Source organism: Argiope bruennichi, chromosome 7, assembly GCF_947563725.1.
Source record: "Argiope bruennichi chromosome 7, qqArgBrue1.1, whole genome shotgun sequence".
NCBI lineage: Eukaryota > Metazoa > Arthropoda > Arachnida > Araneae > Araneidae > Argiope > Argiope bruennichi.
The window spans coordinates 94318918-94391006 of record NC_079157.1 but is presented as its reverse complement, the minus strand read 5'-3'; the positions used below and the strand labels follow the sequence as shown (position 1 = coordinate 94391006).

Below are 72089 nucleotides of genomic sequence, written 5' to 3'. Positions count from 1 at the left end.
AATGAAATCATTTCAAAAGATTAAAAATATTTATTTTCTGAAATAACTATTTCAGCGATTTCTTTAAACAGGTCGAATTTAAGAGGTGGTCATTCTTTAAGTGGATGTCATAATTTAAAAACTGCTTTAATTTTGTTAAAACTCTTGGTTTACCTTGTCCTCCATTTAGTTTATAAAGATGGAATTTTGTAATTGATTATTCATTCGCTTACAGGTGCGCTAGAAATTAAACTTTAAGTAGTTTTCTGTTAATATACTATCTAGGGATTATCAATTAAATAATGTAATGAAATTCCATATGTGTATGCCATCTGACGGTGAATTCGAAAAAAAAATTACTTTTAAATTTATAATTAATTATTATAACAAATGCTAAACTAAATGGAAAATAGCTGAAATAAAATCTCCTCGTATGAAAAAAAAACTGTCAATTTATTTTATTAAGTAATAAAAATGTGAATTGCATATGGGTTTATATATTTTAAATTGAGTATTTATTAAATGTTCACATATTTCAATTTCAATGCTATAATTTTCTTGCTATTAATATTTGCATTTGTCACAAATTTGTAAATAAAGATTTCTTTTTCTGTATTCTAGATGTAGTTCTTTTTCTAAATTGAAGCACTGTGATTTTAAACAAACGATTCAAATGGCCCAATTTAATTATATTAATTCTTGTTAAATCTAAATACTTATAATCATAGGCAAGATATATCATAACTCTTTTACGAAAAATGCAGAGCTCTTTCATACATTTTCTTTAAATATATTTAGTAATATTGTTAATAATTCTGTTAAATTCTGTTAATATATCATTGTGACATTTTCAGAACTTAATTATCAATTAATGTAATTAAATTTTGATTCCATATCAATTACGACATCTGAAGGTGAATTAGAGAAAAATATTTTAAATTACTTTAGCATTATTTACAATAATATAAATTTAAAACTAAAAGATAGAAAATAATTAAAATTTAAAAAAAATGCCTTTTCGTAAGAAAATAACTCTATTTATTTTAAGTAATTGAAATATGAATTGGAGATTTGGTTCATACTATATCAATTATATTGAGTCCACTTTTGAAATGTTCACATATTTCACTTTCAGTGCTGTAATTTTCATCCTATCAATGTTTGTATTTATCACAAATTTGTAATTTTTTTTTTTTTTTGTATTTGAGATGTATTTATTTTTTTAAATAGAATAACTGTGATTTAAACAAAAGTTTCAAATGACTCAATTTAATTATATTACTGCTTGACAAATTTAAATATTAATAATATATGCAAGATACGTTCATAAATCTTTTAAGAAAATGAATGGCTTGTTCATGCAATTTTTGTAATATATTTAGTAATTTTGTAAAATCAAATATCTTCAGTTTAAATCTGATATTTATATAAAACTCTTGCACTTCGCTTTGTTCTTAAGACTGTAAATCAGAATTTCTATAATACCACTTTTGTGAAGTTAATATAATTTTATTTTCCTTTTTCATATGACTCATATCCCTAAGTACTCATATAGCAATCAAATAGAGCTGTAAATTTACGGTTAAACAATTCGAATGCCTTAAAATTCTTAATCAGTGCCGACTTCAGGAGGTGCAGTGTGTCATTAGGTACAATTTTAGATAGACCCGTTCTCACGAAAATCTGAAAAATTGTAATATATAGAAAAAATATTTACTTTTATTAATGTCACACCTTTTTGCGCCTATTTTGATTACTTTTCGTTGATTTCAATGATTTTATAAATGCGAGATGAACTGTATTTTTTTAATAAAAATTATTTAAGAGAGGAAAATATAAATATCCAGATGTTAAGAAAAATTGCTTCAAACTTTAGTTTTCTAACACTGCAAAGTTGTATTTCCAATATAAACGCCTTATAAAACAGTGCAAAGCAAAGGAAGTTTGCTTTTTCAAAATTGAAAAAATAAGTTTTTTTTTTTTTTATCTTATAGTGTTTCTTAATTCAAATTTTATTTCTTTATGAAAATTTATGAAATAAATATAAGCAAAACCCTTTTCTTTGTATTTAAAACTTATGAAAAATGCATTACAATGTCATATTGTTTATTAAGAAATTAATCTTCATTAATATCAGTTTTAATTTTAAAAAAGCAGTTTAAATGTCAAACAGGCAAAACGAAATATATTAAATAAATATTATAAAAAAAAGAATATATATAAAACTATTATTCGGTAACGAGACTCGATCTGAAGAACCACAACCCATCCTTCATTCCACTAGGCCACACAGACTACAGTACCCGGAACAGTCTAAGATTCTTAACATATTTAACCATTTCTAGTTTGAAAAATAATCGGAATCAGGTCAAAAATCACAATGCTAAGAAAAGGCATGATTTCTGCGTATGTGCAAGATCTTGGAAATAAAAATTTCTTTTAAATTTATAGATTTTTAAATAAAATTTTATTTTTGATGTATAAGAATTAGAAAACTTCGCATTAAATGTTAAACAGGCATGGTCAAAAATATTAAAAATAAATATTATAAAAAAAGAAATATATATATAAAACTATTATTCGGTAACGAACCTCGATCTGAGGACATGGCAAAAGCATCGCCACTCCCCGTCGTTCATACCACCTGGTCACACAGACTACACTGCCCGCAACACTCTAAGATTCTTAACATATTTAACCATTTCTAGTTTCAAAAATAATGGAATCTGGTCTAAAAGCACAATGCTAAGAATAGGGATGATGTTTGCGTATGTGCAAGATCTTGAAACTAAAAATTTCTTTTAAATTTATAAATTTTTTAAGTCAGATTTTATTTTTGATGTATTAGAATTTGAAAACTTCACATTAACCCATTGACCGCTGGTGTTGCGTTGACGCAACTGTCAATATAAATAAATATAAAAAAATAATGATTAAACAAATTTTTGAATTAATTACAGTTTTAGGTCAAAGGATATCACTTCTAACAAATCAGTGAAAAAATTGACTTAAATAAATTATTTTGCACCTAATAATCGTTGTTTTACTTTAAGCATCTTTTTTTGTTGAAATTTCCAAACTCATTTTTTCTTAGAAAAAATAAAAATTAAAAACAAATTGGGGTTTGGCTGTGAAATACATTAGGCAAGATCACTCTTTGTCAGTACATTCCACAAAGCAGATGTTTCTGTGGGGTAGGAGGATAAATTAAAAACAGGTGTTCCGTTCGCACAACGTCAGCTGAAAGGGGGGTAGACTGTTATTCTTCTTGAAAAATTTCATTTCAGTACTGTGCGTCTTATTGAAAGCTACTTTTTTATCAGACGCTTTGGAAAAAAATTTCGAACAAAATTCCGATGACGAAGATGCAGATGAGACCGATATTATTGTCATACCTCCATAAACAGCAGATTCTAGTGATGAAGAAGTTAAAGAAAATATTTTAAATACCGATAATGAAGTTTTTTACCTAGAGATACTTCAGGGAAGTTGAAGTTCATGTAAAGAAGAAGTTAGATCCTCCCAAAAGTTCTGCTAAAAAAAAAGCGGAAAAAAGAAGAATTACGATGGACAAGAAAGGGACTCAACCAAAAAATGAAGAAAAAGCTTCAATTGATTGTATCAAACAAATCATAGAAGATAAAACTAGTGCATATATTTTCAATCTTTTTTTTTTTTTTTCAGTATGAAAAAAACAAAATGGTACTTGTTGTTCGGTAGAACGACAACTGTGTTGTGACAATAGGGTCAACGTTTGGAAAAATTGAATTACTAAAAAATGTTTCTTGATACTCTAAAAATCAGAAAAAGAAAATATTAGTAGCCCAACCTCACTGCATTGAGCAATATAATCAAAAAATATGTGGTGTAGATTTGTGTGACAATTTTGCTTCCAATTACAGAATTAGGGTCCGTGGCAAAAGATGGTGGTGGCCGTTATTTTCAAATTTCGTCGATGCTGCACTAACAAATGCTTGGAGAATATATCAAGATTTCCTGAAGAAGGAAGTAAAAAGTCACAGTTGGATTTTAGACGAGAGGTTGTGCTTCATCTGTTAGAGACGCCCTTGGATAGTGAGATAAATAAGAAAAGATCATCTGCAGGACGTCCGAGCAAATTCAGCCTTACAAAACCAATATCCGAAGGACATTTTATTGTTAAGTCTACCGACAGTAGAAGACTACGTTGCAAGTATTGCCACAGCCAAACTATTTATCGCTGCAATGTTTGTGAAGTTGCTTTACATTACAATAGTAGTGAAGCATATCATACTTGAAATTTATATCACCTTATTGTTACATAATAAGCTTGTCAACTACATTTTTTTGTTGGTTTTTTTATAAATTAAAATTTTCAAAGAAGTGTTTTGACTATTTTACACACTTTAATAAGCTCACAAAAATTTCTCGTTTTTAAAATGTGAAGTAAATGCGGCGTAGCACTCGGTGATAACGATCAATATTCGTGCTTCTTTTCCGCTGACGTTTCGCCAACGCAACACCCTGTATTTTTAAAGAGAAGTGCAATTTACTTATTTTTACATAAATTACTATTATAAGTGATCAAAATAATAACTTGTATTGTTTGCATCGAAAACAAATAATGATTCTCAGTTTTGGCGTTTAATGGGTTAAATGTAAAACAGGCAAGTCGAAATATATTAAATAAATATTATAAAAAAGAAATATATATAAAACTATTATACGGTAATGAGACTCAATCTGTGGACCTGCAAAAAGCGTCGCCATAACCCATCGCACATTCCACCATGCCACACAGACTACACTGTCCGGAACAGTCTAAGATTCTTAACATATTTAATCATTTCTAGTTTTAAAAATAATGGAAATCTGGTCTAATAGCACAATGCTAAGAATAGGAATGATTTTTGCGCATGTACGAAAACTTGATATTTAAATCTTCTATTTAATTTTTAGGTATTTTGATGTTACATTTTATTATTTTTTTTGTATAAGAATTGGAAAAACTCATTGTAAATGTTGAGCTAGGATGGGTAATAATATTCAAAATTAATAAAAAAAAGACGAAGTAGATAATTCTATATAACCATTATTCTCTAACTTAACATCTGCAAAAATCATGGAGACAATCTTACACTGTGTCCACCAGGAAAATATTTCTCTGCACCTAAAAGCTTTGCGTTATAACAATAAGAAATTCTGTTTCTGAGTAGGTCGTTAATAGAGCTTTCATTATGGCAGATTTCTGTACTTGTAAAAATTTAATGTATATAAACGAAATGTGAGAAATGGTTGGAACATATTTCTATGGATGAATAATGGAATTAAAAACCATTATGCTCATAGAGTTAGCAGTTATCTAATAAGCACACATTTCACATCATAACCGTTGTGTCAATAAGCATGATTTTCGAATTACTTGCATCTTTATAAATTTCTGAATGTAAAGATGGTAATAGTTACTTAAATTTGCCTAAATATTCGGCGATTACTTCAATAAGCTAAATATTTAAAGTATTTAAATATATTCTTTAATGCTTAACAGACTGTAGTTATGATTACTGTTTGAATCTTGTTAATAAATAGTACATCCGAATGAAAGAATCAATTAATATTTATTTTTATTTACTATATAAAGATAAAATTATATTCTGTGATTTGCATCTTTTATAACTTAATACCATAATACACTCTTCGGAATGAAATGAAATGTAACAAAAGAAAATAATATTTTTAATTATATAATTTCTATACTACTATTATAAATGTGAAAGTTTGGATGGATAGATGGATGGATGGATGTTTGTTAGTCAATCACCTCAGAACGGTTGAACGGAATTGGATGAAATTTAGCACAGAGATAGATTATAGTCTGGAATAGGACATAGGCTACTAACTATTCCGGTTAACTGAGTGTTTAATTTTTTATTAATTAAAAACTAACTTTCCAGCCAAATATCTGAGGCCAAATCCCGCCAAAAATGAGCAATTTTTTCAAAGGGTTCTGTTTATTTTCTTGGTGTTTGATGCATTTAAAATTAAACATTGTTAATTAATCGATCTTTCGGATTCATTCTGAAGTACTTTTAAATTAAAACAAAATAGATTAAATTAAAAAAAAAAAAATTCTAACCTGCATTGCGTTACCCCAACTGGCGTAGAAAATTCACGTTCAGAACATACTGTGAAAATTCAGTGTGTTCTGATTGTTGACAACTATGTTTTCATTTTAATTAAGAGTTAAAAAATTATGTGTATTATACTGTTGTAGCTATCTCAATCTCGATCGATAAATAAAATAGACTTGACTTGATTTTAAAGAAATACGGACTCGATGTTTTACTTTATTTCAGGTTACAATGTAAATCAATGGTTTTTAGGTTAATTCTGTGTTTGTAACTAAATTGGGTTTATGATAATTATACATTTTTCGCATACGCTTATAGTTTTAAGTGCATCGGTTTTTAGGTTAGTTTTTTTTTTTTTTTATTTGTTTGATAGTTTTTTGAAATGCCCAAAAAACGCAAATCTAATCTTTCCAAGAGGAGTAATAAAGCTCGGGCTATGAAAGTAGCTAGAAGACCTGTTTGCAATTTTAGTGAGCACTTGCGGAATCCAAAACCCCTCCAGCTGTGGGATAAATACAAGGATGCTTTATCAAAAGATATCGTGCATAGGCTGGATGGCACTCACAATAACCGAATCATTAACGAAGCTTTGGTATTGATTGAGGATAAAAGGATTTCAATATCTGGAAAATGTCTCACTGATTTCAGCCTACCCCCACCGCAGCAATGAGGGGAAGTATCAAGCGAAGTTGTGATGGAGCTAAACTACGACGCCGAGATATTAGAAGCGCAGGTCAATGAAATGACACCACGATTATTTTCCGAGCAGCATCAGATCTACGAAACGATTCTGAACCGAGTAAATACTGGAGAGGATGGATTATTCTTCCTTGACGCACCAGAGGGTACGGGTAAGACGTTTGTGCTGAATGTCCTGCTAGTCCAACTCCGCAAGGATCGCAATATAGCTCTGGCTGTATCTTCCTCAAGCATTGCTGCAACTTTGCTTAACAGTGGCCCTACTGAAGATTCCGTTTTCAAATTGTAGCTTAATCTTACAAGCGAACATATCCCAACATGCAACACCACCAAAAAGAACGACCAAAGACAGACACTGCCGAGTGTTGATCAGATCGACATTCCTCATACATACACATCAAAATTTCCACGCGAACGAAGTCGGGGGTAAAAGCTAGTGTAGATATATATATATATATATATATATATATATTATATATATATATATAACATACATCCAAAATTCAATTCGATTTTTGGAAGCTAGTAACCGAATGCTAGGGGTTTATAGCCAATTAACTTTTCAGGGATAACAAGATGAATTCAGTAAAAAAGGTTAAATTCACTCCAAAGTTTAATATTTCTTTACTATTATACGAGAGAAGAAGAGAATCCACGAGAAGGTTTCAGGGAGACTATTCTAGCTGGTTTTCAAAGCTTTTTTGAATGATTTGACTCTATTCAAACAGATAAAAAAAAGCATAAGTAACGATCTTCTCATTTGCAATATTTTTAATGCAACTACGAGTAACATGTTTCTTTTCTTAGATCAGAATTTCAATGGTTTGAACATGGTATTCCTATATATCTCAGGGTAGTTACTTTATGACCAAAAATATTGGCTAGATTCTAAATTCACTGGTTTTTTTTCTTCCTAGAAATGCCGGAGGTATTCACTCATACACAGAATATGCTTGATCATAATTTTTAGTTTAAATTCCGGTAACCACTGTATTTTAAAGATTAGAAAGTACTGAAAAATAATGATATTGTCAATAACAAAAAAAAACTAATAATGATTGAAATGATTTTTAAAAAAATCCATGTATTTTTCTTTTTATAACATGCAAAGTTTCACCAATTATACGAAATTTGCTAAATATGTGATAATATGCTAGCATAGCAACATTAAAATTTACTATACATTTTCTGAATATTCGAAGAAATATTAGTAGTGACAATGAATAATTTGTAAATGCACTTGTGCTCAACGTGGTATTTTTTCCCCATAATTTTCAAGATAAATACTGTGCTTATTTGAAAATTCAAGTTAATTACCATCATGCTTCATAACAGCATCGCCACCGAAATAAATTGATTACTTTTCAGGTGCTCTTTAACAGTCATAAAATATTGAAACTTCGAATGACACTGAATTATACTTAGCTCCGAAATATGCTAAACACCCTAACTGTGCTTATAACCATAAAAATAAATTCTATTAAAAATTTAATTACGATTTAAAACAATAGTAATTAAAGCTAGCAAACGAACAAGAATGATTCCATGGTGAGAAAAAAAGGGTAAAAATCGATTTATCAATATTTAAGAATTAATAAAAACTGAACAAATTAAAATTTTCTAGTAAGCAAAGTACATTACTGAAGAAAATATGAAGAAAGCTAACACATTTTTCGATCAAGGACTTTTAATATCACGAAAAATTATACTAGAGGGAGTAATAAAATATTTCAATTCATACAGCCATTTTAAATGCAGATTCTATAATGAAATAAAGTTTAGATCTTATTTATAATTAGCTGCATACTTTTTTACTTTTTCGTAGAGGAGCTATGGAAAAAAAATAGTGTAATATTGAAAAAAATTCAATCTCGAGATTTGAATCATCTCGTTCCACACCTCTGAATTCGAAAAACAATTTTGGAAAATGTTAGTCTGTGACAAAGATAGCTCAAAAGCGCTTTGAACTAAGATAAAATATAGCATATGATTTTTGAATCAAATGTTGAGTAAAATCTATTCAGAGGAAGTCTGCATTTTCTGGTTCTCGAATATAAGATATCATGTTAAATGCAAAGTCATGGAAGCCAAATGAATAAAATTCTGCCGACAGATTTAACATCTACAGTGCCGACATTTGTCAAACTTTGAGCCAATTAGGGGGTGAACATCTATACGTACCTTCAGATTTTAGATAACTCAAAAATGCAATAACTAAAAAATGTCAAATTAAACATGCGACTCCATAGCTATAGTTCTGTGGCAAATGTTTTCAGTCGGTTGAAAATAACGAGTCTAAAACACGAATTCAATTTTCAGATACTATCAACCTGCATGCTCGGGATTAATCAACAAAAATAGAAGAATAAGCCGATAGATTCAGTAAAAAGGCTTTTGATTAATATTTCGTTATTATTGTGCGTCAATGCCAAGCAAGGCGTTATCTGGAATATAATATCTATTAATATCTATTAGATAGTCTATGAATGAGTTGTCTCGATCAAAAGAAATAAAGCATATTTAAGACTCTTTACATATTCACAGCTGCATTAAAAATATTGCATAACATGCTTATTTTTTTATAATCTGTTGGGGGAAACGCGTCTAAAATCGCGACTCAACTTTATTAGAAAGTATGCAATAAAGATTGAGAGACCATTCCTGTTGGTTTTGATAGTTGCGTAAATGGTAAGGAAAAGCAGACTTTTTTTTAAATCGTAAAACAGACATTTATTCATTTAATTATCATTTTTAATTTAATGAAGGGAAACCGGTAGCATCTCTCGGAGACTTTTGGGATTTATAATGTTAGTGAAGTTTTAGAAATCAGTAAAAAATGTTGATGTTCACAAAACTATAAAGATTAAAATATAAAAACTGAATACTACAAAATTATCAAACGAGATTTTATTTACAAAATTAAGTAATGCAAAATACTGAAATAAGACAATATTTCAAATCGTTAAGTTAATATAACATTGAAAGCAAATACATATAGGAATATGAAAGTACTCTGATATTATATACAAAATAAGCATACAAATAGCATTTATTGCATTCGTATTAAATACATTCATTTGAAATAAAGATTATATATAAAGATAAAAATATTAACAGAAAATGCATACGAAATGCCAGGAGTTTGTTCAAGAGCAGAAAAAAAAAATTGAGGTGAAGTAACCTTAATGATATCGACAATGCAGTTTTTATGAATTATAACAATATTATGAATTTCAAAGAAAATATTCCAACGATATTTTTAGAAATTCAAAGAAAACTCTCTTGGATGTTTTGCAATTTATTTTGTGATTTTATAAGACTTTCTACAAATTTTAAATATTTCAAAATTATTAAGATTACATTCATGGTATGTTTCAGGTTTGTAACACTAAAATCTTTATTTCTTGACGCTCAGAGACATCTTGAAATTTCCCAGATTGATAAAAATCCACTGATCTTTAAAACGTAACTATCATTTGATTGATTCGTTTAGCTGACTTTCATTTTTTTTTACGAGGGGTGTAATCTAGCAGTGGGAGAAATCGACGTCAAGATCCATAATGATAAATGAATTAGACTAAAAATTTAAGTTAATCAAATACTAATTTAAGACATTAATAAAAACGTATGTCAAAATTATTAAATTTTATAGTATTATTAGACAAAAAAGTTCTATTAAAGAAAATTTAAGCTTTTGTCATTTATTGCATCCTTTCTAATCGGTCTAGCATATTATGACATGCTTCAATAACATGATTGAAAGTTAAGCAGTGGTATCTAGATTTCCGAAATATTTCATATACAAAAATGCTATCCATATGTAATTATATTCCCAACTGTAGTTTTTGGAAATTTTAAAGATTCTTTTAAAGCATATCCATCGCCATGTTGATCAGGCATGGCGATCAAATGCTTTTTCTTAATCTGATGGATTTCTGATTGACTTGCTAGCACAGCCATCAGTCATCCTTTGTTTGAAAACCACCGAAGAAGAGCTTTCAAATTCCTTACATATTTTTTAATTCATTTCTAAGTTATCAGAATTTTAAATTTTAAGGATAATTACAAAAAATTATGCTTAGATTTCGCTTCTAAAAACATTATGCTCATCTATTTTTTTATAGTAAACTATGCAATAAAGGATATTATAATAAAGAATTTGTAATGGATTCAACAAATGGATGTGTGATTTGACGATATATTTTGCTTAAATAATTATGAATAAGTATTTAAGAAATAGCTGAAATTTAAGTGTTAATGTAGAAATTTAAATTATATTGCAGGTTATTGTTTGATGGTTATAATTTAATATCTTAAATTATGTGATTTTAGATTTAAATGTTCCAGAACATCGAGGTAAGGAATAGCCATTTTATCGCAAAACTCAATCACATGTACAATACTAATCACATAATTAAAAATATTTCCTAATTCTAAAATATACAATTTAATTCAGACACAACATCAATGTAGTTTTTTTTTTTGTGAGATATTATAAAGCTTTCAGATGTCAATTATTTGTAACAAATATGACGCATCATAGAATTTACTGTTGGAAATAAACTTTCTATCTTATTCTTTCTTTAACAAACTTTATCCTCAGATTCCTTTTAACACTGATTTATTGAATGTTTTTTCAAAGCTATTATTAATATATCATAGCGCAATCTATATAATGACACAATGCAATAAAAAGTAATGATTCATTTTTGAGGTCGTTCCCCTTTTCAAACTCTTTCATTTCTGTATATCCAGCTCTTTTGAACAATTAAAATTAAAACATTTATTTATCCAATTCTCTCCATATCCATTTACAAAAGGTGCGCAGAAGTATCAATATTTTTCATCATCATTTCAGCAAAGACTATCAATTATCGTCAACACATTTTATTTTAGAGCATTAATCATTAAGAATTCAGACTTAATATTTGTGATATGAAAAAATTCATTATTAAAAGCAAATAAATGGCTTAAAATTTTAGTAACTTTGATTCTTAAAATATGGATGGCAAGTTCTTTGAACATAAATTCTGAACAGTAAATAAGATAAACACACAAGACTGAAATTACTTTTCCGACAAATATGCAAATATAAGGAATAATTTCTTACATAAATTACGCATTCTTTACAAAGCTATGCTATAGTATATGAGATTTTTACGATACTCTACTATTTCTAGTTTTACAAATCATTTAGTTGAAATTGAAAAAAAAAAGTTTTCCCCAATTCTATGAGAATTGAGTGAATTAGAGAATTTATAGAATATCAATATAACAGCAATAATACACATACATTCACAAAATTATCAAAATTCAAGACTATTGTTTTATCACAATTTTAAGTGATAGGAACATACTGGCAACCATATACGACAATGAATGAAGTAAATGTAAATATCAAAAGCTCCAATGAAAAGAATGACAGTCATTCTAACACTAGCTTTTTCAAGGGGATAAATCTGCATTTTAAAAATGCAAGCCCAAAACTTACTTAGAATACAATATATTTTTTAAAAATTAAAATAATCACAAGGAATAAAACTAGAAGTAATTCGAGTTCCTGTACGTTGGACATTTCAGTTAATTGTTAGCGCTCACATATAAACTGAAAATATTAGTATTGTATACAAAAGTAGATTAGCTGGATAATAATTTATTTTAATAATTTGGAAGCAACGACGAAGGAAATATTTAAATACTATTTATCATGACTTTTTATTTGAAGAATTTTAGCAATATCGATTCTTACCAATATGATCGTCCAATTTTTAACAACTCATTACGAATCTGATCAGCCAAACTCAGCCTCAGAGAGTGAGTCACGAGAAAGCTTGAAAATATGAGATTAAAGCTAAAAGCAGAATAAAATATGTCTTCTTAAAATGCTGAAAAACTGTATCGAAACAGACTTATTGAACTTGCTTATACAAAAGCCGTGAATTAGTCTCCAACATATTTCGTTTAGTTATTTAAGACAAAAGTTTTGATCAATAGAGTTTAAAAATAGATATTAATTTAAACGCTAAACATTCACTTTAAATTTCAGTTTAATAATTCGTAGCAATAGTTTGAAAATAAAATATTTTGTGAAGTGCCATTTCAGAGCATGAAAAAAAAAAGCATTCAATACCAGTCTTTGTAGGTAGTCATTATTTTAAAAGATAGTATGAAAGCCGGAGATGTGCTTCCATTTCGTGATAAACATCGGCAATGGTCACAGTTGCGTATTTAAACGAGATTTACCTTTTAAGTTTAGGAAATCGAATTTTCTCCTCACTTGCAACGTTTCGCATCAAAGCAATGTAAAATAAGATTTTTAAAAAAAAAAAAAAAAAAAAAACAGTGCACATAGTTTTAAATAAAGGTGAATTGCATTTCCCTCGGCTGCCAATTCGAGTTTATAATTAGTAGTAAAACATCTTAATAGATTTTGCAAGAGTTATAATTCCCAAGGTTCCCAAGCTGTCAGCAAAAAATACTGTTCGATGTTCCTCCATTGATATACATGTAAGAGCCATGAACTCCAAAGTCGATGTCGATATAAGATCATTTCTTAGCAATGTTGAGACAAATCCATCTTATTCTAAACTTCTTCCACCATTATTTGAAAAGAAAATGTTAATTAATGCAACTTAAAAATGAATGTATTCGTTTTAATGAACGAAATAACAATAGCAAGAGCAGTGATTTGCCGAAGTTAACTATACACAAATTTATCAAAAAACAAGGTTTCAGTATCAATACCAATGACTACATTAGATAATTTTTTTAAGAATCCGTTTCTGGTGTATCAAAATATGGAATTGAAACTCTTTTCTTAAATATTTTAAATTATAGTAAAATTTATTTAATCACTAAATATTTCTATTAAGATTAATCTATTTCCGTGGCCTCTGGATGTATCAGATCAAAGCAAAAGTAAAATGCAGTGCAAGCGATAAGTGCGTATGAATACACATTTTCTTTAAATGACAAATATTTTCATTTTCGGTTTAACATTTTTAATTTGTAACTAATGAATTTCAACTTACCAAGTCCTTGAACTTTAGAATCGTCTTTGTATTCCAGATTAAATATTTTCTGCACATCTTGGAAATCTGGCCTCGAACTAAGATTAGTCTAAAACTGAAAATAGTGTCTGAATTTAAGAAATCAGCAGCAACGTGTGAATCGTTTTTCTCTGCAGCATAATAATCAGCAAATGCTGATGAATCCATATAACTATGGGTTCATTGACGTTATATTTGACTTGACTATAAATGGAGAGACGTGCAGTCTAATTTTCTTTTCTTGCAACATTGAAAGGATTGTTCAGGCCAAAAAATTGAAACAAAGTACAGTACATGACATTTATTCCATAATTATGTAAATATACGAAATATTTATTAGCTTCAATCCCACATAATTGAAGCATGCTTATTTTTATATACCAGTAAAATTTATAGTACTGCATATTTCCAGGTGTGTTCTTTTGATCCCAGCGATTGAATAAAATGCATCTATAAGCAGGAATGTTAACCATTCAAATTTTGTAGAGCAAATCAATTTCAATTTTCATAATATGTCGTACGTTGCAAGTAGTTAAGAAGAAAGGTAATATCACACACTGAAAGTGATAATATAGTCGAAAATTAATACTGCTGCTTCTTCAAAAGTATAAGTTCATTTTGTCTTAGTCTTAAGGAAATATCTGAAGAAAAATTACTTCCAAAGTAAGTCTAAGATAGCGTGTTTTAAATTTTCGAACTGTATAGATTTCAATTCCTGTGATAGAAAGTTTGAGATCAAAGACTCAAGACTTTAATGCTTATTCTAACTCGGTTTGTTCCGTTTCCCTGAGTGTTACTCAGAAATTGAATATTCTTGATAGCTTATTTCCAAACAAGTTTTTTTTTACTCCTATTATTTCTCCCAAATTCTATGCGAATTTCATTAACAAAGCAGATCAATACATTTTTTTGAACATTTTAAAATGTAAAAACTATATAAATGAGTTGGAAATATGTAAGCTATTCAGAAGCTCAACATTGTGCATGCAATTCATTTTCAGGAAGATTTTCAGTTAAGTCAGCAATATTTTTTTTTATGGCTGACTTCATCAGCGAGCTTGTCTATGACAAGTGAACGAAATAACACATTTTTTTCTTTTACAGAGTTAGTTTAGATAGTTTAATAGATCAACTATCATCTGAATATCTAGAAATTTCACGATCAATTTTGAGGTCTTATAAATCAAAATAAGTGGTATTTTATGATGAAATCCATTCCTTTCTGAAGACTGCTTTAGAGTTTCATTTGCTTTGAAGTTTGTGAAGAATTCATGGCAAGTTGACCGTTTTATACTTATTTGTCCACAATCGACTGAGAATTTCACAGTTATAGAGGGTGCCGCAGTCATAGACAGCGCAAGTCAGAGCGATCAATTCTGGAATCCTTGAAAAAAACCAGCTGTGACATCAGGAAATAAATCTTAATTATTTGTTCAGGCAGTTTCAGGATATAATTCTAATTTATTTAAAAAAATTTCGATTTGATAAAATCAGAATAAAATGCAATTTTGAAAAACTAAAACAGAGAATAATGAACAATTTATCAAATAAAAGGATTTCGTTCTCGAAATATTTCCTTGCAGTTGAAAATTCAACATTTTATGTAGATTAGTAGCTAAATAAATTATCTAAAATGGATTTTATTTGATTTAAAAATTGAATTACTAGCAATCGTTTAATGTTTCATCTCGTTTTCGTTGCTGCTTTAGGGATTGATCATTTCCTTAAAGAAAATGAAATCATTTCATTCTAGTTAAAATCAAGATATTCGTTTTGCCGTCGAACACGATAAAAATTAACACGATTTTGTTTCGGAATTATTTTAAATAAACTCAGATGCTAAGTCCTAAGCATCTACATATAAGGGAAATTCATTCTGGTTTTACGTTTATCGAATTCCACAGCTCAGTTCATTAAAATTAATCAACATATACGAGTTCATTAAAACGAATAAAATATTTGATCATATACTTGAGACCTGACCCATTCCAATTTTGATGCACGATTTGGATACAACCAACAAATCCACCCTTATATAAAAGTAATTCCATCTTAATGTGCAGATTCGCTTTCGATACAATTACTGTTTTTTATTTATGATACGTTAATAAATACATGGTTCTTTTATGACATCGATGATCGAAATTGTGTCGAATTTCGAATTGGAATGTGGCATAATGTCTTCTATAGATGGATATTTATCAGAAATTAATTAGAAAGAATGAGATAAGCGCTTAATTTTGTATTTGAGTGATAATATTTCGAGACCAAAATGAGATCGGGTCAAAAATTTACGGTGCTTGAAATTTCAAGAAGAAATTTAATACAAATTTCATAAAAGAAATACTGGAATTTCTGATTCCAAATGAATTAACTCGAGATAGAAAACCGTTAATAGAAGAAATTGATAACCGTTAGGTTAGAATCGTTTCTGGAGTTAAAACAGTTGAAAAACAAAGGAAAGATAAGATTCGGGTTTTGAAAACTATCCCTCAATCTTAATTTCCGGTTACTGAAAATACATGGATATTTAAAAGAACAGAAAAAAGCATTCATCATTCAAAAATAACAGATCGCTGCTATTTGATATCCAATAATCATTAACCATTCCTCTCAATATTTTTTATTGATTTTTAGAACCCAAAATCATTAATTGTTCTCTGATAGCGAATCGAATATTCAACTACGGATCCCAATGTTCTAACATCACATGCATGATGAAATCAACTAGTATACACGCTTTCACTATCATAAGTATTACTAACTCCACCAAAACACCCACAAATCTACTACCATGAGCATTATCCATTCCACCACGACCCACACAATTCCAACACATTTCCTACATCACAGTGACCCACACAGTTAAAATAGCATACATTACTTACAATACAATGGATCATAATTTTAACAGCGAAGAAACCCATAGCCATTTCCTATCCAGTATTTTCCTTTCTTTACCTACTATAAATACCAGCGACATTCATTACAAAATCCCCTGCCACTATTCTAAGTCAATGGATTTTATAGTTTTTAATCCACGCATTGAAATCTAGGAAAGAAATTTCACATACCGCAGCAACAACGTCACTAAGTGCAACATACAATTCTAAAAATTTATTAGCATGATTTTAGGGTAGGGATAACCTACACCGATGCTTTGATGTCTCTAACGCAATAAAATTGTATTTATAGAAAAATAGAATTGGGAGAAAATTTGTGCCACTACCATCCCTTCTGTACTGATTTCTACGATACAATTATATTTGCATCTAATTTTTTTTTTCGTTTTGAGGACCGACAAAGATTAAATCAATTGTATGTGAAACAAATAAAGAGATTTTCTTATTATCTACACGTCCCAGAAAACCCAAAACATTCACTCCTAATGTAGTATAGCTATACATACTGAATTTTTCAGAATTGATAAATAACTCTTAACAATTTCAATCTCTTAAACGACAGACGACCAAATTACTTTTCACAAATTATGTTGCTTTTTATATAAAATAGCTCTCAAATATTCCTTTGCATGCCTTTCCAAAATCTCTCCCTTTGTCTTCCTGGCAATTGTTTAAAGACGTTTATTGCTTAGCGAAAAAAAAACCGCTGACAGTGAATTATTCTATCACTCTTAAATAACATACTTAATGATATGCATCTTGCCTTATTTAAAGATGCAAATGATCGTTACTGATTAGAATCTACACTTAGCTTCTTATAAAAGGACAAATATTAAGTTATTTGAAAGTTCTATCTGTTGCTATCTATTTCTATTTACTGTAAGATATTTTTAAAAGTTTTATACGGAAGTCAAAGCCAAATAATGGAGTAAAAAAAAAATGATTTTCCTATATGTAAATTTTTTCACTGATATGAGAAAATATTTTGATATTATAAAATCAAATAAATTCCAGTATCAACATTTGCGTTATAAAATACAAGGTACGCCAAAGATCAGGATTCGCACAATAAACAAATTTTTTACATGAAAAGGGATCCGATAGTAAAACTTATTTTCCTGTCCTGCTTTAAATCATAAAGGTAAGTTATGTTTATCATTTTTTTTGTCCATAGAGATGCTATCGAATCCAAGCAATTCAAACATTTTTTTCCAAAATTATTGAAGCATGTTATTTGCTGAAGAAATTGCTCTAGCTAATTTCTACCAATGAAACGTTTAACCACAACATATATGGAATTATGCATACGTGTATCTTAGTGGGAAACTGAATAAATCGACTAGGCTTTGACAAGTAGAATTTAAATCAGAAAATAAGACAGAGTGCCAAACGATGCGTTTCCTGAAGAATTACCTTGAGGTTGTAACGTCTGAGTACGAAATCCAAAAATCCGTAGTCATGACAGAAATTTATTTTCAAAATTCAAAATTTAGCTGAATAAAGTGATAGTTCACTGCACTAAATGAAATCTAAGAGAAGATTTATCAATAAGACGATTTAGTTATCAAGATACAGAATTTTAATTCTTAGGAATCAAATTCTAGGCTTACATCGGATGTCACAGATGCAAGATATGACATATGTGGATTTCCTTCAACTTTGGTAACAAACAATTGAAATTAAACTGTAATTTAACGTCCTATCGGATAAAGTAAAACTTTCATGTGAGATTTTCTAAAAAATTTCATGCGATTCGATACCAGATAACGCCTTGCTGATTTTGAGTTCTAAGATCAATAAAGTAATTTCAACAGAAACTGTTTAGTGATTATTGAATGTCGAATAGTAGTGATCTAAAACTCAAAGATATATTTTCCCGTGCTTAAAAATATTCAGTGATGCCGGAAGATGCGAAATTCAGATTGAGATATAACTTATAATACTTGACTCACTGAAATATCAGTTTCTCGTCACAGCTTCTAAGAAAGTTAATGTAATGTTGTCTACATAGAATTTAATGTTAAAGAAAATCGCTAATAAAACTAAATTTTCATAATCTTGCTTTATATTGTATTCACGAACCCCGGATTTTTCATACTGGAAAATTTAACCCAAAATTACACTGAGTTATTCGTTGATTTGTAGTTTCATTTCGATTATTCAAACATGTAATTTTAACTTTTTTCATACGACACAGTTTATGAAGAGCTTGATTTAAACCATCTCATATGTAGCCTATTCTCATAACATACTTATCTTTTCAATTTTATTTCTTTTTTAAAGGCCTCTTTCTCTAAAATTCACTAAATTCTATCAATCACGTTTTTATGAGAATGCAATATAATGCATCTCATAGAAAATTGCATTTAAATGATATTCATATATCTATGATAAAAATAGGAAAAATAATTTTGCTTGTTAATCAAAACTATAACTTTATTAACCTTTTTTCCTCTGAATTTATTTAGCATCCTAATTATATGACATCCTATTTGGTGACTTCTATAAGAACTGGAAATAAAGTTTAATAATTAATAACTTACGAATTTAAATTTATTTTGAAAAATCTGCCAAAGAGGTTCAGTTACTTATCGTTTATATAATATCTAATTTTCGATGGCAGAGGCACGGACGACATCTTTCTATCTTGCAAGTTCATTTTTTTGCCATTTTGAGGCTTTTCGAATGACTATTATTCAGATTTTAACTATTCGAAAAAATTTTTAAATGCATTAAAGTCATATCCCAAGGTAGTCTAAATGAACAGGAAAGATGTATCGCCTAAATGCCTTTCAGCCAGTTCAGATAAGCAAATATTCTAAAATCATCAGATCTTACTTTATACAGCTAAGTTCTAGTGGAAATGGCATGCTGATGTACGTCCTGTTCGCCATTTTCTTTTTCATAATCCATTTCTTGTCTTCATTATACAGATTGGCAGCTTGTTGCCATACGAGTCGGCAGCTTGGAAATTTACCATGATATTTGACGATTAAACGAGGCAACTTGAAATTACTTAAGGCTGAATATGAAGGAGGTGTTTTCATTGAGAATTCCATTTGAGAAGACAGAAGCTGTAATGAAAAGACTGCATTAATCGTTTGGAAGGTAATTATGGAAACTCATGTGTATTAAATTTACTAAAAATTTATATTCCATCACAACTTACAAATACAGTGATAAGTGCCGAATGTAGCTGTTGTGATTAATCAGTATCATTAAGATGTGATGTTTTCCAAAAACAAATATATCTCAGTTTTAAATCGGGAATTGAAATCCATCAGTACGTAAGATTGCATTAAGTTTTTAAATCCACTTTCAATTCTGCTTTCGGTTAACCCGAGGTTCAGTGTTTTCTAAGTAAAATGGTAGTATAGGCATCGTAACAAATTGCTGCAAATCAGCAACTTTAAAAACCTAAATTTAAATCTAATTTTGGAACAAGCTTTTATCAAATCATCCATTTTTTTCTTTAAATTTTATCATGGGAGTGAATTTCATGTACTGCAGTTCAATCATTTGTCAATTATTATCTTATAAATACATGCTTTGGATATTTTTGTAGTTATACTTCAGTTACAAGAAGCAATGCTTTCATTATGACAAAACGTGCTTGCCAGATGTGCAGAAAAACCAGGCCACAGCGGCCCCCTTTGAAGATGTGGGAACGAACAGACAAAGTTGGAATTAATATTTATTTTTCCTCGGGAGGGTATGGCTTGCACAGAGACAAAGGTGAAAAGTGTCGAATCAGATCACAACAGCAAGAGTTAAGAAGTGACTTGATCACAGAGATACAGCAAGAGTTAAGAAGTGACTTGAAACTTAATAAAATTTCTCCCTACAGTTTTCACCGAAAGATTAAGGATTTCTTTAACACGTGTCGATATAAGAAATAATTTTAGCTACCTTTGAAAGAATGCCTTAGGAGTTATAGATTCAGATTCCTCCGCTTAGAGGGTGAGAATTGAGATGGTCAAACTGTATTGAGGGTTGTTAGAAATAAAACTAGGAGTCGGATAAAAAAATAAGACAATTTTAGATTAAGGCAATATAAACTAATTTAAGATTTAAAAAAATGGTAAATTATGATATAAAAAGAGATCATTACATATTATATAAATTAAGCCATTAAATGGAAAAGAGTAAGGTTGAATATACGTAGAAGAATGTGCTTTAAGAATATGCAAGAAAAAACTTGCGATTTGGAGCCAAATATCTAAAAAAATTTCAAACCCTTTTTACAAGAATCCAAATATGTCTACTGTTGGCCAACGGATTGTAAAACCCTTCTCGCTTTTGCGCATGCGTTAGGATTTGTTTAATTCGTCAAAATAGGGGTGAAAGGAAAGATGAAAGGATGAGATGTTTACATTTAACAATGAAGATTCGCGGTTTTATGAGACGTAAACATTACAGATAATTAGTAATACGGAAGTAAAAAGGTACTAATGCACAGTAAAATATTTCAGAACAATTTTATTTATGTAAGAGGCATAAACATTAAATTATGAATAAATAAAAAAATTCTGTTCTTAAAATTTGATAATGACATTTTTACAAAATAATCTTTTTATATTAACATGCTTTTATGTATTATTGATTTTTTTTAACATTTTAAAACAACAATGGATAATCCAGATTTTGTTCTATTCAAAATATTTTATTTTCATTTTGGGAATTGCTGTAAATATGGAGCCTCTGAAAAATCTTTAAAATACATGCTATTTTATATATTTTGATATTAAAAGAGTTTTATTAATGATTTTTCTACTTAAGAATATTATTTTTAAATATTTAACATGAAATTATTACTAAACTTTTCTTTGTACCACTCCTTAAAACTTTTTTGCCATTTGAACTAGCCATATCAATACGAAAATTTGAGTTAAAATAAAATGCGGTCAGAAAGGACACAATATTCACACGTGAAAAAAAATTGAACAAAGTATATAATGGAGTAAATCCAAGGTCAAAGGTGAATACCGGAAATGTGCTCATCGTTCTGCTCCTCACCCCTTAATGAGATGGAATCGTCGAAATGTGATTGTTTCAGAATACGTTGACGAGCAGTAATCTCGAGTTTTTAATTAGTTTGCTTCCACTACTGAAACGTTTAATTTCTGATTTATGAATATTGTCTAAAGTATATCTTCTAAATTGATACCTAAAAATCCTTGCAATTTCATTTATGATGTTTTAAGAACTTACCCATTTTTTTTCCACATGCGATTTCCCAATACATTATTCAATTTTAATGTCTTCCAGCTTTTAAATGTAAAATCTTCATAATTAGATAAACGAATTCTTCATGGCCTGAAAAGATTTAAAATACCAAATTACTTTGAGTTCAGTTTTAGCATTAGTAAGATTCAGAAGAGAAAATTCTATGATACTAAAATGAAATGGATTCGTAACAAAGGAATTAGTTTAATCTAAAGAGACCAAATCAAAGATGCAAAAAATTAGGTCTTTGATTCGAGTATGAGCAATATTTGAAAGAAAATTGATGAAGACTTCACTGTTTACCTAGGAATTCAAGTTAGAAATGCTAACTAAACTGAATACAAATACTTTAAATTTATTAAAAGTCAATCCAATAATGTGGACCTTTGAAAATTCATTTAACTGAAACCTTTAACGTTAATGTATACTACAAAATTTTCAGTTATCCGAGTGAAATGATTCTTGGTTTAGAAGGAAAATTCGGAACACAATTGAAGAAGTAAAGCAAACAATATTATTAATGACTGAGAAAATAAGGAAAGGTTCATATTCACTATATATGATGAGAGATATTTCCTAAGGTGCGTCCTTCCTACAAGAGATGCTCTAAAATGTCTTTACGCTTTAAAAATGATGAAAAGCAATTTAGAATTTTATAATTCAATAAATAAAGAATGAAAGGTTGTTTTACTCATCATTTACTCTCATTTTCAATTTTAACACGTTAACTGACTTATCATTCATTATCGCGTCGTTCAGAAGATCTCATTTAGGGTAGAATTTGATGGGAGTAGAGAAAGCTTATGTTTAGATTATGGAATCTTCTTGTTTTAACACATAGATCACTGCGTGAATCGCCTATGATTCATAACAATTATTTAACTATATTATCTTTACTACAGTTAAGAGATATAAAGGACAAAGCGTCTTATTCGATAGTGATTGGGAAGACAGGCATGAATCATGGCAGTCAGAACGTTAAATGATCACAGTGTATCTCAGCTATAAAGTATCAAATTATATGTTCATAAGGTTTTGGTGATTTTTTTTATAAATACCATTCTGATATTAATGCAAATGACAGTTATAAAAATTCAACTGTAATGCGTTACATAATGCGATGAGATGCAAATTTCATACAAATAGGATGCGGTGGTTAATGTGGGTTAAATGAAGTGAACACAGAATAGTACTTGCTTGATGTAATACTCATTTCAATGATTTTTTGTTCGAAACTAAATTGTTCCGGCTTTATAGAATTGAAATCTAAAATTCGCATTATTTCAACTTAATATACGTAATTGAAATTATTTATCATCAAAGAGACAAGTAATTTAGGATAATGTGTCAGTTCTTCACATTACCCAATGAGAACCAGATAAAAATTCGATTTTTAAAATGTATTAGGAAAACTGCATAATATAAGCAAGATTTGATAATCAAGATAACCGATATTTTTTAAGCTAAAAGTAATAACATATTTAACAATCGAAACTTGAATGCACAGTGAAAAGAAAAAGTGAAAATGTTGTGGATTATAGTATTAAAAATATAGTTTAAATATGCAATTGTAAAAGATTGGATATAGCACTTTGAATGCAACAACTGTATAAAAAAATCTGCCAATTTATGTAACGAATTTTAGGCTTCTCAAAAGTTTGATTAAAAATATTTTTTAGTAAAATGCAATGCCAATGGTGAACATAAGAAGCCGAAAATTTAGCAAAAAAAATTTCAGAAATATTTTTTATCTATACTAAGTTGTAATTCGAATTAATCACAAAAAAATTTAAAGATTCGAATCTTCGGATAGGAAGCATCAAAGTAAATAATCAAGACTCGATTCACCTATTCTGATTGTTACTGTTTGCACCGGATTATATAGCAGTAATAATGCTCACAAAAGATAACTACCATCAAAGCGCGAGATGATGCATAACCAATAACTAAAATAATGAGGAGAATTATTGTAAAATGTATAATCAAAATTTAACAAATTCTTAGATATTATATAGAAAAATGATTAATTAACAAGCTTATTTTTAGAAAATGTTTTTTTTTATTTTGATTGAAATAAAAATTAAAGTGGGCTTAATAAGAAATATTCTGTCTAGTTGTTAGTTTATTCTACACCTAATAAACATAGCCGAATTCTACCAAATTTTACACATTTATAATTAAAGAGAAATAATATTACCAATATTTCCAAGTTTAATAACACATTACTAAACATACAATTAGAAATTAACCAACATTTCGTCATTTTTTCCACAATTTTATGGTAAATTATTCCAGAAGATAGTTTTAAACTGTATTAAAATGAAAAAATTCCCTTTTCAATGATATCAATTTCCTCTCTGCACAATATTTATTTCATCTGTTATTAATTTAGGAAAAAATTAAATACATTAAAACTAAAAAAAATCGCGAAATTAGATCAATGCTTAAAATTTGTTTTATTTTTACTTCAAGGTAACCCATTTGTAATAGCTTCACAGTGCCTAAAGTACCCATAATACAATCGCTTAAACGGAGGGAAGAAAAGTTCTTATGTGCAAATGAAACAAATGTTCGACGATAGCAGCAGCTTCAGGCAGCGAGATATTAACCAATATTTTCACTTTTTCTCTCGGAAAATTTGTAAAAATTATTCCGGTAACTTTGCACAGTCTTAAGATTAAAAATTTCACCTTTTCAATGATGTATATCCTTGAAAAAGGAAAAATTATCTTTTACTGGATAACGTGAACTACTCTACAACTATTATTTTGATTTTTTTTTCTTTTCTTTTTATGGAAATGCTTCGCATTTCACATAAGAGTTCCTGCATAAAATATTCATGAGAAGATTTTTTATTAAAATATTAATCCAATTGAAATTAAAATTTGAATTTTAATTTCAAGGGTGAATAAATTAATTTCAATAAAATTAAAACCTTTCAATAACAATGGAATCTATTACTCAAAAAAACGAATTCCCAATTTGAGAGCTGTAAGTAAAACGATTTGAAGTGCACATCATTTAATTCTAACAGTCGCTACGTAACAAGATAGAATTTAAATATAGTATGCCAGCTTATTAAAATAATGGGCGATATATAGGCAATTTAAAAGACTGGAGAAAGTTAATCATCTACAAATTATAATTGAAAATTTTTAATTGGCAATACCCACAGAATTTTAAAAATAACTATTTACCGATTTTTACTGATATCTTGCATTATATTACAATTAACTGAAAACCAAAAATTTTACACTTATTATTCCTTAAAAAATTAATTTTGACTTGTTTAGAATAATATTTATGTCAGAAATACACTTTTAGGGCAAAATTTTATTTGAAAATCGATTTCTTGACATTAAAATTTCTAAGAAAATATTAAAAATGGTTTGTAAATTTATTTCCTAAAGAGCACTTCCGACCATACATGCATATGAAATTTTCATATGCATCTACTGATGCGATTTTTATCTATTTTAAACTGAATGTGAAAAACTATACAATACGTTTTTTTAAAGATATTTCGAGTTTAAAATGCTGCAACACTGTAGCGATGAGAACATTAACAAGAATAACTGGACTACAAGACTATTTACAATTAAAATAGTATGGTCTTGCAACTTAAATTTTTTCAAATGATACATTACCAAATTTGGTACAGGATTAAACATTGCCAAAGTATAATGGCTGTTGACTCGTAGCGGACATTTTTGGAACTTGCTTCAGGTGTTTTTGAATCTAACAGAATTTTTTTTATGGCAGATTATTAACCATTTAACCTTCCGCCGGGTGAGCCGTTGTAAAAAGTACAGCAGTTGGTTTGTTTTTTCTTTAAAACATTATTCTGGCAATAGAGGGCGTTAATCACCATGCGTATTCGTTTATTGAATCTTCCTTCACATTTCCTGAAAGTTATTTGCATTTCTGATTGCGCAATCAGCTGCACCTGTCATTTTTAGCTGTAAACATCTGCGGTGTTATACTTTATGCAACGAGAAGCCTGCTTGTGAAATTCTTTTTCGACAGAATCTTTCTAAGTGAAATTGTTAGTATTTTGAATGGGATTTGAGGTAAAATAATGTCTAAACGAAAACAATATTTTAAAGATCACAAAGAAATGGTGGATTACCTAATGAACATTTTGAATGAAGATTCTGATAGTGAAGATATTGAAGATGTTATACAATTTCCTGAATATGACGCAGATTTGAGTGACGAAAATTTAGAACAGGAAAATCACAGCAGTGACTCTGAAATAACTGCATCAGATGACGAAATTACTGAAAATAATAGTGATGGAAATTGTTATACGGGAAAGGATAAAATCACAAAAGGGAAAAAAGAAATCGTAAAATCCTCCAAAACCAAGAACAAAAATATTATAAAGAAACTGCCAGAACCAACTGCATATGCAAAAAGAACTGCTTCCGAAATTGACGCTTTTCTGAAATTGATTGATCTGAGTATGATTGATGAAGTAATTTATTGCACAAATAAATATATACAAGGAGTAGAAGCTAAATATTATCAGAAAAAAATATAATTCCTCCTAAATATTCCTCCTCTACAATGAGGTGTAACAAATGAGTAAGGTTCATATGTAAACAGCATTCAAAAAAGCAAATCCTATGCCTGCCATGTGAAGCAAATAATGCAGGTGAAATTTCCCACTGATTCTGCAAGTCCAAAAGTACTTTATAATTCTTTATTCATTATTCATTAATACTTTTTTGTAATTGTAGCAGTATTTACTTTTTCATAATTTAAACTTCTGTTTTAATATACTATAACAAAATACATGTAAATGTATGGTATAATATTTTCTTAAATTGTTATCAGAGATAAATTATATGTTACTTGTTTGCAAAATTAAAATAAAGCAGCTAAAATTAAATGTTTTTCACCTGTTATACAATTTACAACGCGCGCCCGGTCGTGAAAGGAAAATTCACGCGCCAAGCGAAAAGTTAACTTTTATTTTCTTTACTATCTAATAAGATGACACCTTCTATTTTGGAAATATTTTCTTATTTTGATTCAAATGTAAATACATTGAATACTTGACTTCTCTATGTATTCGAAGTAATTATAATACTCAATTATAATCATTACGAATGTTTGTTTTTTATTGCTTACAACTATCAAAATTTGATAAATCTATGCAGGTATGGCACTCAGGCAAAGCAGTTAAGCGAATAATGTTTAATAACAGTAACACACAACACTAAGGAATACTCATATGAATTCAGTCATTAAGTTTATGTAAGTATGTTAAAGCAAAATTACTTACCCTTTTTATATCTTAAACATGGAATGGCACATTCACTACAGCATTCTTTGGATTAATACCGTTTCCGAAACAGCATCTGCAAGCACCTACATCGATGACATATATACCTTGATTATGATGGTTTTGCCATTTTCTAGATGTCCGAAGTGGACAAAAAAAGTCTTATTCCACCAAACACAGAGCAGTATCTTCCGTTAGCGAAGATTTCATTTCGTGGCAAATGCTTCCAAGACAAAAGATCAATAATGTTTAAGGACCATTTTTCGTTATGTCAAAATTTAGTCAAGTCTGATCCGGGTATTAAGAATTCTCGTGGCATGGTCAAAACTGAGCCGCTGCAGCATTTTTTTCCAGTTCAAAACGCGATGTTCTCAATTAGAGTTCATGTTTCTTCCCGAGTTTATACAGATGTAATTGAATGGTCTACCTATGCCATTTTAACTCTCATGCAAATATTATGAGTGATCTTTGAGCAGAGAGCGTCAATAATAATGGACAGTTTTCCAACCTTCAAGAATGCAATCTGAAGACATACATCATTTTAGTCAGTTTCGCACAGCCATTCACTCATGACTCTCCACACGGAAAGCATAATTTCCATGCAGCTACCAACGTATTATTATCCAACTCATAATTAAACTTCAAAGCTAAAACATTCAGTAATACTGAAATGTTCATTTCAGAATTGTACATACTACAGATCCTCTTTCAACATGTTTGACCAATCATACAGTTCTGCATTGACTGACGGTTCAAGGGAATGTCAAGCTCTGACGTCAACTCATCAATACTGATATCACCTATTTGAATTTTTTTCTCCCAATAGCGGCACGAACATTTTTTTTGAATGTCGGAAATATGATCTTTATAAAATAGTGGTCATATATGTATTAAAGGAAAGACAAAAACAATACATAAATAATTTAATAAATATAATTAAAATCCATGAAAAAAATTATATTAAATTTTTAAAACTATTAATGATTATCCAGATATTGTAAATTTTATAGCTTCGTTTATGTACAGTAGTAGTTTTGAAGTCACGGAGATTAAATCAGTAGGTGTTGTCCCTTTAATAATTTCTGTCATACTATCTAATAAAGGTGAATTTACATGTTTTTACCCAAGCGAATGAAACCAAAATTTGATGCAAAACTACACTTGAAGTCATAAAATCACACAATAATTTTATATATTTAACTCTTCGCATTTTTGAGTCATCACGATAAAATTTTTTCAATGTTGACTGAAAGAGAGTCAACCAATCATTGGATTTGGCTCGAAATTTGATAGGTGTCTACAAATTAGTACTACAGTACACATAATTAGTATCTGTACTGAAGTAGATAATAATTATGTGTACTGAATTTTATTCATCTAGCTCTCATCATTTTGCAGTTATCGTGTTTAGTAGTTATCGTATTTTTTTAGTAGTTGTATTCAAACAGCTGGACTGACAGGCTAGCTCCGAATAGAATTTGCTCTACATTTGATAGAAATCTACATATTTGGTGTAAAGCTTTATATCAAATGACATCCGTCTAGCTCAAAGCAGCAAAGAAGTTACTTTTATCATAGATGGACAGATAAACATTTTATAAAAATGTGCTTATGGAATTCAGGAAGGTTTGTCAAAATTTCGTATTCCAAGTTTTTGATGATTATAATATTTTTTTTTCCTATACTTCGCTACAAGAGAGTAAAAATGCAAGAAGATAATCGGATTCACCTTCTTACAACATTCAAGGTTAAGATAGAAACACATACCAATCAGATTTCGTATATTCGTGAGGAAGTAGAGGAAAAGAGAATTTATCATTCCTCCAATACGAGTTGAAGTAAATAAATAAATAAAATAAAATAAAAAATGTCAATCTTTATGTTTTAGTGATGATGTCTGGGTTTCGGGATAGGAACGTAGCATGCTGAAGACCGAATTTCACTTAAATGCGTTATGCATGTTGAACTGGTTCATATTAAATTTATTATTTAAGATTCACAGTCTGAAAATTGATGTGGTATGGAAATTTCAACTCTGGAATCTGCTGCTGGCGACATTATTTCATCACGTCTTAAAATAATGTTTATTTAGATCAGAAACAATATTTTAATTTGATTTAATTGAACAACAAACAAAATTAAACCAAACAATTGCCAGAAAATATCTTACACAAAGAATTCAATCTTTAGAGAAAACTAAAATTAAGATGAAAATTGTCAGTTGAAAAAGCGTGAACATGCTGAAACATGTTAACATGACTTAGTTGAATATTGCTAAAGTTACTAATAATATATCCCAATTTCAATTGATTTCAAATTGTCAAGGCCTTTAATTTAAATGTCGTATCCTTAATTATATTACTTATAATAAAGTTTGAGAAATGTGCATCAAATAACGATTTTTGATATTTTTCTAATCAAGGTGTTCATAGAACATCCCATAAATTTATTATCGGATCAAAAAGTCTTAAATAAATGATGATCTTTAAGAACTGAATAACAATAAGTGTCAAAAAAGATGTGGCATCTAATTAGGAGCGAGACATTATCCTTAATAAAAGGACTCGCAGCCAATGAGTATTGTTCCTGCTTTCAACTTTTCTCCTTAGGGGATTTGGTGAAGAATTTTTAGTCTACTTTACATGGATTTGGTAAATAATTGGGAGAAATATTTTTGTTAGTAATGAAGTATAAATAATGCATCAAATCTTTTGAACTTAAGAAATAATATTTCATTGAATCTGTTTTTTATTTTCAGATAGAAATTTATGCATTATGTAAGGAAAGGGATACAACTGCTCATCATACCTGGTAAGAAATTTTGTTAGAATTATCAATTAATTATGGATTAATCAAATTTCAAAGCGTTGTATCGTGCTATGAAATGGATGATATTACTAAATTCTCGACTTCAAAACTGGAGGGTTATGATTATGACGCATGTTAAATATATAGAAAGTCAAAACACATTTATATTAATGAAGTAGAAAAATTAAATAACTATAAAAATCTTAATATGGTTAAAAGTGAACTATCTTCAAAGCGCAAGAAAATTTTTTTGTTGTTTTGAAAAATTGGGAACTGCAGATATCATAAATCTCACGTTCATATTCTGTCACACTGATTAAGAGGACAAATAGGATACTAAATGGATTTTAATATTTTGAATCTATATTTTGAAGTTAAATCTAAAATAATAGCTGCTTCTTTCTGACCGAAATAAAAATGTAGAAAATTTAGATGCACGAATTCGAATTTTCAATGTATTCATTATATATAAAAATTTTCAGATTTTTTATTTTTTTTATTTTGTTATCCAAAAAAATTAAAAAAGTGCTGGGATGGATTTGTAAAATAACACCAATTTTATTTTCGAAAACATATATAGAAATTTAAAGAAATTTCATTTAAAAAAAGAAATTGAACAGAACGATATAAGGAAGTTGTAAAACATTCTGAATTTTATTGGTAACTTATTTAAGAATGAATAGATCCTATTTGTATACCATATGCTTGAAGGGGTTTGAGACATATAAATCATCAAATTTTGCAATTTCATTTAATTAAAAAAATATATGTTTCTTTCCGTTAAAATGACGTTTAAATCGTTCTTCCATCTCAATTATAACGAGAAATATAATTATTTTTATGGTGTGTTTTGAAAATCGAGCACTCAAGCAACTTTAGTCATGCTCTACGTACACAAATAAACGATGGAAAGGGACGTAAGGGCGTAAATTAAGTTATGTCATTTTAGGAATAAGTGTAAAATATTTTTAGTATAATAAAGTGATAGAACATAATTTTCCTTTGTTGTCTGTAGAATGTTATCGTTCCAAATTTAATTTAGTTTCATTTTTAGCAATGAATTTTATGTCATATGAACATGCCGATATCATATAACAATATATAACAGTTAGGTGTCTTTATTATTCTGAATTTCATTTTGTAACAATGTGACGTGACAATCTGACAAATAGCAACGTATGAATTTAAATATATATTAGAGAAGTCAGAAATAAAATCATGCACTGCCGTTGTATTTTCTCAAAATTTGGCGTTGTTCTTTTTTTGATGTCGTCTTTGTCATTTTCGAAAAGAAAGCAAAGAAGTAATCATCTTATTTGATAGTGCTTCGAGTCAGAGGCATGAATTATGACAGCGAACGTGTCAGAAGCCTCAATCACCTCCTAAATAATATAGTGTACAAGCGTGGACGCTGCATAGGCATGAGATATAATAAATAAACCAAATTAGAGAAACATTAAGGTTAAATGCAAAAAAGGAATTAAAAAGAAAGAAATGATTAATCCGAAAAGAAGAAATGATGAAAGAACGAAAAGAAATTATAGGGATTCAAACTAGGGATTTTTTTCTGTGAGGGGTCTAACTATCGTCCAAAATATTGAGCCTTCAGGACCCGAAAATCCAAACCCCAATTTTGTGGTACTTTCGGGTCTCGAGGGGTCAATATTTTGGACGATAGTTAGACTCCTCACAGAAAAAATCCCTGGTTGGAATCCCTGCCTGAGGGTGTCCCTCGAAAAAGTCTTTAGTATCCATCTTCATCATTCGTGTCTTCTTTGTATTCAACATTTCTTTCTTTTTGGTTCCTTTTTTGCATTTGAATTTAATATTTATTTATATTTTTGTTAAGTTCATTTATGTTTTAGTTGTAGCAGCGTTAGCGCTCTCTAAATGCAATGCATCTTTTATTAGTTTGGTTCAGAAAATATTTATTTTTAATTGAATTTCATAATGATTTGATTAATAGTTGCATAATAAACGGATAGATATGTATTTCATAAAGTTACTAAAATAAAAAATAACAATTTAAAATAAATCAATAATTTGTTCATTAAGCTAAGAATGTGAAGTCAAATATAGACGTTTATTAAACTAACAGTCTACAGTTTAGTCAAAAACATACAGTAACATGCCTACATCTGGTATTGAGTAAAAAAATGCCTAACCGGCATTGTCTAACCTAAGCTAGACAAACGATGCAAAGAAAAGTTTCAGACTTGTCAAAATATAATGAATCGGAAAGAATTATTATTTAGAGAATTGTTACTACTTTATGTACATGAAAAATTGAAAAGAATCTTTTAAAAATTAATAATTAAGTATATAAAATTCAATTTTTTAAATATTTTTAAAATGAAGGATTTAATGATAACAAGAAGAAAAAAGGGAGACGATTCGAATCATTTTATAATATTTATTTAGTGAAGTCATAAACAAATGCTGGAATTTTACAAATTTTATTCAAGTGGATTTGGTATGAAAAAAAATGTAGTAAAGGCAGTCTCCATGGGAAATCTAACTAACATTTTTCAATGCACCTGCGTAATTTTTCCTGAACCTTCTAGAAAGACGGGTTCAAATATTGCAATTCATTTGCGCGCGCAATCGCTCGTGCGGTTAGTTGAAACTCTGTTTTCCCTTTAGTTCGAAGTTTGATGTCAACGGTAAGAAAGACAATCTCGTAGCAGCATTGTGCTCAGCGATTTTGAATGCATCCATGATTTTCATCGAGAATTTATTTTAAACTGCGGCATTCCGGTAAGTTTATTTTGTTGCAATATTTTATTTTTAAATATGATTAACGTATTCCTCCTGACGGATGCCTTTATCTGATGACTATTTTCTGTATGCCGAATTTAGATTTTAGTCGTTAGAAGCTTACTAGCGACTTCAAGTAAACTTGATTTTGCTACATAGTAAATATTTGTAGGATCAGTCTACTTTTCTTTTTCTTGTATAAATTGTCTAGAGTGATTATATTTACTTTGTTCAATTTTTAAGGGTACAATGGACATTAAAACCAAAATTTCTCAATTTTTGAGATATTGTTTTGAAATTTATATGGTAATTGCATTATATCAATCTAATGCTGAAAAAAAAATTTCATCAAAATTCATTGATAACTTAAAAATTTTTTTTGGTAAAAAATGGAAAAAAAAAAATTAAATAGTCTAAAATTTCAAACTTTCCATGCGCATAAAAATATAACATAAATGAATTATTTCTATTTTTTTAGATACATTTTTTTAATTCTACAAAATATTTTGCATACTTAAATTTATTGAAAATATGATTTTCAATTCAAAACTTGAAATATTTGACATTTTTTGAAAAACTTAAAAAAATCAGTACAGTAATATTACTTGAGGCCTTCAATAAAAAATTTTAATACTCATAATTCATCTATAAATGCAAAATTATATTATTTTATGTTTATACAGCATAACAGAAAAGTTTCAGAGTTGTAACTAAAAATATGATGCGCATGGAGTATTTAAAAATTTGAAGAGCATCATAAAATTTCATTTTGAGAAAAAGCTAAAAATATATTTGAATGATCCCTACAGAACAGAAACAAAATTAAAACAACTCAAATTTATTAAATATACAAGTTTATTAAAAGAATTATTTATTTTATGAAATATATACAAATATTCATACATAATATTTATGTAAGAATGCACAAAGCATATACAGGAAATACTACTGGTGAAGCAGAACTAACTCCTTTTTTCATTTAAAAAATACAAACCTCAAATAAAAAGATTTTTTAATATCATTTCATGAACCATAAATATTAATTTTTATTTATCTAACATTTTTAAATTATATATGCATCCATAAACAAATTCAATACAAAATATGAAACAAATCAAAATGCACCTGCTGCATAAGTTACAGCCTCATGTTTTGCTTCTAACCTTACATTTGCTTGTTTTTTAATTTTTTTTTCATTTCTTTGTTTTTATATTATGTCTAGGGTTTTTTTGTGCTGCTCTTTTCAGGTTCTTTTTCTGACCTATGATAAAGCGTGAATTGTCTTTTGATATATTTTCTTCAATCAAGCACAGATTTTTTAAATATCCCAGATTATACTCTCTCGCAGCTTTACTTATACCCAACTCTAATCTTTTCTTTGAAACGAATGCTTCTTTTAGGCACGTTTATAATTTAATTTGTAATGTAATTTAAAATAGAGAAAATATCAATTTTAGCCCTGAAAAGAATTGTTTATGTATTCAATTTCAAAGAAAGAAACGAGTAATTTGAATATGAAATGTATGACGAACGAATCAAAAAACCAAAACAAACAACAAGAGAAAAGAAGAAGTTGAAGTTTTTAACATCGGTCATTGTAAAAACAAAACGATAAAATAAAAATTGCGAATAAGGCTCACTAGCAGCGGTTGGTGGAAAACGAAACTGTGTCATACTGCAGCTGTACAAATGTAAACAAGTGGGCGTGACATCCTAATATCAATAAAGAAATGCTAATATTGTGCGAACTAATTAAGATATCAAAATAATTCTTTTTGCAAACGATAGCTTACACTCTAAATATACATAAAAGGTCAAAATAAAAAAAAAATCTCAGATTTCATCGATTTTTCACATTTTTATCGTCCATTGTACCCTTAAAGTTTGCATATGATTCGTTTGTAGCAATGAATGTGTTAATAACATTTTGTCAGTTGTTCATTATGTTGTACCGTAAATTCTTATTGTTATTAGAAAATCTTCTATAAATACATTCATTCTCTCGATTCGCACTATATTCACAATCTCTAGATTTCTACATTATGTAAGAAAGCGAATTTGAATTTAGATGATGTTAATGAAACTTCTGTGTTGGATTTATTTTATTTGTTATTAATACATATTTAAATTGATTTGTTTTGTGTTTAAAGATGGCATTTTCATTATGAATTCTGACTTTAATTTTCTTGAATCACAATTTTCGAACCCACATCTACATATAATGAAAATTCTCAAAGCTTCAAATCAATATAATAAAGTACTTATTAATTAACGGTGAAGATTTGGTGATTCGTTACCGATAATTTTCTTTTTTTTAATTTTAACCAATAATTTAGACAATTTTAATATACACAGAGTAAACAGATGTGTTTTTTTCTTCTCGTAAGTTAGAAGCACATTATTTAAGCCTGCAGCCTGCTTATAGGGTTGTAATTTGCTAATTTGTTTTTGATGGTGCATTTGCTAGTTTTGTCTATTTCACAATTAATTAAGAGTACGTATAAAAAATTATGTGAATATTATCTGAATTTAATTCCACTTAATTAAAATTATCATCCGCTATAAATTAGTATCAAATCTTATCCGATTCTATTCTTGTTTCTATTTTGAATTTGATCTTCCTTGAGCAGCAGTTGGAAATTCATGCTGCGAAAACGGGTACAGTTTTTTTTTTTAATGCATAATTCAGCTTTACTGTTTTACTTTCTCGTAAACGAAGTAAGTATTGTAATCGTCAAATTCGATTTTTACCTGTCTCTACTTTTTAAGACCCGCCTGAGTTCGAAAAATATTTTTGGAAAATGTCCATTGTAGATTTCTATAAAATTTTGAGCAAACTTCGCTCACAGGAAAACCGTCTGTGAGGCTGTTTGAATATAGTACCATAACCGCAAACGAAGAGAGCTAAATAGATAAAATTTGATACATAGAATTAACATTTATAGTCTAGACACGTATCAAATTTTGAGTGAATACAACAAGGGAGTCAATTTTGAGTCAATTCACCGTCTGTTGGTCTGTCCTTTTAGAAACATGTAACCGCTGTTACGGATTGTACATAGATGGCGCTCCCGCCTGTTGTTTATTTCCTGTTTGTAAATATCCACCCCCGAGAACGGGGACTTGCGTGGCAGGCACGGACCCCAGCGGTAATGGAATTTACCCTGAGCTTTAAACTCTGTTGTTATTGTTAATAAAAAAATATCTAAAGGCACCGAGAGTTGGAATTTCTTCATTAAGCACCACCACTGACCACAGTTGCAACATGGTGCATCGGCCGGGAAATTAATCAAGATTGGATACGGGTAAGACCTTTGATATTTTATTTAAGCATGGATAAATTAACAAAGATAATAGAAAAGAGAAGCAGTGTTCGCAGCAGCGTCACTAAGCTACTAAAAAGAGCGCATGTAACTCTGGAGGAAGAAAAAGAAAAAAGCGACTTAAATACTTTGGAAGAAATCCTTGAACTTTTAGGAACTAAATAGGAAATTTTAAAACAATATAACCAAGAAGTAGAAGACCTTATTACCGATCCAGAAAAATTCAAATCGGAATTAAAAGGATCTGAAGAATATGAGGATAAAATATTAACAGTCAAAATTAAATTGAGGTGTCATCTAAAACAGGTCACCGTAAATACTTCTGCCCAGGAATCTAATTCGAGCCTAAACAAATCAATAAATGCAGTTTCGGCTCTTAAACTACCTAAATTAGAAATTCCACGTTTTTCTGGCGATACAAATTTCATGGAATTCCTTAATTGCTATAATAGTGCAATCGGATATAATGACTCCTTAACTAAAATAGAAAAATTTCAATACTTAAAATCGTTGCTTTCTCCCCCCGCGTACAACGTAGTTGCTGGATTTGAGTTAAATGAAAAGAATTATGATTCTTGTATTGAGCTTTTAAATCAACGCTATGGGCGGAAGGATTTCATCATAAATTCCTATATGTCTAGATTACTAAATTTAGAGCCCGTTAGAAATTCCTCCCATGTTAAAGGCTTGCGTAGATTGTATGACGACATTGAAATAAATATAAGAAATTTAAAATCTCTAGATGTTACGGAGGGATCTTATGGTCATTTGTTGAATCCTTTATTATTAAAATTATTGCCCCAAGATTTGGTTTTAGATTTTCATCGGAAGCGCAGTAAGGATAATAACTGTGAGGTTTCGGAAATTATGGATTTCTTAAGAAACGAAGTTGAATCGAGGGAAATTTGTGAGTCGATTATTAGTAACCCAAAAAGTTCTGAAACTCAACGCACCTTTTCTCCAAATTATAATAGGCATCAAAAAAATTATTTGAGGCCAAAAAATGTGCATACCCAGGTAAAAGATGTTTGTATATTTTGCGACTGCGTAAACGGTCATGATTCAATAAGTTGTAAACTTTTGAATATTGAAGAAAAAATAAATAAACTTAAGATTGAGGGTAGATGTTGGAATTGTTTTAAAAAAAATCATATTAGCAGATTCTGTAAATCAGGTATCGTGTGTAAAAAATGTTCTTCTAAATTTCACCATGAATCAGTATGTAGAAAAAATGATAACCCTCTTAGCAGTGTGAGAAACGTAGCTGGAAGGCAAACTGAAATCTCAAGTAATTCTCATAATTCGCCTTCGATGTCAAATAAAATTGCTGAAAATATTTCAGTGTCGCATAGTAATATTAATGCGAAAAATAAAGCCTTTTTACAAACTTGTTAAGTCTTTGCTAGTTCGGATAAAAGGTCGGTATTAACAAGTGCCATTTTGGATAGCGCTTCTCACAAGAGTTTTATCTCGGCTAAATTAGCTAAAGCGTTAAATCTCAAACCAATAAGATACGAAGAGCTCGCTATATATTCTTTTGGCCAAACTACGGCTCATAAAAAACGATATCCGGTCGTATGCTTGAAGCTTGAGAATAGGCATGATCGAACAAAATTTTATATTCTCGAAGCTCTTGTAATAGAAATAATTTCTAACTCGTCTTTAAACATTCCAGACGACTCTATTTTGAGCGAGTTGAAGACAAAAAACATACAACTTGCCGACTCATTTGACAAGGGGGTTCCGGTGGAAATTCTAGTGGGCAGTGACTCCTTTTGGGAAGTTGTTTATGACCAACGGGAAAGGGTCTGTCAGAACACCTGGGTCATAAATTCAGTCTTCGGGTGGCTAATAGGGGGTGTCGGTAAGAGGGACGATTCGACTGAAAGTTGCGAAAATGTTTGTTTGGTAATGGATTCTTCTTCTATTTTGTTTGAGCTGAATAAATTTTGGGAGATAGAGAAATTTCCTAACGAAATACGAGGCCTTTCTGTGAGGGATGATCCTTTGATTAAAACCTTCGAAAATAATTTGAAATTTAATGGAAAACGGTATGTTTGCAAATTAATGTGGAAAGATAATATGGGACCTCCAGTTGAATTGGATTCTAATTTTGAAGTTGCGGAAAGGCGTTTTAGTTCATTGGAAAGGAAATTAAATAAAAATCCCGAAATTGCGGACCAGTACAAAAAAATTGTTAAGGATCAATTAGAATGCGATATTGTCGGAAAATGTGTTTATAAAGACACTCGGACGGGATATTATATGCCTCACAGAGCGGTTATCCGTGACGATAAAGCTACGACTCAAGTAAGAATAGTCTATGATTGTAGTAGTAAGGGAGGGGAAAATAAAAAATCTTTGAATGATTCACTTGAGACAGGAGTTAATCTTAATGACAATTTATTGGATGTTACTCTTAAATTTCGGGAAAATCAAATTGCGTTTTGCGGAGATTTAGAAAAGGCATTTCTTATGATAGAGATTGCAGAGGAAGATAGAAAATATCTAAAATTTTTATGGTTTCCGGACGATACGGGCGGCTCAAAGCAAGTATTTAATTTTAATCGTCTTCCCTTTGGCTTAACTACATCTCCCTTTGCTTTGGCTTGCGTTTTAAAATTTCATATAAGGAAATTTAGAGATAAATATCCTAAATGTTGTGAAATGTTAAATTCTCTATATGTCGATGACTTATATTATGGAGCAGATACCGCGCAGGATGCTTATCAGTTAACTTCTTCTGCTATAGATATATTACGCTCCGCCGGGTTTAATTTAAGGAAATTAAGAACTAATTGTGTCGAGTTAAATAAACTTTGGTTTGAGAATGGGTATAAAGAAAATACTGATCATGGGCAAGGATCGGGTTTCTTAGGATTGAATTGGGATCCAATTGAGGACGAGATTAAGTTGAATTTAAAAGATGTTAGGAATCCCTTGGAATTTGGAATCACCAACGGAACTTCTAAAAGACATGTGCTGAGAGTAATCTCTCAAATTTTCGATCCTTGTGGACTAATCAGCCCTTTTGTAATCACAGTTAAAATTCTCATTCAAGAATTATGGAAAAGGAGCCTCGAATGGGATGAACAGCTACCACAGGATTTGGAAGAAAAATGGAACACTTGGTGCTCTGAACTCTCTGCTATAGATAACTTGCGGATTGAACGAAAACTGTTTACGAAATTAAGAACGAATGACATTTCACTCCACATCTTCTGTGACGCTAGTCCTAAAGCCTATGGGGCTGTGGCGTATTTCCGATACATCACCGAAGAAGGAAGTGCTAAGGTGAGCTTTATTATGTCTAAAAGTAAGGTTGCTCCTTTGAAAACCTTAACCCTTGCGAGATTGGAACTGATGGCAGCACTCATCGGTGCTCGCTTAGCGAAATACTTGCAGGACACCTTTCCATCTTTAATTAAAAGAGTTTATTTATGGAGTGACTCGAAAATTGTTATCCATTGGGTGAAGGGATCGGCAAAAATATGGAAACCCTTTGTGTGTAACAGAGTAACTCAGGTGCAGTTACTTACTTCTCCGCTCTGTTGGAACCATTGTAGTGGATCGGAAAACCCTGCTGATTTAACTACGAGAGGGGAATCGGCGAAAGCATTTCTCTCAAGTTCTCTTTGGTGGACGGGACCTGAGTGGCTGTCTCGGCCGGTACATTCGTGGCCTGTGCAGTGTTCGTCAATTCTCTCTGATTCCATTTGTGATAAAGAAATATTTTCCTCAGAGCGACGGAGAACTGAAACCGTCAACACAATGGTTGTTACTACCAATGTTGATGACTGTATTTCAAGCTGTATTAACATTGATAAATACAGCAATCTTCGAAAACTTTTGCGTGTTACAGCTTTTGTGAAAAGGTTTATGAACAATTCTAAACCTCGTTCTTTAAAATTTAGTGGACCTCTTAGTGCTTTCGAACTTCAGGAAGCCTTACATTCTTGGATCAAGGCTACTCAAATAAAATATTTCGGAGCTGAAATTCACCAGCTTCTTTCTAAGAGTGTCATCTCCAAGGACTCGTGCGTATATAATCTGAGTCCTGAACTCGATGAAAATAATCTGCTGCAATTGAAGGGTCGTCTGCAGTTTTTTAGCGGTGACATGAGGGCGAAGCATCCTTGGCTTCTCCCATGCAACGATAAATTTGTAAAATTACTGATATTGGATGCTCATTTCAAAATGGGCCATTTAGGTGTTGAAGGTACCTTAATTCACTTGCGCGAACAATTCTGGATCATCAAAGGTAGACAATTTGTAAAAAAGGTATTGAATGACTGTCTCATATGTAGACGTTTTAAGGTAAAGACTGGAGAACAGGTGGTAGCTCCACTACCTCTTGACAGAATTCTAGAACATTCACCATTTGATGTATCTGGCGTAGACTTTGCAGGACCTTTTTTTGTGAATGACTCTAATGATAAGTGTTATCTGATAATATTTACTTGTGCTGTAGTAAGAGCTGTTCATTTAGAATTAGTTAATAATATGAGTACTGATTCATTTTTATTAGCTTTTAGGAGATTTATTTCTCGTAGAGGTTTGTGTTCTGTAATTTACTCTGATAATGCTAAAACATTTAAAAGGGCAAATTCTGAATTAAGTAAATGGTGGAAATATATTAATAATCCTGAAGTTAAAAATGTATTTGCCTCCAAAGGTATTGTTTGGAAATTTATTGTTGAGAGGAGTCCATGGTGGGGAGGTTTTTGGGAAAGGCAGATACGTACAATTAAAACTTGTTTAAAGAAGATTATTGGCAAATCAAGTCTTTCTTTTAAGGAATTAGAAACCATTTTTTTAGAAATTGAAGCTATTGTTAATTCTAGGCCTATCACGTATCTGTACAATGAACCTTCCGAACCTTCACCACTCACTCCTTCTCATTTTCTAATTGGGAAAAGATTAGCATCTTTACCAGTAATACAATCTAAAATTGAGGAATTAAATGTAAATAGAGACTCTTTAACAAAAAGGATTAAATATCAACAAACAATTTTGAATCATTTCTGGAATAGGTGGAGAAAGGAATATTTGCTTAATTTGAGATCAGCTTATATTTCTCCACAGCCAGGTAAGATTTGTTCATTTAAGGTAAATGATGTCGTTTTAATTAATGATGAGCGTTATCTAAGGAATATGTGGATGATAGGAAGAATTTTGGAGTTGTGTCCAGGACGAGACGGACATGTTCGTTCTCTTCTCATCAAAACTCCCAAAGGAAGCATAAAACGCTCAGTTCAACTTGTTTGCAATTTAGAGATAAATCCTTAAATATATATGTTTAGTTAATAATTGTATTGTTTGTATATGGTATTGAAATTTAATTCATAAATTTTCATTAATCGGAAGAATATTTTATATTATTGTAATGTTATGATTTATGCATTTCTATATTTCATCTTGTTTATGATTATATTTGTAATATGGAAAATGAACTTATGTAAGTTCAGGTGGGGAGTGTTACGGATTGTACATAGATGGCGCTCCCGCCTGTTGTTTATTTCCTGTTTGTAAATATCCACCTCCGAGAACGGGGACTTGCGTGGCAGGCACGGACCCCAGCGGTAATGGAATTTACCCTGAGCTTTAAACTCTGTTGTTATTGTTAATAAAAAAATATCTAAAGGCACCGAGAGTTGGAATTTCTTCATTAAGCACCACCACTGACCACAGTTGCAACAACCGCGTTAGTTCAAAAACGTAATGATTTAAATATATCAAAACTGGTATGCGATTTTGTCTTTGCAAATGCAGTGCTGTATCAAATATTTGTTAAAAACGTAGTTTAGTATATCTCTTGCTGCGACAAGGATGCAAGTTACCAATAAAGATGACGGACAAAATAAACACTCCTGAGAAACAGTTATGGTTACCACTTTATGCCTTAAAATTATAATCTTTATTGATAAATATTGTAATTTTTATTTTAATCTAAGATTTATTTAATATGTATCTGAGATTTTTATTTTAAATTTTGTAAACCTTTGGGATTACTATCGCTGCTTATCTTAAAAATGTTAAGAAATTTTTCAAACCGGCTGCGTCGGTCTGTTGTGTAAAGAGCAAAATTTAGAGCACGCGATGCTTTTCAGCATCTGAAGAATGCACCGGGCAGAATTTTTTAACTTAATGAAATATCCTACGGTTTTGCTAGCAGCGGGAGCGGGATCCTAGTAGCTTCGCTAGCTCATGGAACATAAGGACTGTGTGGATAACAGGAAAAGAAAGAACGAAGCAATGAAGGGAAGAATAGCGTGCCCTCGAGTTTGTCGCCAATATGGCAACCCATCGGAATGTCCTGTTTTGTTTACTACTTTTTGTAATGGTTAAGTTGTACATGAACTACAACTATATTATGAAAAATGTTAAAAAATATCGATTAAAGATTTTAATTTTGTTCTTTATTATAATTAAAAGTTTTTTTTCTTTCTTTTTTTAATGTGAATATGAACAGAAAATATTTACTCTTTTGCAATTTTTAACTGTCAGTATGCGTTTTAAAAATTGTCTGAATTCATACTTTATGAAATCGATTGCATTCTTACTTTAAAAGATAGCTGCAATGGAATTCTTCGCCGTTCTCTTAATTCTTTTGGTGTTCTAACGGTTCGTTCCCTTGATAATTTGCTGCGTCGGCAATTGTGAAAAAAGGGATATCGAGTAAATAGGATGAAAGACAGTATTTCGAACTTGCAGAATGGATGACGGGTGAGTGGATTTTTATTTCTTACGAGTTAATAAAGTTAGGAAACGATACTTGTTTGAATCGCGTTTGTACTTGTTTTGTTGCTTGGCTTCAGAGTTTACTGTTGCAAAAATACTAATTTTTACTTCAATTTGTCATTTTAAAATCTTGAAAATTAGGTTTTAAGTTTTATTTATGTGCATTTTTTTTTCTTTATTTCCGATATTTTTTTCAAAACTTATTATTTTTTTTATAACCGCTTTCAACAATATAACAAATTGTCATTCAGCTTTTCATATTGTCTGCTTACTGTTCTGAAATTCTGACGGAGCGAATCGGGGATTCTAGGTAAGGAGGCGAATAGGTGAAGAGTTAAAAGTTAAGCGGAAATAAAATATTACTGGGAGTTTACTCTTAGCACACTTATGTTCAATCTGATTCTCCATTGTAAAGGAGGTATTTTAATTGCAAGATAATAATTATTATAAAAGTCGTATAATAGTAAAAATTATCACATGATTTTTTAGAACAAACAAACATACAATTATCTTTCAACTTCCTAAGAATTAAAGGAATCTGTGTTCTCATATATATAATCATGCTTATTTTGGTTGTAAAAAGGAGTGATGCATCCCGCTGGGTTCATGGAACACCGGACATATCAGCAAATAATGAATAAAAAATTAAAATAACTATAGAATGATACTGTAAAAACATCTGTTCTGCTTCTTAGTTTAGAAAAGTCGTCTGGTTAAATTGCTGAGTCGTCTAACAGCGTCATCCTATTTGAAGTATGCTGAATTTGCTCAATTTTGTTTCTCTTCAAATGAATTAATATGCACGCCAGTTAGATGGTATCAGTTCCTCTTTTATCCTGAATTTTAGTTAGTGTATGGAACCGTTTTGAGTCGGCTAGTGTGTGCAATTCGTGTTAATCGCCGGTAAGAATACTGTTGCTGTATTTCTCCCGACTAAGTGTAAGTTCTTAAAACGTTTTACGTTGAAAATACGATTTCGGGAGAAAATGTTAAATATTTTAAATTGTGAAATTTTCCTTAAAATGTTTATTCTTATAAAAACAGTTTTCCTTATAAAAGTATTTGCATTTTATTTTTACCCTCAATTTTTTTATATTTCCATAAAAGTATGCTTTAATATGCTATTTTCCCAGATCATAAATTTTATTAGAATTTTCTTACAATTGTAAAACAATTAATTATATTACATCACACAAATCACAATTTTATTACAATCTTAAAACCAAACCAAATTAAATTTTTTCTGCAAAGTTGGCATTGAAATTTCTTAATTTATTTTGTAGTTCCCGTATGACTAAATTGGCAACATGCCTATTTTAAGATTTTACACTTGTTTTAAGTGTGCATAATGCAAAGGAATTGAGAATTTCATGATGTTTATCAATCGAATTCCTGGTGTATAAAGATTGTATAAGAATACAGTTACTTTTTTTTGTTCCGAAACTAATATATATTTTTAGGAAAGTTTGGAATTTTTTGTGTTCTATATTTCTTTTCAGCCAAAATATCCATAATTTGTCTTTTTATTCAAAAAAAAAAAAAAAATCTGTTGACTTTAAATTTACATAGTTTCGACTTATTGGGATTTCTTCAATATATTTTATGCAAAAATTCACATTGAAAAAATATTCTGTAATACTTATATAAAATCATTTGAAATAATTTTTTGAATAACTTTTTCTTAGTTTCCTGTAAGATGAGATTTTGTAATCAGATATTTGCTTTATTCTTAGTGGACTTTAGTACTGAAGTTTTCTATGTTTGCGTATATTCTTGATGGAAATGTAACATTTTAATACTTTTAATATTTTTCGGTTGATTGATTAATTTTGATTGTTGTGATTTTTACAAAGATTGTTGATACCATGGTATTTAAAGCAATGAATTAGTCAAGTATTAAAAATAAAATTACGCAATTGATGAGTAAAATAAAAAGTAGTAGAATATCATTGTCGTAAGCCTGTACAATATAAAATGTCAATCCTGAAATTTCGATAGAATATTGAAAACGAACTAATTTTAAATTTTGATGTTTATTGTTATATCATTAATTTCGAAGCCTCACTTTATTTTTTATTTATTGTTTTTATTATTTTGTTTTAAGTTTATTATTTTGAATTTAAATTTTTGATTTTTATTTTTAGTACGCTAATAAAAACAGTTTAATGGGCATATTCTTATTGAATATGGCATTTAACTGAACTGAATATAAATTAAAATACATTTGTTTCAGATCGGATTAGGGAAAACCGTCTATGATGTCTATTATAAACCGTCTATCGGCATGTCTTTAATTATTACAAGTGACCCATGGGTGAGTGCTATTCCGTTTTTATTATCAATAAAGGCTTTACTGGCAATTTCATTTATTGATTGAAGTGATTTTAATAGTTTTTATTTGGACGGAAAGAATTTTATTAAAATTTGAGTATTATAGGATTTTTAATATAGCAATGTTTAAAATGCTTTTTTTCTAAGGCATCAAGGGATTCGGTTTCGATTTCACCAAATGTTAAGCGATAAGTTGAATTTATTTAGGATACATATGAACTTTAAGTAGATGTAAAATTTAAACTCTTCTTGAAATAAAGCTCTAAGCTGTAATAAATATATAATAGTTATAAAAAAGTAATATATCTTGAAATTCATAATATTTTCTAGAAGAAATAACTTTTAATTTCTTCTAGAAGGTATGAAAACATATGTATTGAGCTTAGAATTTCAATTGGCACTCCTACAAAATATTAATTCATACTTAAAATAGTTTTGCCTATTTTTCTCAATCTCTTAAAATAAATGTATAAACAAATTGTGTATTGAAAGCACAATTGATTTTTTTGTGCTGAGTTTGCTGCTAATTTATAATAGAATCTGCAATGGCTTCAATAAAGAAAGATTCGATTTGTAATATATTTATTAATGCTAATCATGCTGAAAAAATTAATTTTTTATGGCTCATTCTCAAAATTTGAAATGACCCATACAATCAGAGAGATCAAATCTTTACTTAATCAGTTTCTAACGTTTGCTACACTGTACCGGAAATTAAATATTAATTCGTTTCTTATTAATTACAGACAAATTTGTAGGAACAATGAAAAGCATTAAAGAGTAATCTATTTTTGGCGAGTATACTCGCCGTGGAAAAATTAAATTTTTTGTTATGACAAGTATATAAAGTGGTTAATTAAACTATTATATAAATATCATATTTATATAATAATTGTTTAATTATTATATTTGTAACTAATTATTATATTTTTATAATATATATACTTATGACAATTATATACGTATTTTTCGAAGAACTCGAAACAATTAATTGGTTAAATTATTCGAAACAGTTTGAAGTAATGACCGTGATGTCGCTTTAATTGAAAAGCATTTACTGATATAAATTTTTCAAAAATTCTTCTGATTATTTCACTTGTAAACAAATTTCAGTGTCTCATCTATTGAATTATTTGTATCGCATATGATTAACGGCACTTCTTTCAAGATAGTTTTCCCTCCTATTGTTAAATTACTTATCTTGTAAGTTTAAAGAATATAGCTATTTCGCGTCATATTGGAATAAATGAGGACAAATGTACTTTCCTACATTAAATGATGTTTGGATAATTTTTTTAAAAAAAAAAGTGTGGAATATTTAAGGTTAGTATTTTGTTAATGTTAAGTGTTTTGATTCAGTTTTTTGGTAAGTATTCTAGCATGCATCATAATTCTTTTTTTTAAACCTTTGCATTCTGAAGGTCCTTTTTCACAATGACTTATAATCATGTCTCTTTCATTCATGGTACTTCCTAGCATTACAATTACAGTTCGTTCATTTGTATTCATAAAATAGTTTTTTTTTAATCTTTACTTTCAAACAATGGCGGATCTTGCTTGTTGTGTCTGATTACTAAAATTAAATATTAAATGCTATAAATCAGAAATAGAGTTAGAAAGAAAAAAAAACTTTTATGCTCTTATACTTATTCTTTCTGGTTTTGCAAATAAATATGCTCATATTCCTCACTAATTAAAGAACTCGGAAATCAAATCGATTAATACGCAATCATTAGCCTTACAACCAGTGCTTTATAAAACTGCAATGCCAATTTTAAAAAAAATATTTTTAATTTTTAAAATTAATTATTTTGGTAATTTTGAAATGCTTAAATTTTTAATTAGACATTGAAGCCCTTGTCTTTCGATTTTATTTTACTCCCTAATTAAATAGCACATCCTATTTAGATCGTACATTTTTATAGGAATTGAAATAATAAAATGTCAGTTGAGATAATGAAGTGTTTCTAAATGATTTTTGCATTTTAAAATACTTCACTTTCACTTAAGTGTTCATTTAAAATTAAAAATTCTGTAATTCGATGTTCGAGTCAAACACGTCATTTTATGCGAAGGAGAAGTTTTCCAAGAAATCAAACTTCTTAATCCTCAGAACTTCATAAAATTTCTATATTCAGTCATCGTTTTACTGCATGTAAGACAAAATATAAACAATCACTAAAATGGCAAATTAAAGAATAATTGTTTCGAATTCTTATTCTTTTTTTATTTACTAATTAGAAAACATCAGAAGTATTTTATTATCGACTTTCTTTTTTTTTTTTTTTGGCATTTTCAGCATTCATGTGGCCAGAATTGAACTCTTTTGCACTTTTAGCAACAAAGTGTTTTCAACCTATATTTAGTAAATTTCTTCTTAAATATCAAAATTTACCTTACTAACTGACAGTTTGAGACGATTATTTTATTGGTAGTTTTGGTATTTCTGGAGTTTATTTCTTTAATTTAAATTTGAAAAAAATTCCGCTACCCAGAAATTCAAAATGCTTCCTAATCAATGAATATTTCAGTATTTCCCAATTGAAATTAACTTCATTAAAATAGTTTTAATAAACTTCAATTACGGCGGAATTCCGCGTTCTGAAGGGAGAAATCACATAGTTCGTGAATGTATCATCGGCCAAAAGTATACATTTCTCTAATTGGTAACTGCGTATATTGCTAATGAAATGTCGCTGTATTTTAAATCACCACATTCATTATTCGCCATATTATTTTTTAAATTGCTGATTAATGTAAATTTTTATTTTTTAAAAATACTCAATTTAAAAAATCCATATTTTACTTGATTAAAAGTATTCAGAATGCAAAGGTTCAGTTTTTAATTATAGATTTGCATGCTTTTATAATGAAATCGTATTTATAAATATACATTTATGCATTCGTGAATGTTTTAATGCAATTACTTAACTGTGCATGTTCAATGTTGAGGGAGTCCCACCCCTCTGATCAGCGTCTCGATTCGGCTTCTCACTCCACCTCGTCACTGTCGTTCTTCGAGCGTTTCGTGGAATTCACTCGACACGACGTTTCTAATGACCGGGAACAAATCCCACAGTGTTCGGCAAGCCACAGTTTCTGCTCCTGCATCTTAGCTTGTCAAATAAATTTGATGGATTTTTTATTTATTGCGTTCATCTAAAGGGAATTGGTTGATATATTTTTCACTAGTCTTGGCCAAGAATGGTGAAATAGATATAATGAGAGGCGGTTTTATTTAAATTAAACTTTAAAACAAAAAAACTTTCTTTGCCGATAAATAGACATTTAATAAGCACAGCTCAGAATCAGTGGCGGGTTTAGGAAACATTTAGTGGCCCCGTGAATAAACATAAGGTTCATCTCATAAAAATTAATGTATTTAATTGCGGATTTCAGCAGTTTGACTAAATCGCTTTGTTAATAATTTCATTTCATTATTTTCACGGAAATATATATATTTTTATTAATTTTTCCCGATCTCGGCAGCTGAAGTAATTTTTCAACGTTTTATATCTCAGTTAAAAATTAGTCTTTATTTCTTTGATACTTTTTTTAACCTGTTAACTGGGGAATAAAGATTTGTTCAACTCGTTTCACAATGGAGTCACTAGAACGTTAAAAATATTAAAGCAAATTTCCAAGTCGAAAAATTTCGCTATGCTCATTGTAGTAGAAACTCGTGTATGACGAAATATTTCGTCATACGCAATTAATATATTAATATTTTAGAGATGTGTTATAAAAATGCTAGATATTTTATTGAAAAAAATATAGTATGGTTTACTTATTTCCAAAATGAATAATGCGGACCTAAATGCTGTCGGTTTATAATAATTTATTATAAGGAAATAGTTAACATAATTTTATATGGATCTACAAGCAAAATACCCCACAGCCACTAAATATTTAAATATTTATAAGCAAGTGGTTATGCTTAAATTCAGTCAATTTTAATAATTCCATATACCGTATATTCCGCATTGTATCCCTACTATTTTATAATTCAGAGAATTTACACTTTGCATGAATTTCTTTGGCAACTAGTGATCAACTTACTGATCTGCCTATGTCAATGAGATTCTTTGTTTCGCACTCTCCCCACCCCACCAAAGTCTAAATCTGGCCTGCCTATACCTCCCTGTCACTCAACCAGCAATCCTCCATAGCTGCGTAGTCGTAAGTCCTTAGAAAGGCAGCCTCAACTCTAAAATTACATAGGGCCTTACCAAATTTTAATCCGGGATGTCTGTATTCCGTTTCAGCCAGTAGAATCAGCTACGCAGCTACCGAGTTGAAAAGCGATTGAATGGGGCCTAGCTTTGTGTGTGTAAAACAGCTTTGAGTTTCAAGTTTGAATCCGGCCAGAAACTAATCTTTCCATATAGATTCCTACTCGTAAATCCGCCACTGTTGCAAGAGTTATAGAACTAAACCAGAACTTCATGAAATTGTGTGATCCTAGAGTAGGAAGTTTTATTTTAATTTGTAGACCTTTATTATGCTAGACCTTTATTCTTTTGCAACGTATTGGGAAACTATGATGAGATTTCCAGATAGAAAATTAGCGTTGAGAAAGGGGGAAAATAATGTTTGTTTTATAAAGGCAGTAGTTACCAACGTAACTGTTGCAAGTATGCATTTCACTCTTTAATACACATACCTTGCCAGCTTACGAATTTGAGCCTTTAATTGAACTTCCATACCTGTATATGATTTATTAATGTACAATATGTCCTTGAATGGATAGATGCCAATAAGAATTAATCAAATCTTTTTGCTTATAAACATATCATGCTAATATAAATATCATATTTGTTTATGAATTATTAAATGCTGACTCAAACTTTTAATTCTGGATACATTTTCTAAATGGTTACTCATACCAAGAGTTCCTTTATTGGCCCCTGTAAATGCTGTATGAGTTGGTGCTTATTTTCCACATGCTACAGAATGTTAAAATTCACCATCTGCCTAGACTGTAGTTTCTGTATTTTGTTTTAGTGCTTGAATAAGGTTTTCAAACAGAAAACATCAGAATTAATATGTCGCTGCATAATATTATAAAGCCAGCTGAAACAGGGAAGTACCTGAAGTGCAAGGCGTGCTTCAAAATTTATCACGTCTCCTCTGAAATCTCTTGTGACATTCCTGCATTCCTGCATTGTTGTGACATTCCTGCATCCAAGTTGATTTTTTTCATTGGTGAGGAAAGATATAAAAATGAGGAAAGAGAAATTGGAAAAGTGAAGACTTTTGATTTGTATGAGAATTTCAAATGTTTTAAAAAATATTTCATTTCTAAAACGTCTTTCCCCTTTTTCTAAAATATCGTTTTGAAGAACCTGGAGAAAAATCGTTCCTTCAATCATCAAAGATACTACTTTAATACTAATTAAAGCGATAATAAAGATTTTTCGTATTCCTTTGGAATTGCAATGAACGTCAGAAAAATTTTCAAGTTATGTCAAAACACGAATGAGAAAATAATCAATGAAATTAATCCATTTCATAATACTATTCATAATATTCAGTCAATATGTCGGGGCCTCGGTGGCCTGGTGGTAAGGTCTCGGCTTCGGAACCGGAGGGTTTCAAGTTCGAGACCCGATTCCACCGAAGAACCGTCGTGTAAGGGGGTCAGTTGCACGTTAAATCCGTCCTGACCAAACGTCCTCCCGCTGGTGTGGTGTGGTGTGGTGTGGTGTGGAGAGTGGAGTGCCAGCTCAGGTGTCGTCCTCGTCATCTGACCGCGGTTCAAAATTACAAGTTACGTCCTAAAATAGACCAAGTGTTGCTTCAAACGGGACGTTAATATAACCAAACCAAACCAGTCAATGAGGATTACAATATATCAATTAAAGTCTTGCTTTGAGTGCGCATAAATCATAAAAAAATTAGAAATATGATTAGTACTCAGATACGCTATAAAACTGGATTCCTTTTAATTTTATAATTATTTGATTTGAGAAGTCAATTATTTCAATAATAATTTATGCTGTAATATGCTAGTAAGTTTAAAAAAAGTTTTGCGTCTAATTAAATTTGCATTAAATTGGTACTAAGAGAAGCATTAAATATTTAATAATAAAAAATCAATTATTTATTTGAATTTCATTTACGTGATTTTAATAATACTTCAGTTTAAGTCAGTCTATTTAAAGGCATATAATCGGTGTTTTAATGAACTGAAATTTGGAGGTGGAAAGATATTTTTTCTGAAAGTAAAAACTTAGTCGAGGTGGATTGTTTGAGTTCATGCTTGCCATTCGATCTCTGTTTTCAAATTTCATGTTTTGGACGAATCGAAAAATAGGGAGGTAAAAAGAAAAATGTTGCCATTTATTAATTCGGAAAGAATTTAATAAAATATGTTTCGTTTGACAGTTTTCTTGAGAATTAGAAATAATTTAATTTGAATAACTTTTGTCCAATTTTTGAGGACAACTGTAGAAATTAAATACTGAATTGAATGTATCTGCTTTATAAATAAAGTTAAATTGATAAATTTACTGTTCAATGATGCTATAATGAGGAATACGTTAAATATGCTTGAACAAATTTTCTATTTTTCAAAGGTAAAGTGTTATTAAACAAATAGAATGACATAAAGTTTAAATTTTCGATGCGGATTTACAATTTGTTTTTAAATATTTAACATTCTAAAGCGAGTGATGTATACAACACATATTAAGTTAATATTATTGTGGTTCTAATGTTTTTGTCTGTTAGAAAAGTTTTAACAGAAGGATTATGAAAACACTCAGCACCAAATAATGTATTTTTAGAAATCTTATACCAGAATTATTAACCGTAACTCCTGACTTAATTTAAAGCAGTAATTTGAATATTTTTTTGAATTATGTAAAGAACATGAAAATAATAATGGAATAAAATTAAATTTCGTAGAAAAAATTGTGGAGCACCAATTTGGATTTTAAAAAAACAAGCAATCATTTAAACAGTTTATTGATATAATTAAAAGATAATTTTAAAATAATCCAAAGTAATGAAAGAAATTTGAATCTACATTTTTTATTATCTCGTAAACGAAAAAAAAGTTAACATAAATGCCGACTTCAAAATCTGCTCAATGGCTCAATATATACCAGTTGAAAATTGTGAAGAAATGCATATTGACTTGCAAACTTTGGAATGCTTTCGGTATGGCTATAAAGGTGAACTGAAGCTGTTTATTTAACTGCACTGCAGCTGCTGAGTAGAACTGAAGAGATATGATCCTTATGTAATATTGAAATTTAATATTACACAATTTAGAAAGAATTTCACCTGTATATGATAGTTTTGTTTTTAAACCTCTTGTCATAATTTATTATTATTTATTTTATTAAGCCGTTGTTTAAAAATTGTATCAAAATCCTGGTTTAAAATAGTGGATTTTCTTACTTGTTTCAACTGAATATAAAAACTGTCCATTCGAAATTATTATTCCATAGCAAAGCAAGTCAAATTGCTGAGTGACGGGGTAAAATTGTTGAGGAAGCCATACATTTAGAGCTATACATTTTTTTCTGCTTTACCGAATTGTTGATATATAATAAAATCAAATAAAAAAAATTGCATTGTTTTATTTCCAAAAAATTGATCTTATTGGATTAATCTAAGGCCAGCACTCCAACCATTATCTAGATTGAAATTTGAATATTGAATCATTTTGGACTTTTGGAAAGCTTGTGAAATACTTTTTATTTGGTGTTTGTGAAAATGAATTATGAGGCTGTGAGCTTTTTTGTTCTTTTGAAAGTTCAGATATTGCCCGAATCGGTGCGTTTTGAATCTTTTGAGATTATGACTTAGTGAGGTTACATGATAATCTTTCAATCGCCTTTCGTTGTTATAAAATTTCTTTTTTATCCAATCCTGTCGATTCCTATTTGCTGCCATCCTGAGCTCGGAAGTAGTTGTATTTATTCTGTTCGATTACACGTCAGTTGGTCTTTAGACGAGAGCTGGTCTTGGTCAATGCAATGGTCTAGATGATTCAGTTTTAAATATTTATCCATTCATTGTTTCTTCTTTTCATTTTTGAAATTTTGCAGAGATAAAAATACAAGTATATTCATTTGAAAGTTTTGGGGAATGAATGCTCTTGAACAGGCCATAAAGTAAAAGCCCAAACTAGAAGCAAATGTGAAAAATGGTGAGAATTGTATAATTTTTATCAACCAAACGATTTAACTAAAATTGTCCATCTTTTAAAAAAGTACTCTAAGTTACAGACGGTTTATTGCTAAATTTCTAAAATAAATACTTTTTCAGAGTTAATTTCTTATCAAATTAAATTTTAGAATATTTTTTTTATAGACCCTAGTAGAATTTTCGGTCTTTCAAGAGTAATTTTTTTCTGATTTTTCTGGCGGCAAATTGTTAATTTCCCCTGCTCCCAACTTAAATATTATTCATCCTTCGATGTTGCCATATTGTGAAATTCATACAGCGCAGGCGTTACTTTGTAAGGCACATATTGCCTTTTTTTAATCCGTATGCTAGTTTTAATTTTAAATTTAATGTATTTTGCTAGACGAATGTTAAAATAAAGCGTTCAATTAGTTCGAAAATTTGAATATCTACAGTGAAAAAAAATTAAACTTACCTTTAAAAAGTTGGAAATCAAATAAATATTACGAATGATTTGCCACAAATTCAGAAAAATATCAATATATAGTTGTGTAACTAAATTTAAATGCAAAAAAAAATCAAAGAACTGTGGAGCATCAATCAAAACTCTTAATCTGAAATAGTTTAAATGGTTGAATAAAGCGTAAATCCTGACATTCCTTGAGACAACCTATTCTGCTTTTAAGCAGTTTTAAATTAATATTTTACTAATTGTCTGGTATGTTTTATTTATCTTCATTACTCAGATTTAGGGCTGTGTTGCATGCTAGTGCAAAAAATAAATTTTGTATATCAAATCAGCATTGCTTTTTAATGTGCTAATCGTCAAAAATTTTTGGTTGAACTTTAAATTCAAAAGAGCATGTGAAGGACACTTACGTGCACTTTAACTTTTATCGGGTAATGATGGGGATATTATATTGGGTAACAAAAGTTTCTCAATGAAAACGAGTTAAAATTGTAATATTATTAGTGTCAGATATATGCAAAAACAAACTATGTTGATTTTTTGACATTTTCATCTTTGTCACTTTTTATGCTTATAAACTTTAATTCTCAGTTTTTTTATTAATTGAAATTAAGTTATTAATATTTAATTTTTTATTAAATAAGTCTGAATTTAGTTCTTAAAATTATCTTCCTAGCATTCCTTACTTATATCCATATGAATTTATGTAACTTTAAATTTTTATTAAATTGGAAAAAAAATCCTCAAAATCATACAGTTGAGGATGTTTAAGTAATGCCATCAAAACCATAACTTGTAAAAAAAACAAAGTCTCGTAACTCAGTTATTCTATCGTAAAAAGTTGTGAGATCTATGTAATACCAATTCGGTCAATTTATTCAGTTCATACTTAAGGGTCCTTCTGGCTTAAGTTATTACGTAATTAGCTAACAACATCTTGTAGTGACCATATCAATATTAAAAATCTTTTATGGTTTAAATAAATAGATTGACTTGGCCATCGCATGAAAACACAATATATCTTTACATTAAATTAGATTACATTAACACATTATATTAAATTAGATTGTTTAGTGCCCTAGACCCTAGTAGAATTTTCGGTCTTTCAAGAGTAATTTTTTTCTGAATTTTCAGGCGACAGATTCTTAATTTCACCTGCTCCTTAAATATTCTTCATCATCCGATGCTGCCATACTGTGAAATATATACAGCGCAGATATTACTTTGTAAAGCACATATTGCCTTTCAGTTTTTAATCCTTATGCTAGTTTTCTTTATGAGCACATCTCCCTTTACCAATCCGTTTTCAGATTAAGTTCCAATATTCTTATTTTAAATTTAATTTATAATAATAATTTAATGTATTTTGCTATATGAATGATAAAATAAAACGTTCAATTAGTTCGACAATTTGAATATCTATAGTTAAAAATATTTAAACTTGCCTTTAAAAAGTTGGAGATCAAATAAATATTACGAATGATTTGCCACCAGTTCAGAAAAATATTAATATATGGTTGTGCAACTAAATTTAACTGCACAAAATCAAAGAACTGTGGAACATCAATCGAAACTCTTAATCTGAAATATTTTAAATTTTGATTAAAGCGCAAATCCTGACATTCCTTGAGACATCATATTCTGCTTTTAAACAGTTTCAAATTAATATTTTACTAATTGTTTGGTATGTTATATTTATCTTCATTAATCAGATTTAGGGCTGTGTTGCATGCTAGCACAAAAAATAAACTTTGTATATCAAATGAGCATTGCTTTTTAATGTGTTAATTGTCAAAAATGCCTGGTATACCTCTAAATTCAAAAGAGCATGCAAAGGACAATTAGATGCACTTTGTAACTTTTATTGTGTAATGATGGTGATATTATATATATTAGGTAACAAAAGTTTCTCAATGAAAACGAGATAAAAGTATGAATATTATTAGTGTCAGATATATGCAAAAATAAAATTTGTCGATTTTCTGACATTTTCGTCTGTCACTTTTTATAACCTTTAATTCTCAATTTTTTTTCCTTAATTGAAATTAAGCTATTAATATATAATTTTTTATTAAATACGTCTGAATTTAGTTCTTAAAATTCTCTTCCCAGCATTCCTTACTTTTATCCATATGAATTTATGCAACTTTATATTTTTATTAAATTGGAAAAAATCTTTCAAAATCATACAGTTAAGGATGTTTGAGTAAGTAATTAGTTAGGAAAAAGCATTTCTAGGTATAATGCAAAATATTTTATTGACTTATATTTCTTGAGAATTTTTTGACTCGGTTTCTGCTTTTTCTATCTTTACAATACTTAGTTTTTGCTGATGAAATAAAAAGAAAAATCGCCTGTTCATCGCCTTGGAAAAACCGAATATTAATAGAACATTTTAAGGGACATTTTCATAAGCTTACAAAATGCCTAGTATAGCGAATAGAGAAATGTACAAACAGTTCTAAAACTAATAGAAAAATAAATAATATGCTAGAAATCTCATGAAGGCTGAATGCCCAGGAAATTCAAATATTTGCTGTTAATGATATGTCTAATAAATTATGAATTCAAGATCAAATTATGGTTAATTTTAATGCGAATACATTATTGAAGACACAATTCCAGTCTAAAATTGCATGAACTTCAAATACGATCCCATTCTTAAAATAATAAATGAACATCCGCATTATTATTTAATAAGGTTTTCCAAAAGTACATTTGAAAATTTACCTGGAAAGAAACCTTAGATGGAAAATCTCCAAATTAAATGTATCTGATTTTATCTGTAAACCGGCGAAAGTATTACGATTTAAAAATATTAATGGACAGAAGTCTTAACTCTTTTATAAAAAAATTAACTGACTTATAATCGAATGTCGCAGAAAAGTTCTGTATAAAATTTCTATTCTTTTGATACATAGCTAAGAAGTTCTTGATTGGAAATTCGAATCCCAGCTAATGAAAATAAAATCTATACGCAGGATCATGTGCACTTTTATTGATCAGGTGTTGTTGGTCTAGGAGTCGTCCTTGTTGTCTCCCCTCAGAAAGAATTACAGGATCCTTTTCGAAATAGAATTTGTGTTCTAAAACTGGATATTAAGATAATCTGTTGTTTTTTATATGTTATAAAAAATATCTCGCCTTATCAAGACAACTGCTGTAAAAGTTTAGTAATTCTCCGAAAAACTGTAATAATTTTCCCGAAATTCAAACATATTTGTAAAATGAAATAAAAGCGCAAACATTATTTAAAATCACTAGTCATTCAAAGGATTATTTATCTGAATGACTGACATTTCCTCAAGAACTTCGGTGTGGCATTTATTCAAAAGTTTCGTCTAAAAATTCTGAATAACCCTATCAGAAAGTAAAGTCTGATTGCAATATGAAACTCCTGATAAAGTAAAAGTCTCAAACTTGTAATAAGTACTGTCCGCCTCTGTATTTGCTTTAAAGTGTTATGGATTCTTTTTTACTTAATTCTTAAATGTATTATATTTTAATCTAATTAAGGAAGAGCAGTACATTTCGAGATTGCCGACACATATTTTCTTCGAACTTGTTAGAAATATGTTTATTACATTTAGGAGCAATTAAATATACATTAATTTAGTGGATTGCTCAAAATTCATTACATTTTTTGTAAGATTGCTCCAAGAAACCCTCTCCGTTTGCCAATGAATCGAAATATTCAAAACTTGTAGTTTTCCTTATTTCCAAGTGCATAAATAAGATAATTCCATATTTAAAAAATTTTAACATATTTTTTCAAAAAATTGTCAATATTTAATCAAGGAATAGATTTCTGAATCGCTTCGTATCAATTTGCTTACCTTTGAAGTGAATTGATAAAGTTGCCTTGTACGAAATCCTTTAATAGCAATGTTTAAAAATAAATATCAAATGCTTATGGGTTACTCACGAAAAGGCATCTACTGCTAGACAACTTTATCATTTATTTTTTAAATTCAAAACACAATTTTATGATTACGGTAATCTTCTTGCTGGTGTATATGTTAATTATAAAATTTCTGATATAGTTCGCATTCTTCTCGCTTTATATATGTATAAACTAAATGAAATTTGGAGATTACGGAATTGAAAGGAGACATTTATTTCTTTTAAATATTAAAGTTTTCTTAAGTGTTTAAATTAATTCATTGGTTTATTCAAGAATAGGAATTCTACCTAAATTGGATGCACAAATTTATTTAGAAACAAATTCGTAACTTCAACGCTTCTTATATTTTACAAAAATCTTACAATCTTATTGGGAATAATCGGTACTACTGATATTAAAGATTTATGCAGCTCAACTAATAACTCAAATCTTCTAGGATATTGAAGGAAGTAATTTTAGTAATGGAATGATAAATGATTTATTAATTCCCTCAATTTATCAATTTGTTTATCTCAGAGAGGAAAGAGATTCCGATTAACCGAAATATTAATGAAATCCTCTTACACCCGAAAAAGCAAATAGAGCATTTTAACAATATTTTGCACTCGTGATCATTTTTTAAAAAATTCCATTTGTACTTCTATTCATTTTTTTAACACTAAGTTTAGGATTTCCAGCTTTTTTCAATTATTTTTGCAGTGAACTTGAATATTTGATGCTGAAAAGGTTTTTTTTTTTTTTTTTTTTTTTTTTTTTTTTTTATCGTGAGGTCAATTCAAACCGATGTGATAAGAAATCCGCCTTTCTTTTATAATTTTTTGTAGATTTTTTTTTAAAATTTGAGGCTGGTTTTGGCAAGAATCATAGCGAAAATATGCAATATATTCAATATCAAGTACTCAATACTCACGATTTCTAGAAGTTTTCCAATAGTTTGGTAATTTCGAATGCCGATATATTTTTTTTTTATCAAGGGCATATTTTAACTATAAAAGTAACAAAATCGTCAATATTCATAATCATGTAAAATTCTTCAATTATTTTTACCTGGTGAAATTTGAAGCGCATTTAAAATTATTAACTTATGGTTCAGTGTAAATTAATATAGGTATTCTGAAGTTTCTTCTATAAAGTTTGAGTTTCATTTTGAGTAGAAAAGATAAATTCTAATATATCTAAATTTTAAACGTAAAAGTATTTATTTGAAGCAATGTTTAATTTTAAAAACAATTATCTCGTGTAATTATGATAAAATGAAATTTATTAATACATTCTTACAGCACAATAAAAAAGTTATGATTGCTATTTATCATAATTAAAATTTATTGATGTTTATCATTATAAGTGCAGTATTAATTATAATTCAACAATTATAAATAATACTGCTGAAAATATTAAGATTTAATACAGCCAAGAAGACGTTTGTCTTTTGAAAGTGTTGTCCAGTTTGCTCATGAAGTGATAATTACGAAAGTTTTCATTAAAATTTTTTATAAAGTTAAAAGATTTATTATAAAATTTTCACTGATTAAAATTATTAATTCTATGAAAATTTCTAGTTTTGATATAAATAATAGTTAATAATCTTTTTTTATTAAATACTTTCTATCGAAATAAAATATTTTTTTTATATTGTTTAAATGGTAATTATGTAATGAAATTATATTTTTCTCTTAAAATTATTTGCTCCTTTATTATGTATTGCACCAAATAGCTATTATTGTTTTAATCCATTAGTTGACAAATCCCCATTTGGGGATTTTGAAAATAAACACAGCTCAGTGTCAAAAATATATTTAGTACATTTGACGTCTTAATTTTATTCTATGTATACAGTATATGTCTGCATTGTATCTAGCAGAAAAAGTATGTTTTGTTTCGTTTTTTATTGCTTCTATGTTTATATGAAAATTAACAAAATTTAAGGAAAAATATTTTTTTAATTTCCTTTTTTGTATTTTTCCTTAATTTCTTTTTTTGTATTTTTTTAATGTTTCATGTTCCTTACGTTTATGGAATTTTATGTTCGTTAATTAACATATTGACTACCGTGTTGAATTTCTTACAATGTAATTTATATTGGACCACTGGTCACCAGTGAACCCCATGGCAGTTAAAGTGTTAAATAATTTAATAATGTGTGTTGTTAGAATGACTGAGACTCCAAAAATAACGTTTGGAAAGGAAATTAAACTTTATTTTTTGCACCAATGTATTTAGTATTTCTGGGAAGTTTCTGAAGTATTATTTTGTTAAAATAGAAACAATTATCAAAACTTAAACTGTTAAATGAGCTTTATAAAGCATCAATTAGTTTAAGCTTTTGTTATAAAATGTGATAAATTGTTTATTTTTATCTTGTTTTGCAGAAAAACTTTATATTCGTGTTGTCAAATTTTCTCTCCATTGGAAATTGGGGAAAAAAAAAAAAGCTTTCATAATTTTAATCAATATTCAGATTTTTTTTATGAACTTTTGTGATCAAATTTATGTTCAATGAAATAATTAAATGTGATTCATGTTTGTTCCTGAAACTTATTCCTATTCATGTGCAGATGATAGAAGACATTCGAACATTTTCTTTTAGTAAAATTAAACAGTATTCAGATAATAATTTACTAAAATAATATTCTATATCAAATACTGTTAATTTAGCATAACTTTCAAAAAAATTTTTTAAAGATATATAATTTAGAGCAGATATTTAGGGATAAATATTTTTTTAAAGAATCAAAACAGCATATCTTTCAATGCATTTTTCCAAATTTTAATTTCCTGTATTTGATATATAAAGTACTCCTTAAAATTTGCAACATCATAATTGTTTCTGTTTCTCAAATGTTTCATTGAAATGGAAATATTAAGTTTTGTTCTGTAATAATTTATAACCTGTAATTTCTGAGCAGTCATACAGTCGTTATAAGAAAACTCCCAGTACTGCAAAATACTGCTGTGGCTGCACGAGTGTACCTTTCAAGGACTTACCAATCGATACAGAATATCGGTTTGTTGTGGTTCCCGATTAAAAGTGAGCTCAAAGTGTACCACTTTCATTTGTGCTGATGTAAACATGGAAATTATTATGAACCATGATCATTTTCTGCCTAAATTTTCAATTCTTCGATAAGTGAGCTTATAAAAATATGCAACAAAAAGGAGTAGGGGCAAAAAAGCCTACGATGTCGAATTTTTCCAGCTCCAAAATCGCTATTTTCTATACTATTCCGGCTCCTTCCCCCAGTTGTTGCCTTTACAATAGAATATGCAGATTTATGTATCGGAAACACGTTGTTGGGCGCTGGACTATATAACCATTGTGAAACTGTATACCTTATAATCCAGAACAAGTAATTATGTGAATCTTGTTGATTGATTTGCAGCTGTTTCGATGTGTGAAATCAGGAATTGCCATCAGAGACCGAAAGGAAATAAAGTTGTTTGTAGCGAACTGTTGTATAAAGAAAGTGGACCTAGAAAGACTCTGGTGAAGGAATAAAATCTTGTAAAAGACAAAACTCTTGCGAGAAGAAATAAAAAAAAATTATCTTGCGAGAAGAAATAAAAAAAAAAAAAATTATCTTGCGAGAAGAAATAAAAAAAAAAATTCTCTTGCGAGAAGAAATAAAAAAAAAAATTATCTTGCGAGAAGAAATAAAAAAAAAATTATCTTGCGAGAAGAAATAAAAAAAAAATTATCTTGCGAGAAGAAATAAAAAAAAAATTATCTTGCGAGAAGAAATAGAAATAAAAAATTATCTTGCGAGAAGAAATAAAAAAAAAATTATCTTGCGAGAAGAAAAAAAAAAAAAAAACTCTCTTGGGAGAAGAAATAAAAATAACTCTCTTGCGAGAAGAAATAAAAATAACTCTCTTGCGAGAAGAAATAAAAATAACTCTCTTGCGAGAAGAAATAAAAAAAATAAACTCTCTTGCGAGAAGAAATAAAAAAAATAAACTCTCTTGCGAGAAGAAATAAAAATAACTCTCTTGCGAGAAGAAATAAAAAAAACTCTCTTGCGAGAAGAAATAAAAAAAAAAACTCTCTTGCGAGAAGAAATAAAAAAAAACTCTCTTCCGAGAAGAAATAAAAAAAAACTCTCTTGCGAGAAGAAATAAAAAAAAAACTCTCTTGCGAGAAGAAATAAAAAAAACCACTTGCGAGAAGAAATAAAAATAACTCTCTTGCGAGAAGAAATAAAAAATAAACTCTTTTGCGAGAAGAAATAAAAAAATAAACTCTTTTGCGAGAAGAAATAAAAAAATAAACTCTTTTGCGAGAAGAAATAAAAATAACTCTTGCGAGAAGAAATAAAAATAACTCTCTTGCGAGAAGAAATAAAAATAACTCTCTTGCGAGAAGAAATAAAAAAAAAACCTCTTGCGAGAAGAAATTAAAAAAAAAAACCCTCTTGCGAGAAGAAATTAAAAAAAAAAAAAAAAAAAAAACTCTTGCGAGAAGAAATTTAAAAAAAAATCTCTTGCGAGAAGGATAAAAAAAAAAAACCCTCCTGCAAGAAGAAATATAAAACTAGAAAAACTCAAAGCCAAGTTACTTTACATCAACTTCTTGCCATTTACAGGAGATAGCTTCTGTTCGAAGCGGGCTCTCCTTAACCACCACCACCTCCATTTAGGAGATGTGGGGGAAAAATAGAAAAAAAAGGGGAAAACCTCTTGCAACAGAAATAAAAAAAAATAACTTGTTGTAGCAGAAGTGGAAGAAAAAGAAGGCAGGAGAAGAAATAAATAGTTGTACGAAATGGGAAGCCTGGAAGAAGGAATAAGCTCTAACTTTTAAGGAACTAATTTTTACAGAGTTGATTTTAACTTTGAGTTAAATGAAAAAGAATATACCGAAAATAATCTGAGAAGAAGTCGTTACTATACTTATCTTTTGAAAGAAAAGAGAAGTGTTGTACCCAACTGTCTTACGAATATAGCCTCTTCGACCATACGTTGAGCAGTGTACTGTGACAGGCACCACTGTACGCTTATGGACTCTGAACTGACTTTAAAACATCAAATGTTCTGTATTCAGTATGTTTCTTGAGCTGTTTGCCGATAAACTGAAAGGAAACATTAGTCTCATTTTTATATTCCTTCCATTCGGCGCACAAGCAGCCTTGTAATAAAGCAATTATTCCTTTTGAATTTTTCGACTGAATGTGACTGTTTTCTGCTAATGATGTTGCAATTTTCAAAATATGTGTTTTTGAAAAATCAACGTTGCATCATTTTTCATTTTTTGTGATCGAATTTCTGATTTATGCCTAGAATGAATTTCATGTTAATCATGCCATATGTTCGGGATGTTGAAATTTTAATTTGATGTTAATTATACCATATGTTCATGATGTTGCAATTTTAAGTGTAGTACTACGTTTGCAGAAGTTTATTGTAAATTATTAAATGTAAATGCATATTTTAATGCAGAATTAAGACATGGCACATTTCCGCTGATTTCAGTGTTTTCAGAATTTAATTTTATTATTATTGTAATGGATTATTTTATGTAATAATTCTAAAAAATTGTAAATATCTCATGCACCTTTTGTTTAAATTCATTTTACCGTTCAACTATTACTACTTGATTTACTTTTTGGTATTTATTTAATATTTAGTTCATTATTTAATATTCAGCTTTTTTCCAAAGTCTGTGTCATGTCTGAGAAATTGGGTATGAATTTAAAAACAAAAAAGACAATGTTTGTTAAATACCTAATTTGAAAGAAGAAATGCAATGGTGCAAAGAGTGTTTTTGCTTAAATGATAGCTTCGATAGGAGCACATCAACTTTATATAGTAAAACTTCTCCAGACTTTGTTTCTCAAGTTGATAAAAAGAGTGTGTTATTTTAACAAACTTTTTCTATTATTTTAACAAAGATTTTTCTTTGTTTTTAATAAATAATTTTAGAAAAAATGATTTGCGAATATTGTATCCATTGACTTAATAAGTATTTTTTGATGAAATTCACAAACTCCAAATCTTGCTTATCAAAATTGATTAAAAATTACGAAATTTGATTTTAATCATTTGAGGAAAGAATAAGTTGTAAGCAGTCGGAATTATCAATATGTTAAAATATGTATAGAAATACAGTTATTTCCTTTTTTGGCGTCTCAGTCGGCAAGCAAACATTTTAATTTCAATCATTGTGAAAGTGTCATAAATGTCTTTGAAGTTATCATGCAATTACAATTTGGGATTTGCCAAATTTGGGACTTGCCAAATTGTAAAATTCATTACTTTTCTATAAGGTTTGGCAGAATTAATCAAATCAGAAAATATCATTTTTCGGCTTTGATTATAATATTTTATCTTAAATTTAATTTTATATTGTGTGTTTCATGCATATGCTAGGTTAGCTATAGTTAAAACCGAAGCCCATGCAGGGCAAATTATCTAAAAGAATTCATGATCTCTAGAAATGAGATTGAGATTATTTTCCTTTTAATAGTAAATGATAATAGTTTATGTGGAAGCAAATTAATGCAATATTGGCTAATATCAAAAATTTGATATTAACACTATATTGCGCAATAATTCTTTAATTTTATTTTCATTTAAATTATGAATATAATGATAAAATAATTTAATACATTTTTTATTTTATAATAGGATAATTTGGTTTATAGTTCCATTATAAACCAAATTTAGAAAAAAAAGTAATGATTTAGAGTTCGTAATGATTTATTAAAGTTTAGCTTTTAAAAATTAAGCTGGAAAATTAATATTCTATTTCTCTACTTCTATTACATCGATTTACAGAAATGTGGTTGAAAAAAAAGGCGCCATGTAGGGTTAAATTGTATTAACTTTTTGTATTAATCTAGTGATAATGTATGAAATATGCCGTATGTTATTCTGTATAGCTTATCTGTATTAATATTGTTAAAGGGGAAAATGCAAATAAATATAAAAAATAAAAAGAAAAAATTATAATATAAAAAAAGAAAAAAAATTGAAAAAAGAAAAAAAAAATAAAGGAAAAAAAAATGAAAAAAAAAATAAAAAGAAAAATTGAAAAAAGAAAAAAATAATAATAATAAAAGGAAAAAAAAAATGAAAAAAAGAAGGGAAAAAAAGAAAAAAATTAAGGAAAAAAAATGAAAAGAAAAAAAAAACAAATAAAAAGGAAATTAAAAAATAAAAAATAAAAAATGAAAAGAAGAAAAAAAAAAAAAAAGGGATGAAAATGAAAGTAATAATTTCCAATTCTAAAAATGCTTTTACTTGTAATCTGTGTATATTTTGATATTTTATGTTACCAATTTCTGATGTATAATGCATATATATTACGTTGATGTTCTTTTTTTTGGAAATTATGGGTTTATGAGACTTGTAGCACATTGACTGTCTCAAAATTGTAATTGAATGTAATATTAAAAAGTATTGTCTTAATTTAGCAATTTATTAAATCTGATTGGTGCAATTTAAATTATCTAAATGGAGCTTGAGAAAAAAAAATATATGTTGCAATTTTTTAATGTCTTGTTCTATTAATGAATTATGATTCTTACACTTAATATTATCTGTCTTTTTAAATAAATTTTTATATAAGTAAATCTTAAGATGAGTAAATAAAAATTTAAATATTTATTCTTTGATTTTTCTTAAATTAAAATTATTTTATTAATTTAAATTTTACGTGTATTAATATCAATTTTGGAATGCTAGGCAATTTTACTTAACACATTTTATTTTTATTTCGTAATCGTTAAGTAAGGAAATATTAAGACTTTTTGAGCAAACTGGAATTTTTGTAAATTAGCAGTACTTATTAAAGAATTATAAGTAAATCAAATCTATTCAGCATTGTGTTGTAAGTTATGACGAAACATTCCCTTCGATCTAATCTGCCAGAGAAAAACAAGCGCCATTTAATTGTATTATATCATTTTCTTATAGCATATTTGCATTATATAGTTCTATCTTATCTTTAAAGTCAAGTAGACGGAGTGCCCTAAATTATTGGAAATTTATCAGTTATAATTTAAAAAATATCTCGCCAAGATAAGAATAAAATTCTTCGAAGCCCTTTCATGAATCTACTTGCCAACAAAAAAGTTTAAAAGTTTTTAAGCATCAAATAATTTATTATAATGATTAATTCCTCAGGGATTTTATGTGTTCCATTGGTTAGAAATTCAGTTCACCGCAAAATGTTATTTTGGGTCTTAATTTTCTGAAACTATAAATGATCATAATTGAAATGTGTTTTTTTTTTAAATTCAATTATACGAAAATTTGACATAAAAATAACTTGATCCTTGTAGAATTGAAGGTTGTAGAATCATTTATAAATAGTTACTTCCTAGTATTTTTGAGTACTTCATGTATGTCCTTAAATAGATCTTTCCTTATGAATACGGAAAATTATACAAAAGCGTCCATTTATTTTTTTGATAAAATAAATCAATCTAATGCAGTGAATTATAAATTTCATCAATACTGTATTTTAAATGTCAGTGGTTATCAGGATTTTAAAAAACAGCGAGAAGATTGATTCAAATATATTTTTAAATATTAAATTCTTTCATGCAGTTATTTTTACAATCAATTAGTGATATGAATTTCGTAATCGAATTTGACAAAGGATCTTTTTATCATATGTGAATAGTCAAAGCTCAGTCGTTAGATTATCAAAATAGTGTTGTCTAATTTAGGCTTATGTCATAGCTTTCCTGAGTAACTTATGGATTAATTTCAAAACTGGATATTCGTTTAGGGATTTAATCCAATTTTTATTGCACATCATATTTATGACTAAAAGTACTTTTTCTAATAGAAAAGGAAATCACTTAAATTGGTCCTTTTTGTACTATTATTGTATCTTTTATATTGCAAAGCGGATATCAAATTTAAGATTTTTGTTCTGATTTGAATAATGTTATTGAGATATATCGAAACAAAAAATATTTGAAAAAAAATCTGCTAAGTTGTCGTTAATTTTTAAAATTAGAATCATGAATTGAATTGCTATTAAAGGTTTAATAATTCATTGGCAAACGATTTGGTTTCAGTTGGACATCATTGTACTAAATGAATGACAGATTCGCACTTAATTTTGAGAAAGATGACTTAAACGTTATTTAGTTAATAACGTTAGTAATAACAATATTTCTCCATAAAACAAAATTGTAGCTACTTAAATCATTTCCTTATCATTTGAGACTCAATTATTATATGAATTTGTTAAATTAGATTGGAAAACGCTTAAATCATGCAATTGCTACCTAATTTCATGGTACAAAAATAAAGCTGTGGAAAAAAAATATATTTAAAATTCAGTAAAATCAATGAGTAGCATATATTTTAGGATATTCTAGCGAAGAAATAATTAATATCTAGCTTTGTATTTTTACTTATATGAAGAAGAGAAAGTATTGTAATCACAAAATATTTGAACTTGAAATATTGCGGAATCTCCATGTTTTAGACCTCTCAGATTTTAAAAACAGATTTTCGGCATTATGCTTATTTCTGACAAAGAAACCTCAAACACTTTAAGCTAGACGGATGAAATTTAGTATACGTTCTTCATGCCATATTTCTAGATTTCAATCAAATTTTAAGGAAAACTATTCAATGGCAGTTTGTCAGTTCACTGGAAGATTATAAATTATCGTGATAATTACAAAACGAAAAGATCTAGATTGATTTAATATATGTCAATTTTGAGTTTGACCCAACAAGGGATTGACTGTCTGTCGATTTATATAATCTTAAACAAATCAAATTTGTTATGTTTTTTTTGTTTTTTTTGGTATATGCAGTTTTATGTTAAATTTTTCTTTCAATCCATTGGGAAAAAACACGTCGAAAACTTAAATTCGATTTTCATATACTTACTATTAACCTTATGCTAGGGATCAATTTTTAAAACCTCTCCAAGGATCCCACAATAGATTCGACCAAAAATGCTGAAATTCCACGCCAAAGGTTAATATGTAATACCTTTATACCAATGCCACAGAGGGCGTTCTCTGGAATAACACCTTTTATTAATGAGTATGGGAGAAACTTTTAAGAAGACCATTTCTGCTTATTTGTTTTCTAAATATAATTAAATATACCCAGTTTTGTTGGAAATTTCGAAGACAGCGTTTCATTTTGGAAAGAGGTGCTCAATGTATTTATTTTATTGCTTCTTTGCGATAATTAATGACTGCTTATATTATCTTTTTACCTGAAAATCAATGCTCAACAATTCAAAATTTAATAATAGGTAAATTTAACAAAATGATTCATGTAAATTTTTTAACCAAGATTTTTGTGTTCTTTGAATAGTGAATATTTTAGATTCAAAATGTATTCGAAATTGCAAACCGGTTCCTTTTTCTAAAAACGTTGTGAATTTCACAGTTTTTAAATATAGAGTAAAACCATTTCAAATATTTGCTATAATCACATATATTAATAAAATTGATAATATAACAATTTATATCCCATGCATTACTTATGAAATCGCTTTGTACTGATGAAATCACGTATTCGTTTATGCAACAAAATTGCAATGATAAGCAACTGCGATAAGGAGTATCGTTTGAAAGTGCGAATGTCAATTTTCAATCAAACTAGGTTGTCTCTAAGTTTTCTGTCATTAACGCAATTGAACTGCAGCATTCCCGCTGTATATTACTTCAATTATTAATTTATTTATCTTCATAATATTTAAATGTGGCAATACTCTTACATTTTTGAGCTAAACAAAAAGCATTTTTCCTTTCATATAAAGAAAAAAAATAGTTCGAAAAATTTCATTTTGCTCTAGCTCCAGTTTTCATATATTTTGCGTGTTAACAATACGTGGAATCCTCACCACCCCCCTTACATTGCTTGAAATTGTTTCAGAAAATTCATTTCCATATATTTTATAAATGGGTCGTGTAACGTTTTTTTCCACTTCAGAGTCAGCTATATTATATCAAAAATTTGAAAATAAGGATTAAGTAAATTCCTTGTTACTAAATATTAAAATAATTTTCCAAAATATGAGTTTTAACTTCACGCATTGTTACTTTATTTTCAAGACCCAATTCTGCAGATGCAAATGAACAAAAGCAAGGAGTGGAGTTCATTAAGGCAAGGAGTTCATTAAGATGCATTTCCAGTAGTTAAAAACAATTTTTATTTAATATGAGGTTTAATATTTATATAAAGCAGTATCCGATTAACATGAATAAAACGATTATTCCGTTATTAACGTTCTCCAATTACAATTATTTTTAGAAAATTAATGACCGAGTGTTTTCATACTTTAATTCTTTTATTAACTTAAGAAGGTTTCCTTTTTTGATAAATACCAGTAAAATGTTATAAATGAAAATTAACGATTCAACTTGTGACATTATAAAATGTCATTGCAAAGATAGCCAACGCTGAAAGCCGAGAAATAATTGCAATATTTAAGAAATCGTCTCCCTTTCATATTCTGTGAGTAATTATTTAATTTTAACATGTATATGGAATTTTCACTTGTTAGTTAATTATTAAAACACACTAATAAGATCAGAAGAGATTTAAAATTTTCTGAAGACTGCCATCTATTGACAGTATGATTAACATTTAGTCAAAAACAACACAATCAGATTCTACAATTTTTTATATGTCTGGTCGGATTCTGAAATCTCATCATATATGAATTTTCGAAATCAACGTTTATTTATCCGTTTGTTTTAAATAATCTCGAGAAAATCCTTTCTAAATATCCTTTTAAAACGCGATTTTTTTTCCAAAAACAGTGAAATGCTTCGCCGTTTTTTGAAAGATGATTATGGTCGAGAGATTTTAAATTTAATATTTCCTATCCTCGTCTTTCTCAGGGTGTGCAACAAGAATGGAAAATAATTTTTTTGATAAATTCAACAGAAGCGACAACATCGCAATTAAAGAAATTAAACCATATGACCTCATACTTCTGAAAAACGCCAAGCGACCTCGGCATCTCATATGTGTTTGATAAAAATTTTTGTTTTATCACGCCGAAAAATACCTTACTCTGGATAGGGGACTGTTTTTGCCGAAAAATACCTTAGATAAAATTATCTTTCCTTATTATATGAATATATAAATATATTTTCTTTTCTCTCTTTCGAAATATTATCAATAATTATCTAACTTCACCATCTGGCGACCCTTCAAAATGTGCAACCACTTCATAAGTAATCTCAATGTCTTATCAATATTCATATCATCTGTTATGTCCCGAGTTAGGAACTTCGGTTTTAAGAACCTCGATGGCCATCCTTCAAATAGGCAAAACAAAGGAATAGTATCCGCATACAATCTGCTGGTAAAAGTTAACTTGTTTGCAATCGATATAGACTCAACTCTACTTAAAATTTCTAAGGGATCGTTCAATGCACACTACTTTCTATTTCTAGAAACTATTTTGTAATTTTACAGTAATAGTTCGGTTTTAGCTTTTTGAATAATTGACTATCATTTGTCTGATGATATTAAACATTGATTTTATTTGTTTAACAAGTATTCAACTGTATGTGCATATCGGCAATTGAAAATGTCTTTTAATTCTTGTTTTTATTATTCTCGAGTGCGGCATATCTTAAGAAAAGTAAACGAGGTTTCCTTCTTGTCTCTATTAATGTGAATGAAAACTCTTGACTTTTTTTTCTAAAGCTTTTTTCTACAAGCATGTATAGGCAGATAAATAATCATAAAATAAAAGTATCGTTTGATTTGTAGTGGACTCGTATATATCGACGAGAAACACGCCTTCCATCAAGCAAAATATTTATAAATGGATATACCATTTCATTCAAAGCTGCTGCGTTTTATTTCGTAACAAAGCTGCACTCGAAGAAACATTGGAAGGTTTTAGCTAAAAGATGTAAGAAACCTAAGTTATATGCAGTTAAGCTAGTTTTATGCTATTAAAATTACTATCCCTTGTAACGTAGTTGCAAAGTTAATCATGATTCGTAACTGAGAATTTTAAACGAGCTTGGACAAAAATTTGTCTTTCTGAATATTTATTTGCAGCTAACCATATTTAAATACAAAAAAGCATTGTAAAAATAATTAGAAGTCTTGAATATTTGACTTATTTAAAAATGTTAAGCTAAGGAGGTATCGCCAGAGAAGATAAAATATTTGCAGGTTTCAAAAATTTATGCTTCACAGAACGGAATGAAGACTTTCAAAACTTTACCAAAATTCATTTTACTTACCCACATCGGTGAATATTTCTTGTAGATCAATGGTCACTGACTGATCTTTCTCTGGTGAAAGAGAGAAACGCAATTTTCAAAAACCATTGATTGGTCTTGCTTCCCTGGCGGTAATCAAACTGTAAATACGTCTCCATTCTTACTCAAAAGAATATATTTGAACAAGCCACTGACTAGCTTTGGCGTGAATCAATAACATAGATTAAACCAATTTTCTCCACTGAAGCTGGAACGACGAATGAGTGTTTCAAAAACATATCCGTTTCTTCTGGCGTACCTTAAAAGAAAAAAAAGAAAGAAAAAAAAAGACAGGAAGAATAATAATTCCGAATGAGACCAAACAGCTTTCCTTTCTTATCTTTTTTTTTTTTTTTTTTTTTTTTTTATTTCGCCGAATTCTATCTTGCTGCCAAAGAACTTGGAAAAAAAAAATGTTTTACCAATGTGAATGAGTCTAAACAATCGAACATCGAGCGGCGAGAAGTTAATAGCTGACTACACCTAGTCTTTTTGAGAGAAATAAAGGGGATTCTTCCGTCTTTGAAAGGGAGGCCGTTGGTTTCGTAAAATAATTGCGGTTTGAATTTTTTTTTTTTTAAGTTTGTTATTCTAGTTTTAAGGCAACAGTTTCATCCCACCCTATTTACACCTTGTAACACATTTCTTCCTCGTCCCATTTTAAATACTGAAATCTTGTATTACAATCACTGGCATAGTCTGATAGTTTCAATACTGGACGAAGCGTAAGCGAGTTCCCTGCAACAATTTCAAATGGATAAACATTTTATTTTGGTACACCGCTAAAGCAGCTTCTGTTGGAACTAAATTATGGTGCCATATGACATTCAATATCATGTAATATTTTCCTTGAATTCAAAGCAGAGAACTTATTCAAGCAGTAAAACAAGTTATAGTTATCTATTAAATAATTTCAAATGTATATTTTGTGGCGTAGAGGAGGGTAAATGGCGCCTTGAACATAATCATTTCTTTGTCCCAGTCTGGCTTCTCTCATTAGATTTCCGAGTCGCGATGTCCTGCCTACCGGTAAGATATCGACTTCGAGGTCGAAGAGTCCTTATCACGAAATCCTTTACACCATTAACGCCCTCCCCTCCCCTCCCTTGAAAAAAATGAAAAAAATTGTAGCGTTAGGTTTGTACTC

At 29.1% G+C, this 72089-nt stretch overlaps 1 protein-coding gene across 1 annotated transcript; it reads left to right on the top strand.

Annotated features, from left to right (window-relative positions):
- The first annotated feature begins 26098 nt into the window (after window positions 1-26098).
- LOC129975480 (uncharacterized) lies at window positions 26099-60754 on the top strand. The gene is made up of 7 exons (XM_056088542.1): window positions 26099-26443; window positions 30015-30067; window positions 32708-32727; window positions 35851-35970; window positions 37820-41079; window positions 45119-45199; window positions 60635-60754. The coding sequence occupies exons 1-7, from the start codon at window positions 26099-26101 to the stop codon at window positions 60752-60754; spliced, it is 3999 nt and encodes a 1332-aa protein (XP_055944517.1).
- The last annotated feature ends 11335 nt before the right edge of the window (window positions 60755-72089 follow it).

Excerpts from the sequence above, each read along its gene's own strand:
- LOC129975480 (XM_056088542.1), top strand. The coding sequence starts at position 26,099 with ATGAACATTTTGAATGAAGATTCTGATAGTGAAGATATTGAAGATGTT. Across the intron at positions 35,971-37,819 it reads GGCAGGCACGGACCCCAGCG|ACGACTCTATTTTGAGCGAG; the intron begins GTAATGGAATTT and ends TAAACATTCCAG. Across the intron at positions 45,200-60,634 it reads TTATTACAAGTGACCCATGG|TCATACAGTCGTTATAAGAA; the intron begins GTGAGTGCTATT and ends ATTTCTGAGCAG.